Source organism: Aethina tumida, chromosome 4, assembly GCF_024364675.1.
Source record: "Aethina tumida isolate Nest 87 chromosome 4, icAetTumi1.1, whole genome shotgun sequence".
NCBI lineage: Eukaryota > Metazoa > Arthropoda > Insecta > Coleoptera > Nitidulidae > Aethina > Aethina tumida.
The window spans coordinates 21,111,604-21,183,692 of record NC_065438.1 but is presented as its reverse complement, the minus strand read 5'-3'; the positions used below and the strand labels follow the sequence as shown (position 1 = coordinate 21,183,692).

The 72,089-nt window shown below is 29.5% G+C and overlaps 1 protein-coding gene across 1 annotated transcript; it reads right to left on the bottom strand.

The window, feature by feature from the left end:
• Positions 1-18,369: 18,369 nt before the first annotated feature.
• LOC109597870 (T-box transcription factor TBX20) lies at positions 18,370-56,775 on the bottom strand. The gene is made up of 5 exons (XM_020013650.2): positions 56,530-56,775; positions 55,132-55,465; positions 30,098-30,371; positions 23,063-23,298; positions 18,370-19,525 (listed from the first exon to the last, which is right to left on the bottom strand). The coding sequence occupies exons 1-5, from the start codon at positions 56,693-56,695 to the stop codon at positions 18,964-18,966; spliced, it is 1,572 nt and encodes a 523-aa protein (XP_019869209.1). The 5' UTR covers positions 56,696-56,775; the 3' UTR covers positions 18,370-18,963.
• Between the last annotated feature and the right edge of the window lie 15,314 nt (positions 56,776-72,089).

Below are 72,089 nucleotides of genomic sequence, written 5' to 3'. Positions count from 1 at the left end.
TTTAACAACTCTTTAATTTATACTAGAACTCTTTAACAATATCTATCTCTTATATAAAAATTTGTCTATGGAGGTCCACAATTCTCTCAATTATACAGAATTGTTTAAGATGTTAAAAATTATCTAAACTTTATTCATAATTGTTTATGAAGTTTTTCAAGTTTCTAATTTGTACCCAGAACTCTTTGCTAATTTTTTACTGTATAAATTATCTAAAAACGTGTCTATGAAAGATCCCAAATCTCTTAATAATAATGTATAGTTATATATAGAGATATTTGGGACGTCTTAAATTGTCTACATTTAATAAAAAAAATTCTTAAGGAGGTCTACAATTTTCTTAAATGCGCAAAAAGTTGTTAAAAAGCTTAAAATTATCAGAACTTTATTCTAAATTGTCTGAACTGCTTCAGAAGTTTTAAATTAACCCAATTATATAAAAAGTCTCCTACTCTCTTAATTATACACAGAATTATTTATGGAATTTAAAACTGTCTAAACTTCAAAATTACAGTTTGGAAACTGTCTAAATTGTATATAGAAATGTTTAATAAGCCGTAAACTGACTAAATTACATAAAAAATTATCTATTTTTCAATTATCTTTTCTTTTTGGTGTACAAAATATCATGTCATCCTGAAATAACTGAAGTGAACGAAAGAAAGGGAATCACGTAAATTCGTTTGGCAATTACTAAGTGAAGCAAACAAGGTTTGGCCGACAAATCGTGGAAATTGTCAAGATTTCCCCAGCCCACCCCCAAGTTTTGTGTATATACAAGATTCGCGTTCCCATTCGTATCAGATGTCAGGGAGACAAAGCAATTTTGACGGGAAAATAAATTCAATTTGCAAATATGGCCGTCCCCCCAGTGGCAACATATCTTTTTCATATATCCATTTCGTTCGCAACACGTGGCTTTATATAGTCAGCATTTCGCAAGGTTGGCGGTTATTACAATAAAAACTGAAACTTCCCCCTCGCTCCCGAATGCCTGAACAGTGTCCCGAATACCGCCTCACCCCGTCGACTAATGTGGTACGGTGGCGGCCATAAATAATGGCGATGTGCGAAAGCGTATACTGAACTGGGAAATTATCCATGAAATGGAAAATATAGTAGATTACAACATTTTTATTTAACGGCCACGAATTTATTGTTCAACTTTTTATCTGAAAATGTATTTCATGAAAGTTTATATTTTCGAGTTCTCCCTACTTCCGCGGAACTTTATAATTTATCACCCCCTATTTATTACCGGGGCGCCGGTGTAAAACATTCGCGTTCACCTCGAGAATACATCAATGAAAAATTTTATTGTGTTTAGGTTTTTTCGGTCGCAGCATTTGAATATCAAAAATTTATTGCCCATATTGGACCAATATTTTTACCACCACCAACTAAAATAAACACCATTTACGGTATACGTTTTTGTGCAAGACTAAAAAGTCACATGTTCAATTAAAATAATGTTCACCTCGTCATCCAGTAATTAACCGCCATAAATATTTTCCTGCATCAGAAAACGTTTCTCAAGTAAAGTTCCCCTTGGGCAACGCCATTATAAAACAAGAACAAATTGTCACAATTACCTTGCCCATTTTACAATTCCAATTAAATAATAAAATACGATGCCGTAATTAATTCCCATGATTTTTTTCTGACACATTTACGCCACTCTCGGCTCTATGATGAAAGCTACGTAACAACCAATTATCATGTCCAACATCCTGCAACAAAAAGCCAAGCAGGATTTTTTTCCTACTATTTGTTATTTTTAATGATTTCACATAATTAATGGTTGTTGGGTTTATTTCCACAATTTAGCTCCTATTAATGTCAAATGAAATTTTATTGTGGCTTATTATTTTTAGTAAGCCAGTAATTGGACTGTTGCCATTAACAATCGTGAAACAATAAGCATTTTTGCGTGGCCAAACAGACAGGATAATTCTTATTAAATTAAATTAGAAAATTGTGTTGGTGATTATAAAAATTTCATCTATATAATATTGCATTAATTAATACTACGAGATGTACTTTTTATATCCAGCTTTAGTTCTAAATTGTACCTAATTAAACTTACTAGCTACCTTAATTAATATTTCCTTAATTATGATATGTTGTAGTATAATTATCTTTATATCAAGATTATTTTCAATTAAAATAAATGTAACCATTGCCCGGATTTGCATATCATGATGTTGATAGATTATACATGTAAATTTTTTAAGAAAGGGAAGTTAGTAATGGAGAAACGTTTTTACATATTTACTTTTGTGTTGATGTTCATAACTAAGTAATTTCGTTTTGTTCATCATTTCCGACCAGAAGACCGAACAGGGTTGTCCTTGAGTAATTCCAGGTCAGATAGAGGAAGATTTATTTAAGCACACAGATATTTAATATATTTTTTATGTATATTTACGTAAAATGTCTTTTGGTAGATTTCGAAAATTAAAAAATTAATGAAGAATATTAAAGGAATTAAATAAAAAAATGGTATTTGTTACATAAGCTACTTAAAAACATATTTTCTAAACAATTTTATTGTACAATTAAGTGAGTTGTGGTCCTTAATAAGCACTTTTTATACAATTGTCTAAATAGTTGTGAAACTGCAAAAACAATGTTGAGTAAAATTTAAACAAATTCAAATTTCTTAGAAAATTCTGTATTGAAATTAGGAGACTTACGGACCTTCATAGTCAAGTTTTTATATAAACAAGGTAGTTTAAAACTTCTAAACCAATAATAATGTGTCACAATTGTGGTGCAACATGAATTTTTTGTTAATTTAAGTAGTTTAAAACTTTTCAAACAATTCTGTGTATAGTTAAAACAGAGGAGAAATTTTAAGAAAGTAAATGTATACTAATACTTATACAATTAAGGGAGTTGTGGATAAACATGAACAATTTTTTAGAAAGCTTACAACTTCTGAATCCAGTATATGATTAAGATATTGATAAACTTCATAAGAAATTTAGAATAAAGTTGAAACAATTTCAAACTTTTTAAACAATTATGTATACAATTGAGAGATTTATGGATCACCATGGAATAATTTTCATTTAACATACATAGATTAAAATTGAGTTCTGAGTATAAATTGGACAATCGATAAACTTTATGAAAAATTCGAATAAAATTTAAGCAATTTCAAAGTTCTCAGACAATTCTGTATATATATAAAAGAGCTGTGAACCTTCATAGATAATTATTTATTTTTAGACAGTTTAAATCTTCTCAAACAGTTCTGAGTACAATTTAAAATTCAATTTAGAATAAAGCTTATATACAATTGAGAGTTATAGATCTAATTTGTACTCAAAACTCTTTTGGACATTTTTTATATAATTTAGGTAGTTTCATACCTCTCAAATAATTCTGTTTATAATTAAGACAATCGAGAAAATTCATGAGAGGTTTAGAAAAAAGTTGAGACAATTTCAAACTTCTTATACAATTATGTATGTAATTAAGAGAGTTATGAACTAATATGGAGAATTTTTTATATAATTTAAGCAGTTTAAAACCTCCCAAACTATCATAATTAATATAGTCGAGAGTCTTCTTAGAGATTTATAAGAAAGATTAGACAATTTGAGACTTCTTATACAATTATGTATACAATTTAGAGAGTTGTGGGCCACTATAAATAATTTTTATATAATTATAAATTCATAATATATAACTATATAATTATATAATTTAGGCAATTTTATACCTCTCAAATTTATTAATGTTTATAATATGTTTATAATTAAGACAGACGAGAAACTTTATGGGAGATTTAGAATAAAGTTAAGTTAATTTCGAATTTCTTTTACAATTATGTGCATAATTAAGAAAGTTGTGGGCCAATATGGACAATTTTTTATATAATTTAGGCTATTTAAAACCTCTCAAACAGTCTGTTTATAATTAAGACAGTCGAGAAACTTTGTGAGAAGTTTAGAATAAAGTTGAGACAATTTCAAACATCTTATGTATATAATTAAGAAAGTTGTGAACCCATATGGATATTTTTTTGAAAAATTTAAGCAGTTAAAACCTCTCAAACAGTTCCGTTTATAATTAAGTTGAGACAATTTTGAATTTCTTATACAATTATGTATATAAGTAAGTGAATTGTGGGCCAATATGAACAATTATTTATAAAATTTAAACAATTTAAAACCTCTCAAACAGTTTTCTATATAATTAAAACACTCGACAAATTTCATAAGAGGTTTGGAATAAAGTTGAGACAATTTCAAACTTCTAATACAAGTATACAACTAAGAAAGTTGTGAAACAATATTGACAATTTTTTATATAATTTAAACAGTTTAAAACCTCTCAAACAGTTCTGTTTATAATTAAGACGAAAAACTTCAAAAGAAATATAGAATAAATGAATATATATATATATATATATATATATATATATATATATATATATATATATATATATATAATTAAGAAAGTTGTGGACCAATATGGACAATTTTTTATATAATTTAGTCAATTTAAAACCTCTCAAACAGTTTTTTATATTATTAAAACAGTCAAGAAATTTCATAAGAGGTTTAGAATCAAGTTGAGACAATTTCAAATTTGATATACAATTATGTATATAATTAAAAAAGTTGTGAACCAAACTTCTTATAAATTTATGTATATAATTAAGAGAGTTCTGGACCAACATGGATATTTTTATATATTTAAGACAGTCGAAAAGAGTGATTTTAAATAAAGTTTAGACAATTTAAAATATCTCATAGAATTCTGTATATAATTAAAAGATTTATGACAATTTTTAATGCAATTAAAAAAATTCTAAGTAAAATATATAATATGTAAAGATGTTTCAACTGTATAAAAATTCAATTTGTAATTTTACAAACATTTTAATGTATACAGAAAATTACCATAATTATATATTACCCATGTCTATTAGAAAAACTTCCTTAAGTGTTGAATAAAATTTAGATAATTTTAAATTTCTTAAATAATTCTGTACTCAATAAAAAACGTTAAACTTTTTTTTCAAAAATATATATATTTTCAGATATTTGATATTCCTTATATTTCTGAGCAGTCAGAGATAGCAGAAATTTCAGGAGCAGTCAGAGATATCAGCTGTGGACTTTTGAGTCAGTTATCCACCATTCTTAATCAATCAATTTGGGACAACCTGTACATAAATTTCTCGACCAACATAAAATCGATCTAGAAATTTATCGACTATTAAAATTGGATAATTAGCGTTGTTATTATTGCGAATTTTATGTGCCCACCCGTACCCCATTTTAAATGTAATTACGCACACATGCACGACGTGCAGACGTATGTATATATTTCTCGACTTCTCGTACACTTAACATGTATGTAAGATGATAATTTACACCCATGACACTTTTCAGCCTGGTCTACCATCGCCTTTTTTTCACATTTTGAAGCGGGCAGGTGAAGTCGGACAGATGTTTTTCAATACTTGATACGTCCATGAAGGGATATTTCATTTTTCCGACATGCAAATGCTTTTTTATATAAAGCGCGGTGCCGAGTCGCTGCGTAATTAAGCAGTTAACAGTTACGATCAAAAAAAAAAACCCGATCGTTGATCATGGCCGAGTGGAGGAATTATGACTTCGGTCTTACCCACTTTGGCCGTGCCGAAGTCAAACACCCCAAGACAACAACAATCGGGATCGATTGTGCCGTGGCATGTCGATTTAATCGGCGAGGAAATTGCAATTGTCGAAAACGGATGCAACTGACAAGCGATTGAGGCAGGTCGCGCAATCAAACTGACGGACAATACCTCCAGGTAATTATGCAGCGTACCACGGCTCTTTTGTTCTGTCTCCGGCGACATTGATGCGTTCGCAAGTCAATGGGCCGATTGTCCGGAACCGTTTTGTCCGGCCGAATCGATCCCCGGCACCCGTGTTTCGGTTTCCGTTCCGATTGTGGGTCACCGAATGGATTGGTACCGTCGCGGCACGGTTAATGAGACCGTTTCCTCGGCGCCCGAAGACAACAGTTCATTCGGAATCACACATAAGAGTGAAACAATTAATCATAACGTTGGTGGGGCGGGCATAACAAATCTTAATTACACTTCGTGGTAATGGGATTCGTAAAAATCCCACTTTTTAGCGCCGCACACCGCACGACGTTGAGTCAAATCCGCATAAGTCGGTGAGAAAAATATAATTCTTTCTCTCACCGGCGTTCATTCATCATTGTAATGGGAAAATATCAGACGATACGGCTTGATGTAAATTAAAATTAATGTTGACCAAACACACAGACACACACACATGTGTGTGTGTGCGTAGATTGATTTCTGCAGTTTAAATAATTGTACAATTACAATTAAATATAAATAACGTTACAACAATAATGCAGTACTAAACACAATTTGAATAATTTACGATTATAACCGTCACTGCATTTCAAAGGCAGTAAATTAAAAATAATACACTATAAAGCTGACAGAGGGCAGGTGACTTCAATAAAATCGTACCTTTATACGTTTATATTTGAAAACAACTCAATTTTATAGCGACACGAATAATTAATTTGTGTGGCCCCCACTGCTTCGGAGCTTCGGAACTAGTAATTGTCCAACAATAAGCAAGATGTCACTGTCACGAAGTTAAATACTCCAAAATAAAAAAAATTCAACATTTTCTGAAGTATTTCTGGAAGCTGAGCTTCATGATTTGAAGTTTGTCTACATTTGATTTTTAACTCAATTTTGAGGTTGAATTTTTTGTGGACATTCATTGTGAGATGAGAATTTTTGGGACTGATTTTAGATTGATTTTGAGTTGGACATTACAGTTAATATTGAAATTAATCTTAAGGTTAATATTAGAATTGAGGCATTGATTTTGAGGTTTGTCAGGAGACTGATCTTAAAATTGGTTTTACTTACATTTATATACATATATTTTTCTCACAATATAATACCAGTGTTGACGTATTATATGCTTATTTATTGTCTTAAAAACTGCATCAAATAATATGGACATTTTGAGTTTGATTTTGAGGTTCTTCCATAGGTTGACCTTGAAATTAAAATTATCCATGATTATAATATTAAAATTTGTCTGGAGAGTTGACGCATTTTAACCTTATTTATTTGTTATAAAAACTGCAGCAAAAAATATGAATGTTTTGACCTTGATTTTGAAGTTTTTCCAAAGATTGACCTTGAAATTAAAATTATCCATCAGTACAATTTTTATTTGATTAGTTACACTGATAGATATTAAACTTGATCTTGAGGTTCAGTTTTTCTAGACATTGGTTTTGAAATCTATCAAGAGGTTGATCTAAAAGTTGACCTTAAATTTGACTTTGAGATTGGTGTGATTTGGCTTACATTAACGTTAATCTTATTATATTGTGAAATTGAGATAGTTCTTGACGTTGAGGTTCCTGAGATTGTTTTTGATATTGAGGTTGATCTTAATAATGTTCTTTAGAAGACATTCGTAATAATAATTCTGAGGTATATATAAGCGGTGACATACCTCGTCCTGATTTACTTGTCTTGGGAACCTCTGTACATAAAATGTTTGTTTTGACTTTGATTTTAAGGTTTTTATAGAGGTTGATTGGAAGTTATTATTACCCATAATCATAATTTTGAAATTTGTTTGGAGATTATCCTGGTAAATTGACTTTAAATTTGATTTTAAGATAGATTTAACTATATAGTGACATTAAAGTTGTTCTTAGAGTTGACCTTGACATTGGGGTTCTTGAGAATATTTTTGAGGTTGATTTTGAGTTTAATCTCAAGGTTGACATTGACGTTGATCTTAATAATGTTCTTAAGAAGATATTCGTTCTGATTTATTTGTGTTAGGGTCTCTAACAAATAAAATGGTTTTGTCCTCAATTTTCAGGATTTTAAAGAGGTTGATTAAGAGATTAATATTATATGTGATCATAATTTTAAAAATTTATTTAGGGGCTAAACTTGTAGTTGAATTTGTGATTTTTTAGACACTTATTTTGAGATTTATCTGGAAACTGATCTGAAAACTGACAGGTTGTTGTGATTTAAGTTAATTTTACTCCATTGCAAAATTAAAGTTGTTCTTAGAGATTCTTAAGATTGTTTTTGGGATATGCTTTGAGGTTGATTTTGAGTTAGATGTCAAAGTTTACATTGAGCTTGACCTTGATAATGTTCTTCATTAAGATGATGACGAATTTCGTTCTGATTTATTTGTCTTATGGTCTTTAGCAAATAAAATGGTTGTTTTGTCCTCGATTTTGATGTTTTCCTAAAATTGATATTGACGTTGAGGTTCTTGAGAATATTCTTGGTAATTGCTATGGTGTTTTTAAACTGAATTTCAAGATTGACATTGATATTAATAATGTTCTTAAGAAGATATTCTTAATAATGATTCTGAAGTTTTAAGTCTAGTGACTAATTTTAAGGTTAATCTTAAATTTTATTTATAATTAAATATTTTTTTTATACCAAAAGTGGTGTACCTCGTACTGATTTATTTGTCTTAGGTCTCTAGTAAATAAAATGGTTATTTTGTCCTTGATTTTGAGGTTTTTCTGGAGGACAATCTTGAAATTAGAATTATCCATGAATATAATTATAAAAAAAATCTAAATTTACTGTTAATTTTGAGATTTTTTAGTCACTGAAAAGGCTCAGTCCGTTTTATGATTTAACTAATTTTGTGTAGTTGATTGAGATTGTCATCGAAGTTGATTTTAAGTTGAACGTTAAGGCTGATTTTGAGGTTGAAGATATTCTTAATATTATTTTTGAGATATATCTAGATGTTGACATGAAGCTTAATCTTGAAGTTGCCATGTTAAATAAATGAAAAATTGCAATTAAATGCAACAACAAACATAATTTATATAATTTACGATTGTAACCGTCACTGCATTTCAAAGGTTGTAAATTAAAAATAATACACTATAAAACTGACAGAGGGCAGGTGACTAATAAAATTGTACCTTTATAGTTTTGTATTTGACCACAACTCCATCAACAGTAGTTAATTTGTATCCTCTTCAGGCCCCACAATTAAGATTTCAGGAACTAATTATTATCCAAGGATAAACAAGATGTCTCTGCTGCGAACTTAAGAAATAACTCAATATAAAAAATTCCAACATTATTTTTTTTTAAATAAAATGAAACCGGAGTTGACGTATCTCATTCTGATTTATCTGTCTCAGGAACGCGAGCAAATAAAATGACATTCCGAAATCTGTAAAATCCTATATAATACACCAAAAATAGTATTTTAAGTCAGCCGAGTGTTCATATTTCTTCCGAGGATTTATAACACAATTCCAGACGTAGGAACGAGAGAAAATTCCTGGGGCGGAAGGAATCCATCCAACATATCATATTAAGCGCATTCGACGTCAGCTAACGATGTGTCACAAAACCATGCCAGGAGCTTACGAGAAAATGATTTAGTGAAATGGGATTCACAGTTCATCTGTCAGGAAATACATCAACATCCACAGTTCGTCTTTGTTTGATCTGCCTGCGTATTGTGTAGGTCTGTCATTGTCTTCGACGATTGGATAGAAAGTGTGCGTGTGTGTGGGCCAACGTAACAATTCTTTTCTAGGCGCCGCACATTTCATTATTGTTAATCTAAGCAAGTAGCAAACTAGAAAACGCTTCACGTCCGATCGCTGGGTCCGTGTTCGTCTGACGGTGCCCCGCAATTAGTGGTCATTACGCCACGCTCATCTTTCAGCGGTTGTAAAAATCGGAAAAGATTTCACTCCCGACCATCTGCCCGGGTCACAGGACGCCGAGAATATGCCGAGATCATTCGTCAGCAAGCGTCACACGAATAGAACGGGTCAAAATGGACCGGTTGTTTTGGAAAAAGTTCGTCCGCCATGGGAAACGGAAAAAACTGGGCGAACATATGGCACCGTCATACGAAGTGCGATCGTAAAAGTACGATTCCGGTGATCATGTATTGCATTTTATGCACGATAAAATTATTGTGTCCTCACCCGTATTGCGATAGCATTTTTTTTTTTTCTTTCTTGGAACACTTGTAACGACGTGTAAATTTCATAATAATGACATCAGACAAAAATTAATTAGTACGCAGCTTGTACGTTATACCTCATGCGGGCACATCCTCATGTGCAACAGCTATAAATGAAAAATTAAACGCGATACATAAATGTATAAATGTTAATGCGATTGTGGTCCGATTATGTGTCTCACGATAAAAAAGAGCTATATCATTTTGAAGTATCTAATCATAGGGAGGGGCAAAAAGATTCTCATTAAGGAATTGCATGAATATAAAATATTTTGTGTGATTGAAATTGAGATTGATACTTATAATCATTTTGTGGATGTTGTTGACGTTGATTTTAAGATTCTTCTACGACTTGAAATTATTCATGATTATGATTTTTAAGTTCGCCTGGAGGCTGAATTAAAATCGATTGTAAAAATAATGTTGAGGTTGATATGGATGTGATGATTTAATTGATTCTGAGATTGTTCTTAAACTTAATAGGGAGCTTTAGGTGGCGTTTAAAGTCTTTGACCTTAAATTGAGGTTGAATTTGAGTTGGGTCTTAAAATTAATATCAAGATTGATTATGAAATCTTATGAATACTATTGAACATGATCTTAAGGTTAAAGTAATTATTAATATTGATTTTGTGGTTTATCTTAAAGTTAATTTTAAACTTGATTTTGAGGTTGATATGGATTTTCTTATCATCATTTGATAAATTTATTGTACTTAAAGTTGATCATCACTTTGAGGTTCTTGAGGTGGATTTTGGGATCAGTCTAGAGATTGATTTTCAAGTTAATTCAAGGAGTGATCTTAAGGTTGATCTTAAGATTGATGTTATTCTTAGTATTGTTATTGATGTTTGCCTAGAAGTTGACATACTTTTGATTTTAAACATGATCTTAGGGTTGATATAGATGTTTTTATTATCTGATTTATTTTAATATTTTTTCTTAAATATGATTGTGAAGTTGATGTTGTTATAATATTAATCTTGAACTTGAAGTTCTTAAATTAAATCTGGAATTTGTCTTATGTTGATTTTGAATTGAATCTATCTAATCTATCTAATTGGCTATTCTAAAGATCATTTTGGATGTTCTTGTGATGTGATTTTAAGATTGTCCTAAAATTTGATTATGCATTTGAAGTTATTCCTAAAATTAACCTTGACCATAAAGTTTTTGAAATTAATTAATATTAATTCTGTATTTCATTTTAACATTGATTTTGAGATGGATCTTTAATTTCATCGTAAGATTTTAGACTTATTTTGAGGATAACAATATTCTTGATATTGTTATTGATGTTTGTCTAGAAGGTGAATTTAATGTCCATTTTAAATTGATATTAATATATTTCTTCTTATAACCTGATTGATTTTATTATTGTTGTTAAATTTAACCATGATGTTGAAGTTGACATAAAACTGACCGTGAAGTTCTAATTATGGGATTTGTCTATATGTTGATTTTTAGTTGAATCTTAAAATAATATAAATTATCATCTTGAACTAGATCTTAAGAATGTTCTTAGGTTGATATGGATGTTTTTATGATGTGATGATGTTAAGATTGTCCTTAAATTGGATCATAAAGTTGAAGTTCACCTTGACCTTGAAGTTCTTGAAATTGATTGACGTTGATTTTAAATTAGATTTTAAGAGTTAAGGTTGACCCTGAAGTTGACCTTAAGTATGATTTTAAGCATCATTTTGAGATTCATATTATTCTTAATACTATTAATGATGTTTATCTAGAGACTGAACTTAATGTTAATTTTAAATTGAAGTTGATATTAAATTGATCTTGACCTTGAAGTTCTTAACTTGTTTCATGTTGAGGTTAACCTTAAATGTGGTTTTAAGCCTCATTTTGAGGTTCATATTATTCTTAATACTATTAATGATTTGTCTAGAGGCTGAACTTAAGGTTAAATTTAAATTAAAAATTGACATTAAATTAATTTTGACCTTGAAGTTCTTAACTTTAATTATGGAATTTATCTTAATGTTGATTTTGATATAAATTATCATCTTGAAGTAGATCTTAAGAATGTTCTTAACTATATATGAATGTTCTTGTGCTGTGATTGTTTTAAGATAATCTTAAGTGATCATAAAATTGAAGTTATTCTTAAAATTAACATTGACCTTGAAGTTTTTAAGATTGATGCTGATACAGATTATCGATTATTATTGAAGTAGATCTTAAGTATCTATAATTTTTTAAGATTGATATTAATGTTGATCTTGAAGTTCCTTAATGTTTGGACTTGTCTTGATGGTTTTTAGTTGTATCTGAATATTGATTATCGTCTTCAAGTAGATTTTTCAAAAGTTCTTAGGGTGATATGAATGTTCGTGTGATATCATATTAAGAATGTTTTTAATTTGGTAACAGAATTTAAGTTATTATCAAAATTAATCTTGCCCTTGAAGTTCATGAGATTAATTTTGAGACTTCCCTTAAGATTTATTTTAAGTCGGATTTTAAGGTTGATATTGAAGTTGAGCTTGAACTTGATATTAAAATGTTCTTAAAACTGACCTTGAGGATGAAGTTTTCCTGAATATTGAATTTGATATTAGTTCATAGGATCAATTCAATGATCTTAGATTTGATCATGAAGTCGAGATTGTTAGTGAGGTTGAAGTAAATTAATTTGATTCGAACTTATGGTTGATGTTGAAGTTTATAAGAATTTTTCGCGATATTACTGATTCATGATTCAAGATACTCTCAAGATTAATGGAGGTTGACCTTAAGGATGATGCAATCTGAGGTCAATGTCACCGTAATTAAAGACATTATTAACACTATAATCCATTATTTATAATATCCACAACTATGATGAGACTATTTATTACCATCTACAGGTGCACGGTGTGGATTAACCTAATTGATACTCCCATTATTTTAATTCCCGCTAAATTAATAGCGGACGATTTTTCCCAAAATCACAAAATTCGTAACGGATCGTCGAAATTAACGAAGAGCGATCATCGTCTGTGGAACGGACAGCGGCTCGCATTATATTATTTATGAGTCGGTTGAACGGTGTTGAGCCGTGCCCGGCTAATTTGTATTGAAGACCGGCGGCTTCGCTGCAGCTCCGAATCAATTAGTGCGGCAGTTTAACAGATAATTCACCTGGGCACCGAACAGGACGCCTCTGGCCCGGAGTTTAACATTCGCCCAATCTCACGGTGGAAAATGACGCGCGCACAATCGAATTAACCGCGAAAATATTTCGATAATTTTACTTTGCTGGCTAAAATACTATAAAAAAAAATATATGTTAAGTTATGTCAAGACGGTGGCGATGATGTTGATGATGATGAAATTCAGGTATCGACGGTGGAGAGAGCAAAAGCCATTGTATAAAATTTATGTGGAGGACATCCAAAAATAAATAAAGTTATTCTTTTATTGCCCCGAACGAAATCGCATCACTGTAGTGATTTACGGCCGCTAATAAATATGAATTAGGCATAACCACATTTTAAGGTGCATTGTTGCTTAACAATCGAGAAACGATTTACAACTGTAAACCCCAAAATAAGAAAATATTTACACCCTTTTGCCATTGAGAACCCTTCACGCATTCTTTAAAAGTCACTTTAGGACCTGACTCTCGTACCCCGTAACCGAGAAGCGTTTAACTGGAATTGGACGGTCGTAAATTTCGAAGTGACACGGCTGAGAAAAACTGTAACTAATTTTGAAATACGCTGTCGATATTTTTGGAAAAAAAGGAGGCGGTTTAGCATTGTGCTTTCGTCGTTTTGGTCAATGGAATGTTTTTCCTGTTTCCTTTTGTCTAGCACACGAATTCTGTTGACACGAACGTCACTTTGTTACCTTTTGTTTGGATAAACATGCTATTTCATTATTCAAAGGTTCCTTTTTACTGGTTATTTTTAGAAAACATGAACACTTGATAAAATGGAACGGTAAAAATTACGAGCATTTTAAATAAACAGAAAGATACATTAAAACTAAAGTCGTTAAGCGATCCTTAACAAAACAGTTTTATGAAATTTGAACTTTGAACAGGTACATGAATAAATAATATAGGAATCAAAATATGTAAAAACGTAAGATTACAACATTTTATTATTATTAATTTTATTATTATTTTTATTATTATTAGTTTGATTTCTCAAGTTCTTATTTATTTTATTGATTTATTTATTTCAATAAATATAATAATAATCATCTAATAAAATAAATACATATTTTTAACATGTAAATTCTTACCCAAACATAAAGATATGTAAAAATATTAATTGTTATTTTATTATTATTATAAATTTATTTTGCTCTTTGTTGCACCTTTAATTTATTTGTTTCCTTTTTAATTTATTTTATTGATTTAATATCTTCTTTAAATATCAATTCTTGACAAAACATTTGATAAATATTAATTTTTGAAATGAAAATATTAAAATATTATTTAATATTATTATTATTATTTTTAATTTATTTTATCTTCTCAATCCATTTTATTGATTTATTTATCTCAATTTCTTGGGCCAATATTTTTTAAATGACAATTCTTAACAAAACATTTTTATGAATTATTCTTTTATTATTCTTAATTTATTTCCTTTTTTTGTCTCTTTAATGCATTTTATTATATTATATTTTTAAATATCAATTCTTTACATAACATTTTTTATGAATTTTGAACATTGATCCTTATCATGAATAATATATTTTATTTATTTATCTATTAAGACATTAATCTTGAGATATATTTTTTAAATGTCATTTTTTAACAAAATATTTTTATGAATTTTGAACTTGATCAAGAATAAATAATAATTTTGGGGATAAAAATAAGAATATTGTTTATTATTATTATTTTATTATTATTCTTAATTTCTTAATATTTTGGGAAAATATGAATTTTGAACTTTGATCTTTGTCATTAATAGATAATAATTTATATAAAAAATAATTTTATTTAATATTATTATTTTATTATTCTTATTTTTTTCTTTTTTGACTCTTTAATCTATTTTATTGACTTATTTATTCTAGTCAGGAGACAATATTTTTTAAATGTGACATTTTGAACTTTTATCCTCTTTATCATGAATAAATAATAATTTTTGGAATGGAAATATGAAATATCAGAATTTTAATGGGATGGATAATATGGGAATATTATTTATTATTATTATATTATTCTTAATTTATTTGTCTTTTTTTACCTCTTTAATCCATTTTATTAATTTATAAATGTTACCATTTTGAGCCAATATTTTTTAAATGTCAATTCTAAATAAAATATTTTTATGAAACTTTTATCCTCATCATCAATGAATATTTTTTTGGGAATGAAAATGTAAAAAATAAAAATATTATTTAACATTATTACTTTATCATTCTTAACTTTTTTTCCTTTTTTACCCCTTTAATCTATTTTTTTGGTTAATTTATTTTAATATCAGTAGACGAAATTTTTAAATGTCAATTCTTAAAACATTTTTATGAATTTTGTACTTTTATGCACATCTTATATAAATAAGTTTTTTATCGCTTTAATCTATTTTATTTATTTATTAATAGAAAATAATTTTAGGAATCAAAATATTAAAATAAGAATATTATTTATTATTATTATTATTTTATTATTCTTAATTAATTTCCTATTTTTACCTCATTAATCTATTTTATTGATTTATTTATCTTAATATATGGACACAATATTTTTTAAATGTCAATTTTAAGCAAAACATTTTTATGAATTTTGAACCTTTATCCTCATCATGAATAAATAATAATTTTGGGAATGGAAGTATGAAAAATAGGAATATTATTTATTATGATTTTATTATTCTTATTACCTTTTTTGTTATGTTATTGATTTATTTTAATATTTTGAACCAATATTTTTTACATGTCAATTTTTAACAAAACACTTTTATGGATTTTGATCGTTGATCATAATTATGATAATGTAAAAACGAACAAATAATTTTATTTTATTTTTATTATTATGATTATTATTAATTTATTTTGCTTTTTGTAACCTGTTAATTTATTTTATTTTATTGATATATTTATTTTTATTTGAGGCAATATTTAATAAATGTAAATTTTTTGAACAAAATATTTTTATGAATGTTGATCACAATCATGAATTAATATAATTTTTATAATAAAATAAGATATTGAAATATTAATTATTATTAGAATTATTTATTCTTATTAATTTATTTATTTTTATATCTCAAACTAATATTTTTTTAATATCGTAAATCTTTTTGGGAATTTTGATCTTATAATGATAATAATATATAAAAATATAGTAAGATTATTTATTATTATTTTATATTATTAATTTATTCCACTTTTGTTACCTGTTTAATTTGTTTATTTTAATATATTGAGCAAATACACTGTCAATTTTTAACAAAACTTTTTTATGAATTTTATATTTGGATCAGTAACATAAATAATTATTAATTTCTGGAATAAAATCATGTAAAAATATAAGAAAATTAATTATTATAATTATTTATTATTAATAGTTATTTGTTCTTTGTTACCACATCTATTTTATTTATTTATTTTTACATCTTAAGACAATATTTTTTAAATGTCATTTCTTAAAAAAATATTGTTTGAATTTTGAACTTTGATCAGAATTATGAATAAATATTTATTTTATTAATAAAATTAGAAATCAATAATTAATTATTATTTTAATTATTTATATAACAATATATAAAATATAATATACAATAATAATAATAATAATTATTATTATTATTATCAAATCTATTATTATCAATTTATTTTATTCTATGTGCCTCCTATGTGTACAAAATTGCCTCTATTATTTGCGACCGAAAGCAAAACAAGCACGACGAACAAAGAACAATGAGCATGTGAATTGGGAAGTTGAACGGATAAATTTGTAGTGCCGTGCATCCGCTAATCAATTTCAGCAAATACGCCAGACCGTCAAACATGCTGCTTATATCCTCAAATTCAATTTTACGGTTATTGGTGCCCCTGCTAACGGGAAACGCTTTAACATATCGACTGGTTGCTAATTTAAATCTCAATTTAAAGTGAGGCGTAACAACTATTACAATAAATCAGTGCAACACCCTCGCTCTTCGACCCCTTGAATCGGGCACCACGTAATTAGCCCCCCTCGTTCTCTCTCACACTCTCCAAAAACCGACACGAATTGACGATACGCCCTTCTTTCTCGCCGTTTTTATGCAAACGCATTGTGACTTTTGTTCGTCGGTTTTCTGACGTTTTTCCGCCAGATTGTGGTCGAATTCGATTCGTGATTTACGACGACGCGTTCCGGTCCATTGTGGACGTTTTATTTGATTTTAAATTGGGAATTATGGTCCCCGAGTAATTTTTACAATTTATTTACGTCCATCGAATTCCCTTTTTTTTACCCCGTTATTATTATTATTTTGAGTCATCGCACGATACGCGATCGTTCCGGTCCCTTTTCTGGAAGATAAGAAACGGTCCGTTTAAGGGTGAGAACCCCGTCACGATCGCCTCGGGATGTTTTCATAGAAATAATCTGTCGAGCGGCCCTAATAGCGGGGCAATTTAAGTCGTATCAATCACGGGTTCGGTCCCCCGGGCCCAAGATACCGAGACTTTAAATTTGTGAACGTCCCAATTCGTTCTTCGCTCATTAATACCAAACACTTGGTAGTTTTTTCGCAATATTTAACCCAGCATGGCTCATTACCCGGCGGCTATTCCACCATTTTACCTTTTTGAAACGTTATTTATCATAAGGCGAATGCCTTCGGTAATTAATTATCCACGTGCATGAGGCAAATTGATTTTGGAGCCAGATACGTAACATTCGGTTGATTGAAGTTATTATAAATAATTCAAGAGTCATAACGCCGTTTGTACGATAAAAAATTATCCGTGTAATTTTAATAATGCATTAATGCCGCATTCCTGTCATAATTCACTTCTTTCACTACTCGCAGCTACTAGATTTGCTGGTTATTTATTAATGTAAACAAAATCCGATAAATGACGATGATATAAATGCGAGGCAAATGATTGTCCGTTCGGCATTCATATAAATTGCCGGTGACAAAGTGAATTCATCATTAGGGAGAGTAGAAAGCCAGTTTAATTAAATAACTTGTTATAAATATTGTATCAATAAGTTAATCTGACTTCTAATAAATTAGTTTTGTATAAATCATGATGCCGTTTGTTTGATGGGACTTACCTTTCTTGCTGAAAAAGCTTTAATCCTGAAATTGATTGGAATTAGACTTGTGCTTAGGTTCAATAATGTTTTATTTTTTTTATTATTATTTTACAGTCCACTTATATGTACACAACAACAATTCCTTTTTAACATAGTGATTTATAAAGAAACTAATTAAATAATTGACAGTGAGGATATAGATTTATAAAATATACATATACATTAAACTATTAGTTTTAAAAATAAAATTTTGGTTCTGCCACACTTGCTACTATAACAAATAAAAATCAACATAAATAAGTACATAATATCTCGTCATATTTGATCGAACGTCGGAATGCATTTAAGTAATATTTGGCCTCGAATCAAAAACAACGTCAACAAGTACCACAGAACCAAAATTGAAAGGAACATGTTTCAGCTCTCTACAGGGGAGAACATAAATTACACCAAATTGGAACTATGTACAATAATACTGCTAATTCTCTCGTAAAAAATGTTTTTTTTTTTTAAGTACTCAGACACTTTCAAATAAGTTTCACTACCAAACGTCCCAATTTATACAGGTAAATAAGTTACTCTAGAAATCTATATACAAAGGATATACTTGAAAAATTAACGTCTTTAGCCACTAAAGACTCTTTGGTAATGGTTTCGGCTGGTGCCGCATCATCATCAGTGACTCTGTCGCGACGGCGGACTCACCGACGAGGTCGCCTGCCTCGACAGGCTGCTGGCGTAGGGACTGAACCGGTGCATCGCCGACGGGAACATCGCCTTCGGCAGCCTGAGGTCCGACGACGCGCTGACCGACGTCGGACTCGGCGAGCCCGACGAGCTAGGCGTCGACGACGGGGGCGGTGTGATCTGCGGCCGGTGCGACGTCGGCGGCCCCAGCAGACCGGGCGGCAGGCCGCCGTGCATCGGCGACTGCCACGAGGACCCGCTCTGCGACCACAGCTGGCTGGGCAGACCCAGCGGCACCGACGGCCTCTGCCCCAAGTAGACCTGCTGGTTAGGCGAGCTGTTCAGCAGGAAGGCGTGCAGCTCGCTCGGATGGTAGGCGCCCGCCCCGGCCCTGCCCCACATCTGGAGCTGGGCGCGCGCCTTCTCCACCATGGCGGCCGAAAAGAACGAGCCGGCGTTGTTGTTCTCGGCGTCCAGGGAGTCGCCGGAGTAGAGGCGCAGCGAGTTGCGCAGGAAGTGCTGGTCCATGAAGAGGCTGTCCATCGGCTCTCTGTAACAACAAGAAGAAAAAACTTGGTGAGATGCGAATCGTTTCGGCGTGGGTCGATTGTGTTATTGCACCGTCGGGCCGGACTTAATGAAAGGTCCCGGATGCACACAAATAGTGAAAGTGATAAGTAATAATTCCCCACATCCAACCTCGGGGCAAGCCGACATACCAACTCGTCGTCCGTGTTTCTGTTGTGATAGAATTTAATTTACGTTTTGGATCGCGGCAGTGCCGCTAAGGGGCGTGTACGGCATCGCCGCCCTGTAATTTGAGACAATCGTTGTCTTCGCGAGAACGTTCTGATGATATAATGAAGCCGACGTATTTTCTCACACCTCAGGTACCTAAGCTGCCGCGGCCCCGTTTTCATACTATGCACTCCGGCCTTAATTAGGGCCCTCGGTGGTTGGAACAAACGACCCCTGGTGGCCCCCGGGAGGCGGGGCATCGTTCTCTCATTATCACCTCACCGCGCGCACAGATACCTTCTCAATATTATTGATTGTTTTCACTACGCCCAATCACCACCACTCGATCCCTTCGGGGGACGAACGCACGGACAACCACAATGACTTTTATGTCTTTACTTTGCTTACTGGAATTTTTTAATCAAGTAAATCTGTTAATTTCTATCAATACAAATGAAATAAAGAGAATAGATGAAATATTCCTGACCATAAAACCTCACGACAAAATCAAAGTGAAGAAATTTGGAATCTTTAATAAGCAGTTGTAGAACAAATGAATTTTGTTGGTACTATAAATTACTATCAATAGAAATTGTAATAAATTAAAGAGAATTACAGTTCTTTGTCACTTACTTTCAATTTTTGAAGAAAGCTGCAATAATGGAAGGGAAGTTCTTGACCATAAACCTCACAATTAGAAGAATAGAAATATAATTAAAGCTAAATTGTTTCAATTAACAGTTAATATTTAGTACTTCCATAATAAGTAGTTGTGAAACAATTGAATTTTGTTGGTACTATAAATTACTATCAATTGAAATTGTAATACATTAAAGAGAATTAAAGTTCTTTGTCACTGACTTTCAATTTTTGAAGCAAGCTGCAATTATGGAAGAGAAGTTCTTGATCATAAACCTCACAATTGGAAGAATAGAAAGATAATTAAAGCTGAATTATTTCAATTAACAGTTAATATTTAGTACTTCAATAATAAGCAGTTCTGGAACGACTGAATTTTGTTGGTATTACAAACTACTACCAATAGAAATTGTAATAAATTAAAGAGAATTAAAGTTCTTTGTCACTCACTTTCAATTTTTGAACTAAGCTGCAATAGTGGAAGAGAAGTTCTTGATCATAAACCTCACAATTGGAAGAATAGAAAGATAATTAGAGCTGAACTGTTTCAATTAACAATTAATATTTAGTACTTCAATAATAAGCAGTTGTGAAATAATTGAATTTTGTTGGTACTATAAATTATTACCAATAGAAATTGTAATAAATTAAAGAGAATTAAAGTTCTTTGTCACTCACTTTCAATTTTTGAAGCAAGCTGCAATAATGGAAGAGAAGTTTTTGATCATAAATCTCATAATTGGAAGGAGAGAAAGATAATTAAAACTGAATTGTTTCAATCAACAGTTAATATTTAATACTTCAATAATAAGCAGTTGTGGAATGATTGAATTTTGTTGGTACTACAAATTACTACCAATAGAAATTGAAATAAATTGAAGAGAAATAAAGTTCTTTGTCACTGACTTTCAATTTTTGAAGCAAGTTGCAATAATGGAAGGGTATTCAACAGTTAATACCCAATAATAAGTAATTGTAGAATGATTGAACAATGGAAATTTTAAAGAGAAGAAGCTCTTGGTCACACACTTTCCATTTTAGGAACTAGCTGCCATAATGGAAGCGAAGTTTGCGGTCATAGACCTCACGAATGAAAAAACCGAAAGTGATACATAAAAAGTGGATCGTTTTAATCAAGAGTTAATCTTTAATACCCAATAATAAGCAGTTGTGACTGAACTTTGGTGGTCCTTTTTGTAGGTTTGTGGTGTACCAAACAATGCGGTGGTTATCTGTTGCTTTGTAGTACCGCTGGCGAACGAGACCAAATTATCGACGAATTTAATCACAAACAACGCACTATTTATAATTTCCTAATGCCTTGTAATTATCTTGCCGACGTGTAATATTAAACTCGACGTGTCGGGACACTTTAAAAAATTACCATAATGCAAGCCTGACGTTATAATCAACGTGATCAATAATTATATTGTACGCTTGATATGGAAGGTGTCATGTTTTTTCAATTAAAATCATGATTAAATTCTGTAAAAATCGCCAACTATTAACCTTCAGCCATATTAAATGTTACCGCGGATATGTAATTTGTTATAACAGTAATCTCATCGCATCAACTGATCCTTTCTCGGAAACACTTGTACCAGCATTTTTTAATTCAGATCAATTACTTTAACGGCCGCCATCGCGGCGGTACAGTTAGCCACATATTTTGGGCAAAACGGATCGAAATCCCAACGAGTGACCACACGTCAAAGTCCCCCGACTCCGAAACTCCACGGGCCGATTAATTTTAACTCTGAACAGCTGAACCAGCACGAATGGCCCAAGAGCCGTGGCCGAAATGATTCGTAACAGTTGTTTTGAAGTCGAACTGGGTCGCAAAATTATTCACACCTATTGCGCCTTAGCGGCACTCACCGCGAACTCCCAGCAACTGTGCAAACAAGAAAATCGATTGGTCTTTCCGACACTCGGACCTCACAGGCACACCGGAAAGCTCGACTTTCCAGCCGAATCAATTCGATACCCGATTATCGACGACGGCGAAGCTCCTTGGCGTGACGGCGGCGAATTACGGGGCACACGCGTGCCACCGCGTCAGGTTTCGGGTTGATAACGTGCCCGTCATCGGACCTTATCTCGGCGAAGCCATCCCCGATTTCCATAATCGATGCCCGTACCGAGGCGAGCTTTGATTGAAACGTGGCGCCCGACGTTTTTACCCCGAATGTGCTTAATTGCGGTGCGGATTGTTCTTTGGTGGTGGCCGCGGCCACATTTCGGTCCCGTCCATTCGGCTTAATTAGATTTGCCGGTGCGATCGTAAAGTCCGGCGGTTTTTCAAGAAGCAATTATCTTATTGTTATTAGTGCCGTTTTTATGGATCGTAAAGGTTCCACGGTAGCTGATGACTTTCTGGCATATGTCATTCGCGGTACGGGGTTGCGGAGGTGTCAGGTACGGCGTGCCCATTTTTTCGCCGTGCGAGGGAATAAACAAGTCATTTGGTGCATTCGTTTAACTGGACGAGGAGTTGGTACCGTCGCTTGTGTGTGGCGCGGGTCCGCCCCTGCGGTGGAGCAAATTCTAATCGTCCCGCAACCGTTTGCGGGCACTAAAACCGCATATTTACAGCCCGAAAAGATGATGAACGATTAAAATGGCTACTGTTGCCCGTAAACAATAAACGTTATAATTATAAGCGGGGAAAAAAAGGACGTGACGTCGAGAAATGTTAATTAGTGCTTACCTGTCGAAGTCGGTGAGTCTGGATGAGTCCCTGAAGCCTTTGGCGAATGGATTCGAGTCGATTTTCAGTTTGGTGATGAGCTGATTTTGGTACGCCGTGACGGCCGTGAAAACAGTTTCTGGGAAGATGAAGGTGCGGTACTGCTCCTGCTCCAAGTCAGTAATCGGACCCGAATTTTCCCTCCACTTGACGATATGTATTCTGGGTTGGTATCGGTGCATTGAATTAAGCACAATCTGCAACAAACAAGATGGAAGTCATAAATGATTGACGATTAAAGCCGGTATGGATATTAGTCACTAAGATAAGATCTATCAAGACGATTTGCAAGTCGGATTTGGCGCTGTTAATTTGCGGAATATCAATTAGACAGTAATGGAATAATCAGCGAGCGGTACGGAATGAGAAACGGCAATATAAACATGAGTAACACTCCTAGCCGGGCAGATTTATGCCCAATTGATCAAACGCAATCACACTAACAGTAACGTCGCGCCGTATGACAGGCAATCTCCATATGCAAACTACACCTACATAAACTTAATGAACCCATTAATGTTTATGCGTCCAATGAAGTAATTTTCTTGGTCGTGTGCACGGTGAGGTTCCCCCGGTTAAGTGCGCCCCCCCATTTGGCCGCCCCGTCCCGGCTTAGCGCGGGCGGTAAATTGTGTGTTTATCGGGTGCCGAGTGCAGACAGTGAGGCGGCCATTGTAAGGCGAGCAATGCCACCAATCATTATTACGGCAAGAGTTAGGAGTGCGTTGCCTAGCAACTCCGCTAGACAGGGGAAACGGAAAGGTTACGCTGGAACTTGACGCAGGCGCGAGCCGTCTATTTCGCGCCGCTTTTGTACGATTATCTATGTGCGGACTCGCGTCCCGAATGTGAACGCAGGATGTGCAAGGACGAAGGACCTATCTCGACTAGCACTTTCAACTCTTATTGGTGTGACTTCGAATAAGAAAGTTATTTAAGTAAAACTTGTTTTTTATTTTTTAAGACAATAAAGTTAAGTTTAAAAATAATTCTATTACTACACAATATAATACTTCTTAACTTATATTGGGCGCCAATATACCAATTTGTTAAAGAATTAAAATAAGTAATTTTTTCGTTCATTCATCAAATTAAACTGGAAAAAGATTCCTTTTCAAGCCATAAAAAATAGTAATTGAATAAAGGAAAGTTAATTCAAATGAAACAATACTGTATAATATTTATTAACATACGTTGGGCGCCAATGTAGATTCAGTTAAATAATTAAAAAAGTAATTTTGTATGTGTACATATATATATAATTTAAAATTATATGTATTATACAGGCAACTAGTGTCTCAATTGTTCATTTGATAACAATTTCATACGCCATACTGGTCAATAGTAACATAAATGTGAACATTTTCTAATAAACGTTGGGCGCCACTATCTTAAATGTAACTGTCAAATGAATTATATTAAATAAACAAAATATATTATCATATATATAAATAAGCTTCATCTTTAAACCAAAATAATTAGTATTTGAATAAAGAGAATTTAACTAATATGGAACAATACTGTATAGTACTTGTTAACATACGTTGGGCGCCAATGTAGATTCAGTTAAATAATTAAAAAAGTAATTTTGTAAGTGTACATATATGTAATTTAAAATTATATATAACAATTTCATAAGCCATACTGGTCAATAACAAAGTAAATGTAACATTTTCTAATAAACGTTGGGCGCCACTACCTTAAATGTAACACTCAAATAAATTATAGTAAATGTATAATCAAATAATTAAAATACTCAAAATATAGTTTATTTTTTTTTTTTAAATTAATGTCCTGTATAGGTATAGTATAAATAAGTATAGGTAATGTTAACTAAACTCAGTTGAAAATAGTTTTATTTATATTTTCTGTATATAAAGGGTTAAAGCGTCATCCATTCTACAAATCAATTTAGTAAAAGCTTCATCTTCAAACCATAATAACTAGTATTTGAATAAAGACAAATTGACTAATATAGAACAATACTATATAGTATTTGTTAACATACGCTGGGCGCCAATGTAAATTCAGTTAAAGAATTAAAATAAGTAATTTTGTAAGTATACATATGTCCAATTTAAAATTATATATTTTATAGAAGCAATTAGAGTTTCAACTGGTTATTCGGCAATAATTTGATAAGCCAAACTGGTCAATAACAAAGTAAATGTGAACATTTTCTAACAAACGTTGGGCGCCACTATCTTAAAAGTAACACCAGGATAAATAGATTATAATCAAATTGGAAAAAGCTTCATCTTTATGCCATAATAACTATTATTTGAATAAAGGAATGTTAACTGAAATAGAATTTATATATTATATAATTATATTTATATAACTTGAAAACATACGTGTTATATTTTGTTTAAGTATTAAACTAAATAATTTAGCATGTATACATATTTCTAAATTAAAATCATATAGTTTATACACACAATTACAATCTTAACCATTCTATAATTCAAATGTATGAAAACCATACAGGCCAATAATAAAGTTTTTTAACGAACGTTGGGCGCCACTACCCTAAAAATAAATAATAAAATTATACATAGAATAAATTATTGCATGTATTTAACTACATAATTGAAATACACGAAGGTTAATTTCTAATTTGAATAAAGAATCTATTTGAATAGTTAAGGAGCTTATTATTTTCCTGAAATTGATGTTAACTTATGATAAATTAAAGTAAAAATGAATATTTTTTAATAAACGTTGGGCGCCACTGACCAAAAAATTTAAAATAAACTCCAGTTTCTGAGACTCCCACTCATTATATTCGCTGTCAAAGCTGTTGCTAAACATTAAAAAAAAAATCAACACGTAAACACGTCACGACGGCCCATCAAAAATCCAGTCATAAACGGCACGAACGGCCCGAATGAGCCGTCGATTGATCCGCCAAAAATCAAAAAACGGCAAATTAATCCGGCGATTTGGTGAGTGGCGTAAAACGAAATTAAAAAAAATTAAATTATGATCGCAACGGCGCGGCGATTATCGTTGAGCCCCTGTAAATTGATACGTCAACGTACGGGGTTGGCGTGTGTGCGTTCGAAAGTTTCGGCTTCGGATTTCGGTGCGCCGCCTTATCGACGATCGATTTTCGACGCGAACTTTGCGCCTACGGAACGTGAACGTTACACACGACGAGATGTGTGTACAATTAATTTAAAAGCGTTCCTTCCTTATCGGATCCGGTGGGATGGTCGAAATTGTAATTCGACGATAATTGAGAGGATACATTAAAATAATGACGGTGTGTTTGTGTGTGTATGGGGTAGAAATTTGTGCTGTCGGGTTTCGTTGAAATTTATGCGGTCCGTGGTAGCCACTCCACGGGCGACAATCGCTCTTCTCGATCTTATGAACGGACAAATTGGGATTGAACATGTGGCCGGTTTGTTGTTGTCTCTAGCAAGGTGGTTGCTGCGGCTCAAGTTTCATTTTGTCGTGGCGATTTTTCAACAGTTTTCCGACCACATTTGTTGGTTGTTGGTGTTAAAAGACAATTTGTGCTTGGAGCAGGGAATTTCCAATCCCGTGGTGCGGTAATTGTTTTCCATTACAATAAACCTGGCTAGTTGTTATTATCGTTGTATCGTTTATTTTGACTGTAACTCTACACCGAATCCCATAATAAAAGTCAAGAGATTTATAAATGGGATTTATAAAATCCGGTGTGTATCTTTTCCAAGTTTATTCAGTAGTGGTTATTTATACAAGAGTTGTTCGGATGAATAAGTGGTTTTTGTTGGTGGCAAAGTGGCTTTTGTCAGGTGTATGGGGCAAGTGGACTAACAACCCACGGATTATGAGCGCTGAATAGAATCGAAACAGGTGAGATCCCCCGGCCATAAATTTCGTATTTTATATAACGTGCAGTCGTATAACGATAAAAATAATAATTATGGCCAATAAAATTAGCCTTTCATCATCGTTTTAAAAGTTGTTAAGTCCAACAGTTTCTGTGTAAACAATAAAACACGACCTTAATTCGATGCAGCCAAAGAAAATTGGTCGATTCCATTGAAACTCAACCGGCTAATGGTCGTAAAAAAATCTGTAATGTTTCACAGATACTTATCTGCCTTCGATTAGTATTTTTATATTTTTATTGGCTGTTGGATTAACAGCTCCTATTTATAACACCACTAATCAGCAACCAATTTCTCTTTTGATCCAAAAAAAAAACAATATCTGCAATCAGTCAATTTAAGTCATATTAGTCCATAAATCAGTGAACATGTGTTCGAGCGTCTTATTAATAGAAGCCCATTGATGTATGCTAAACAGACCATTTCTTCAATGTTAATGTGCCTCTTGCTGGATTTATTATATTAAATAATCATCAAACGAATGTAGTAAATGTAAATTATTGTGAATTATTTATTGCTGTCTGCAACAGATAATTATAATTTACAGTAGCCACGACGAAGAGTTATGTTACGTTTACATTTACACACAAACACCACACACTTTTTATAACAACCGAATCGTATGCCGTCCAGCAATAAAATCAGCCGGACAAATTTGAATATTCCGCATAATTAATTTAATCAGCCGATCGACGAGATTTTTAATCGATGTGTGTTAAAGGTTGGGCTCGCGTTGAACACGAAAATAATTTTCTTGTGAATTATTGGTATTAAGTTTTCATGTTGTCACGTCAACTGCTCAGCCCGTTTGATTGATTAACTTATAACTTGGGGGTTATGCTTTGAATTACAATTTTCGGACTGTATCGCGCCGTTACGATCGTAATGTTCATGTTTCGCCCCCCAATAACACTCGATGGTGAGGCGCGATAATTACAGGTAACTGTACTCGTGCACGTGGCTACTGCAAAATAGATGTCGCCCAACTGTAATAGGTTTTTTGTCTTAAAAATCAATGCTTAAACTGGGTTTGCACCTGTGTTATGGGAAAGCAATAAACAACCATCCGCATTTTCAATTAATTAATAAGAGTTTTGAATATGATAATTCGGTCTACGCGATTATGTGTAAAACTGCAATTAGTAAACCTCGCGAGCACAAAACCAGTCCGTGATGTCTAGTTATTATTGATTTTGACGTGCGGCCATAAATAATTCAGTTTATTGCCGAAACCCAACATTTTAATGATGTTCAATCATCGAAAAATTAAAAGTAAATTTAATATCGTAGTTTATGGCACGTATTTAAAGGAATCCCGCGGTGGGTTATGAATGGGGCCCCCCGACGCTCCTGACTCCATACAAACGCTCATATTTCAATCTACAAGCGAATGGGTTTTAAACGAGATGCCTTGTTAGGCTCTAGGTGAGAAATTTGTTGTCCCGTCGACTCCCTGAAGTGAGGTCCGTAGCCGAACGGGGCATGGACAATGTTAATTTTTTTTATGAATTCCTCCAAAATTTTTTATTAAACGGATTGTTTAACAGTTGGATCCGATTAAATTTATGTAATTAATATACTTGAAAATATCAGTATGTGTACATATTTTATATCATAGTTAACATTTTTGTATTAAACTTAAAAGTTTTTTATTTTATTTCTAATTGTCTTTTTATTTATTTTTTTTCCTACATTTATTATATTATACATACGTTGGGCGCCAATGTAGATTCAGAGAAATAAATATAATAAATAATTTTTAAAGTGTACATACATCCAATTAAAAATTATATATTTTGGACAAGCAATTAAAGTTTCAACTGTTCGTTCGAAAACAATTTTATAAGCCATATTGGTCAATAACAAAATAAATGTGAACATTTTCTAATAAACGTTGGGCGCCACTGTACTTGTTAACATACGTTGGGTGCCACCGTAGATTCGTTAAAAAAATAAAAATAAATAATTTTATAAATACACATATATCTAATTTAAAATTATATTTTTTTACACACAATTAGAGACACAATTTATCATTCGACAACAATTTCATAAGCCATACTAATTAATATCAAAGTAAATGTGAACGTTTTCTAACAAACGTTGGGCGCCACTATCTTAAAAGTTATTCCCGAATAAATAAATTATAGTAGATATATGATAAAATATTTCAAATAAAGAAAATCTAATTTTTAAATTAATGTTAAGTAAAAATAATGTTAACTCAACCCCGTTTAAAAAAAAGGTTCTCTAAGTACTTATTAATAAACGATGGGCGTTAAAGCAGATGTTCACTTAATAATTAAAATAAGTAATTAGGTAGTTAACTAAATAATTTAAATAAAAAACAAGGTACTAACTTAAAGATTCAAGTACCATTTAACTAGAACACAGTACGGCGATTTAAATTTGATTAGAATAATGGACATAGTTTATAAGTGGCGTTGAAAACTCTTCGGAGACTCCAACATGCGAACAGGCGACGAACTTTTATTAATTAGCACGAGCACAACATACAGGAGGAGTGAAAAGAAAAATGAATAATTAATAAAGTTACGGTATAAATGTGTTACTTCCTTCTCCTACATAAAAAACAATGACATGGTATACTTCATACGGTCCGTAAAGATGCAATCAATAAAATACGTTGCATTACAGATAATTAGGAAGATCCAGAATAAATATTATAAATAGTGTAATAAATTATGAAAAAAACTTATCATTACTCCAGATAAGTGGTGCGTTTTCTTTATAAAAAGGCACTGCGTTGCGTGATTTCCGTTGCAAATTACATTGTAAATTAGAGAAATAATCTGAACAACTAAACAAATTTATTGAAATTGCTCATTAAGGTGGCATTATTATAATGCGTTAGCATTGCGTTAAATGTAAATTATACTTTCATGTTTCCAGTCCAGAAAAGGTGGCTCAAACAGACCCACGTAGCACCAGAAAAAAGTGCTGAACAAAGACGATCACACGCTCATTGTGCGAGATGGTTTTTTGACTGGCACATGTCAACTCGCATCACACACGCACAATACGGCCAATTTTCCCCCAGGTAAAAGTCACACTAACCCCCTACGGTAATTTAGTTTGGTGCTATAGTTACCTGTCCGTTCTTGTCCATCTCGTTGTTCGTCAGCTTCACCTTCTCGAAGCTCACCACTTGTTTGCGCAGCTGTTCGCCGGAGAACGGCGAGTCGGGATGCGCGTATATGCGACACGGTGCCGGAGGATCGGCCTTGCCCGCCACCAGCCACGAGGACCTGTGATAAGCGTAGCGGTACCGTTTGTTGTCCACCGGCACTATGTCCAGCAGTACCGCGTAGCGCTGATCCGTCCTGATGCCGGTGAACGACACCCTCAACGTCGGGAACATCCGCCTGCAATCAAACATTCATCTTAGCACACAATTACACGGCTACGTCCAAGGTTAATGCGTGCAAATTATTTATATAAAATTTTTATTGTGATAACACAACCAATTTGTCCTGTTGTTCGCAAGTAATCACTAATTACGGTTGTTCGTCGATAGTGTTTTGAAGAAATGTTCGGTCGTAACGTGCGCTTTTATGTCGCGTCTAGGAACGAGGATAATTATTGTAATTGTGGACGGTGGAAATTCTTCGCCGGTATAAAATAAATTAGTCAGGGCCGCCGCGACAGAAATGTCCAGTTAGCAAGATTAATTGCTAATTAACACATTTTGCATGTGATTAACCCCTCAATCAAACGTCATCCTGTGCCGGTACTGCGTACGAAAAAAAAAAAAAAAACCGTTTTTTCCATTAAAAAAACGGCAATTACTTATAATCAGCCAGTAAAAATGCATAGGATGGTGATGATGAGGCATATTTTTTTCTTTAGTTTTTAAACACATCAACATGTTGAGATTGCTAATCAAATGAGGCTTTCCTATTAACGGCCGACGTCGTTTTCGGACCCGTTTCCGGTGTGGCCTAGGCCAGCAGAAACGAAATCGAACAAAACACACTGAACGAGGCGCGGTGGTAACGAAAAACAACTTATGCTAATTTTAATCAAACAACAAAGAAACCAACACGGGTCGGCGTTATCGGTTTATGCGGACTGTAATGCAAAACGAGGTGGAATGTATGTACACACAAGTGCCCGTGTGAATATGTTATGGTTGTTCGATGCTATCGCTGAAGTAATATTTTAATTATTCTTGATGGAAAATTATGTAGTTGGCGGGGGGATAATGGAAATGCGGCTGGTACGGACGATGTAAGACATGGTGAGGAATTTGTACCAGAAACATCACAGCCATCACTTTATTTATGCCTGTTTTATTACCAACTAAAGACTTAAGTAGGTTTGTTTAACCTTGGTCAGATGAGTTGTTTTGTAACTATTTACTAGCGGTTTTTAAATTTGTTGTTGTAAAACATTCAAGATTTAGTTTAATTAATTATAGAATTATGATTTATATTTAAAAAATTAGTGTATATTTATAAAAAGTTTTATGTGACATACTAATTTAAGTTTAAACCAAAATAATAATAATTTAATTGTAATTAATTGTTTTCATTGAAATTAAAAGACTAAATCTATATATTAAAATTTCCTTAATCTTAACTTAAGTATATTGAACCCAAAATTGGTCACATAAGTTTCAAGCCATAATATTTGAATAGAGAACAAGAGAAGAAAATCAATATAAAAAGCTTCATCTTCATGCCACATTTTCTAGTATTTGAATAAAGAAAAGTTAATTAATACAGAACAACACTGTATAGTACTTGTTAACATACGTTGGGCGCCAATGTAGAATTAGTTAAAGAATTAAAATAAGTAATTTTGTAAGTATACATATGTCCAATTTAAAATTATATATTTTATACAAGTAATTAGAGTTTCAATTGATTATTCGACAACAATTTCATAAGCCATACTTCCCAATAACAAAATAAATAAGAATATTTTCTAATAAACGTTGGGCGCCAATGAATTTGTTAATGTACGTTGGGCGCCAATGTCGATTCAGTTAAAGAATAAAAATAAGTAATTTTGTAAGTATACATATATCCATTTTAAAATTATATTTTTTCACAGAGACACAATTGTTCATTTTACAACAATTTCATAAGCCATACTGATTAATAACAAAGTAAATGCGAACATTTTCTAACAAACGTTGGGCGCCACTATCTTAAAAGTAATCTTGGAATAAATTATAGTAGATATATAATAATAAAATAATTGAAATAAACAAAATCTAGTTTATTCTTTTTTAAATTAAAGTTAAGTAAAGGTAATGTTAACTAAACTTATTTACAGTTTTATTTACATTACCTATATACAAAGGGTTAAACCGTCGTCCTTTCAACAAATCAAATTGTAAAAAGCTTCGTCTTCATGCCATAATATATAGTATTTGAATTAAGTAAAGATAATTAATATATAGAACAACACTGTACAGTGCTTGTTAACATACGTTGGGCGCCAATGTGGAATCAGTTAAACAATTAAAATAAGTGATTTTGTAAGTATACTATTTCCAATTTAAAATTATATATTTTACACTAGCAATTAGAGGCTGAATTGTTTATTTGACAACAATTTCAAAAGCCATACTGGTCAATAACAAAATAAATGTGAATATTTTTTAACAAACGTTGGGCGCCACTATCTTAAAAGTTATCCCCGAATAAATTATAGTAAATATATAATAAAATAATTCAAATAAACAAAATCTAATTTTTAATTTAATGTTTGGAACAGAAAATATTTTTTTTTATTTCCACACATTTTAAATGAATAATTATTTGAAGAAATTTAGACAGTAAAGAAAATTATATTAAATAAGAAAGAAAAATTTTGTAAATATTTATAAGCCTTAGTAGTAAGATTAAACTGAGTTTAATGCCATTAATTTTAATTTAGGTATTGTTATTATTGGACCCAAAATTGGTTACAAAAATTTCAATAGATTAAACAAAATTAATTTGACTTTAAAATTATTTTTATAATTAAATTAATGAACTAAACCAATAAATAAAAATTAAAAAATCGGTTTGGAACAGAAAAAATACATTTTGTTTAGTTACAGATATTTCTAATAAAAAATTATTTGATTTTCAAATAGTAAAGAAAATAATATTAAATAATAAATTAAGAAAAAATGTATACATATTTATAAGATGTAAAATTTAAACTGAGTTTAATACAGATAATCTTAATTTAAGTGTTATTATTAACTACAAAATTACTAACAAGAATTGCGATAAACCGAAAAATGTTTATGACAAAAATGATGCATTCAAAATACCATATAAATACAGACATTACTTTCAGCCTTGACACACAGTGATCCACCTGCCCAATAAAAACGTCCGGTGGTGGCCAGATTAGTGCCCGTCCAGGATCAGATACGTTCCCTTTATCCTTAAATATTTTCCAGTCGTCGGACGTATACGAAATAATTTTATGTAAATGGCCGTCTCGTACAAATTGTGGAGTGACAATTTTACGACGAATTATTAACGTTTTATGATTTCTGGCATCCGGTTTTTTCTTCATTATTGTTATTTACGTTACGACGTAAAAAAAGCGACGTCAAGGTGACGGGGGCACATGCCGTCTTAGAAAATTAAGAAACAAACGTCAGAAAGGGGGGCATAAATTTAAAATTTATCGCAGCAGCCACGTGTTTGCGTCGGTGAAGTTTGAACAGTCGACGCGGCGTTTAAAATGGGTACGGTACCACGTCACGAAAGTTTATCCGCCGCCGTGGTCTTTCGTGTCGGTACTAATGCACGTTGAAAAGCCTTAATTACATCGACAATTTACATTGGGTACTAAAAACGCACGACCAAATACACACACACGGGGAGGAAGAAAAAAATTAGCACAAACGTACCGCGTTTGTGGGACCGTTAAGTCGGGCTAATCTGCCGGCGCAATTAGCAAGTAAAATAATCGCAATTATTATAATATAAAATGGGAAAAAAAAATAAGACACGCAACGCGTTAAATGATTAAGTCCCGGTTAAAAATTCCCAGGTTGTTGTTGTGGGTGAATTTATGGACTTATTAATAATTTATGCGGTAGTGCCGGTACGTATCTGGGGAGTAAAGTGTGTGAAATGATTGAATCGATGGATCGCCCGAAGGCTGTTGTCACTACGCCTGATTAATGGACTTAGTGGCAACTTAACAATAACCCGAGGAGTTGTGGGCAAACTATTAATTAAACAACTCGATTAGCCGCATAAAAATAATTAAATGGGACTTAATCACCGACGACGTGCTCTGCCGTGATGATTATCTCCGAAGATTATTGTTGTTATTAAACCTAATTTTGTTAATTTTTCGCCTATGATCGTCCACATTCCTGCCCCTGATTATAACAAACACAAGTTTGGCGAGTTGGCCGAATATTTTTAAGTGCAAATATATGATAATTCGTTAAGAAATTATGTGGCTATTGGGAAATTAATAAAGTTGTGTTGAAAAATTTTACGACATTATTTTACATATTTATCGCCTACGTTGTCGTAACATGTGAAATGTGCTTTTAACGTTTGTTACGCGTCTATCTCTAATCTTAATTTATGTAAGTAATGAAAATGCCTGGCTTAGACCAAAAAGCTTTAATGGTGTAATTTTTGACTTCCTCTCATTACCCAGTAGTGGTACCCAAAATGGTTGAAAAACTTGTTGGCCTCTTACTTATGTTGGCTTTCGATAAATTTCACCGATATTAAACATTCAAATGTGTCTGATTTGCTCTGATAATTTATGCATTTACGCACAGTGATACGTTAAATAAATAATTTATTAAAATATTGTGCTTAATAAAATGGCAATTAATGCACGAAAAGAACCAGGCTTAATTTATGTGTAAAGCAATTAATTAACACCGTTTAATGATATCGATAAATCTGGCCAACACACACACACACACGTTTCAAAATGGTAATCGTTATCGAAAACAAAAAATTGCCCGAGCTTGTTATCCGTTTTATTAATTTCTAAATTATTCAGGTATTTACATGCGTAACAAAACTAGATACGCCACATTAACATTTACGCTACCAAAAATTCGTAATGATCGACGTTTTGGGTACCGGAAAAGGTAATTTACGATGTTTTTGGTTCATGAATAAATTTTTAAATTATGTTTTAATGTTCTTGTAACCAACGAAATACAATAGTTAAATTAAGTTAACTAAATCAGTTTTAAAAATTTAATAATATTTATTATCATTAATTTATTCTTTAAAACGCTAAAATTAATAATTATTTAAGTAATTATTATTAACTATTTAATAATTCACTAATATGTAATATTTACAATAAAAATATTATATAAAAAAATGGAAATTATCTGGTTATTTGTCAATCTATTGATAGTTGTTCAGATAATTATAGAAAAGTTAACAATATTATCCAGTTAATTATTAATATTAATATTTAATATTATGATTTAGGTTATTTTTTGTCATAATCTTGTTAAATATTATCAAAATATTTTTTATACTTTTTTTAGATATACAAGATGTGTTCAAAATAAGTAAAATAATAATTTTGGAATGTCAATTATTAAATTATCTGGTCATTTATCAATTTTTTTATAAATATTTAGGCAATTATCCATTTTTGATCATTATCTGGACAATTATCAATTTTTTGATGATTATCTGATATTTATTATAAATATCGGATTTTTCAGAGACTATTTATCAAATAATAATTCGGATATTTAAAAAATATATATCAGTGAAAATTTGATAGACATCAAAAAATAGATAATTGTCCTGATAATTATCAAAAATTTAATAATTATTATTTGAATAATTATCAATTAGTGTACTTTAAAAATATAAAAAATGATAATAAAAATCATATTTTTTCAAATATTTCAGATATTTATCAAAATATTGATAGTTATCCGGATATTTATCAAAAAACTGATATTGTCCAGATAGTTATTAATATTATCAAAATATCTTTTATACTTTTATAGCTATACAAGATGTGTTCAAAATAAGTAAAATAATAATTTTGGAATGTCATTTATTAAATTATCTGGTCATTTATCAATTTTTTTATAAATATTTGGGCAATTATATATTTTTTAATCATTATCAATTTTTTGGTGATTGGATTTTTCAGAGACTATTTATCAAAAAACTTATATTGTCCATATAATTATTAAAATTAATTTTTTTAATATTCTGATTTACGTTGTTTTCTGTCATAATCTTGTTAAATATTATCAAAATAACTTTCAACTACACAAGGCTTCTCTAGAATAAGTAATATAATAGTTCTGAATGTAAGATAAACTGATAATTACCAAGATATTCATTAAATTTTGACCTTATATTGAAAAATATCAGGACAATTATCAATTTTTCGGTAATTATCTGGACAATTATCAATTTTTTGGTAATGATCTGGACATTTATCAATTTTACGGTAATCATCTGATATTTATTATAAATGCCGAATATTTTGGGGGCCCGATTTGAATTGTTTCCGACTTGTGGCCGTGTCAAACATCATCAAGCATCGCGGCACTTAAGCCCCATTATTCACGTCCATTATCCGCCAGGTTTAAATTGCGGAAGGCATTAGTGCCGACATGTAAGGTCCAATATAATCGTCCGAATCGTATTTTCCATGTGACAACGTGTACCGACCGTGATTTTTTTTTATTATTATTCCCACTTTTTTAATCGCGTCAAAAGTAAATGAGCCCTAATCGCACGCACGTATTTCACGCCCGGAACAACAAATGGACAATGCACGTTTTGCGATGGTCGCTTAATTCCGAATAAGTCATTATGGTACGACACGAACGGGCGTAGAATAAACGCCGCAATTTTTCCATTATGGAGATGATACACCGACGAGGACAATTAGACCGTGGCACGGCGAAGAACAACAAAACGTGGCGGGCCGTTGACAAATTGGATGCGTGACGCAATCGTTAAGTACATATCGATTTGAAGATAAAAAAAGAAATAGTACGCATGCGAATTGTTGAATAACAAGTAGTTCAACACGTTGTCCGGCTACCGTCACCTGCCCCGCCGCCTGCACAGGTTGGATTTGGCCGTGAGTTTCGCGTCCAGGCTTGTCTCGGGGAGTTGTTCTTCCACACCTACCGGCACGCCAGGCTGTTAATTTTAAATGTGGAATCCGCCGGCAAGGCTGACACTCAGCATGCAAGTTTTGACTGTTATACGGTTATGGCCACATTGGGTCTCTTTTTCTGACGATCGGCCACATAAAACTGGTCACACTTCTGTTTATTTTCGAAATTAACATAAGAAATATGTGACTATTTAACGGCCCCGGGACATTAATAATTCTCGTATTAACATGAAATATCGGCCGTGTTAATTTAATCATTATTACGCACAAAAATTTTAATCTTCCGCCGTTAAATACCCTGACGGGCATAAAATTATATAATGAAATCGTCACTTTTAATTGTCGTTTTTTAATTAAATTTTAATTGTCAAAATGTTACGGTTAAAACGAGTCTGAGTTTTGTCTTCGTTCCTCCCAAACATTCAATTCATATAATTACCCCAGAACGGTCTGGTAGAAAATCGAATCTTAATTTTTTTTTTTTTCGAGTGTGTGTGTGTGTGTAATTTTTACACCTTGCTCACGCAAAGGCTGCGAACACGTTTCACGTCGGTCCGCGGCCTGGGGAACCGAAATTACAGGCTGTCGATATTGGAATGAAGGTAATTTGGGCAGTTTAACACTGGGCATTTTTACCAAACTCACATTAACAGCGAAATATTCACTGCCTCTAATCGTGGTACCCCTTTGTAACAATTTTTTTTTTTTTATTAAACGTTCCTACTACAAACTGGTACAGGTGTAACGTGTTTTAATCAGAAAGCAAACCGGCGAACAGGTGGCACGTTCATTAAACCTATATCTTAATTCGGGCCCGGGCAAATAGCTCTTCATTTCAACAAAACCGTACGATAAATACGTGGATAAATGATAAATAAAAAGTGCAGTTGATAATTAAAAATTGCATGTTGCAAACAATCATTAGCCTGTTGTATGATGATTAGTTTTTTGATTGATGAGTGGGCATTTTTTATGAGACCCACATGTTTAGATAGAGGAAATGGTGTAATTATGCTAGTGCCGTGTTAAACACACTAGTTTTACAAAACGCAATTGCAGAATGTTGCGATAAATAATACATGAAGGCACTTTCAATGTTTCGTTGTGTTAAATATTGGGTGCCGGATAAATAATTCATAGTTTTGACGTTCAACTTTAAAGCTACTTCTGCCAATTAATTAACAATTTATTTAACAACGTTCCACAGACAAATTTAAGTCATCAGTGAAAAATTATGAGTTCCTGAAAGTGAAGAAAATATCAACCACAGACGTGACCTACTCTCAGGAAAAAGTATATATGGAAAATGAGAAAAAATTAATAATCCAATTAATTATTATTGCCAATTTTTCATATAATGAAAAAAGCATTCTTATTATTAAGAATTTGATAATAATCCAGATATTTATCAAAATGTTGATAGAGAAGAAAAAGTTAATAATTACCCAAAAAAACTTATATTACTGATAATATTGAAAAAAAAATTTCTATTATCAGTGAAAATTTAATAATAATCCAGATATTAATCAAACTATTGATAATTGTCCAGATAATTAAGAAAAAGTTAATAATTAAAAAAAATTATATTGATAGTACTGAAAAAATATTTTTATAAATAGTGAAAATTTGATAGTAATCCAAGTATTTATCAAAATATTGATAATTGTCCAGATAATTAAGAAAAAATTAATAATAATTATCCAAAAAAATATATATTATTGATAGAATTGAAACAAATATTTATATAATTAGTGAAAATTTAATAATAATCCAGATATTTATCAATTTATTGATAATTGTCCAGATAATTAAGAAAAAGTTAATAATTATCCAAAATAACTTACATTACTGATAATATTAAAAAAAAATATTTTTATTATAAGTGAATATTTAATAATAATCTAGATATTAATCAAACTATTGATAATTGTCCAGATAATTAAGTAAAAGTTAATAATTAAAATATATATTGATAGTACTGAAAAAGTATGTTTATAATTAGTAAAAATTTGATAGTAATATCAAATAATATTTATCAAAATATTGACAATTGTCCAGAAAATTAAGAAAAAATTAATAATAATTATCCAAAAATATATATTATTGATAGAATTGAAACAAATATTTATATAATTAGTGAAAATTTAATAATAATCCAGATATTTATCAATTTATTGATAATTGTCCAGATAATTAAGAAAAAGTTAATAATTATCCAAAATAACTTACATTACTGATAATATTAAAAAAAAATATTTTTATTATAAGTGAATATTTAATAATAATCTAGATATTAATCAAACTATTGATAATTGTCCAGATAATTAAGTAAAAGTTAATAATTAAAATATATATTGATAGTACTGAAAAAGTATGTTTATAATTAGTAAAAATTTGATAGTAATATCAAATAATATTTATCAAAATATTGACAATTGTCCAGAAAATTAAGAAAAAATTAATAATAATTATCCAAAAATATATATTATTGATAGAATTGAAACAAATATTTATATAATTAGTGAAAAATTAATAAAAATCCTGATATTTATCAATTTATTGATAATTGTCCAGATAAATAAGAAAAAGTTAATAATTATCCAAAAGAAATTGTATTTTTGATAATATTGAAATAAATATTTTTATTATTAGTAAAATTTTGATAATAATTCGGATATTTATCCAAATATAGATATTTGGCCAGATAATTATAAAAAAGTTAATAATATTATAATGAAAATAAATATTATATCATACTTATCAAATTTTGATGATTATCCATATAATTACTAATTTTTCATACAAAAAAAAGTACAAATTTAATAGTTATACAGATATCAAAAAAATTGATAATTGTCCAGATAATTATAAAAAATTTAATAATTATTAATTATTATATTTTAAAAATAGAAAAAATGATAATAAATATTACATTCCCAGATAATTATTTACAATTCAGATATTTATTATAAAATTGATAATTGTCCAGATAATTTGTGACATAAATAATAAAATTTGATATTTGTAATAATAAAAATTTCATAAATTAGAGGTATAAATATGATTTATTGGTGATATTTAACAAGACTGCAATTAGAAAACAATTATAATGTTTTATCCAGATAATTACCAGAAAATTGGTAATTATCAAGATAATTATCAAATAGTTAATTAAATAAATTTAATTTCGAAATATGAGTAATAAGATATTTTTAAAATATTGTGTATAAACTGGAACCACATTTTTATATTTAATTTATGTATTTCCAATTTGATTTCAGGTTTTTTGGACAAATTACCATTTATGCATCCCGACATAATCATCAAGTATAAATACAACATTTTAAAAAGCTGTTAAAAATGCAAAATATTTAAGTAATGCACAACGACAGATTTAAACGATTTCACTTGGGGCACACGCTGTCTCGAGCACACACCTTGTGGCACACACGTATAATTTGACGAAAAAAACAGGTGTTACATCTGCCCGACTAAGCACTACACTTTATCATATAAATTGCTACATTTTCATTCTTTCCGAGTTGTTATATTAATGTTTAAATGCACTATTATTATTGATGAACAGATAGAGACAGGACGTTATTTGTCAAAAAATATGAAAAACAGCCAGCTAGTATGATACGTACATTATCTATAATTTAGTGTTGATCATCCGAATGATACGGCCTTATCTTTCGTGTGCATCTGTAGAGGGAAACGTTGTTTGAAATAGTGCACCGGAAAAAGGCTTACTACGTGTTGGATTGTTTCGAATACGCTTTGTTAACTCCGCGGACTGTGGGCTTGGTGAGTTTGGGAATTAACAGAATTTGCCTTCGGTCTGGGGCCGGTGAGACGTCGAACCAAATTGTTGTGTGAGTAAGTTCGGCGGCAATTACATCAACAACGTACGGCATAAGGTGTAAAAACGGAGTTGACTAGTTCCACAAATGTCACACAAGTTGATGATCGGATCGCGTGTCTGGGGCAACTGTCGGGCAATTGTTCAAAAGTGTATCGTCGCATCCGTTCGGTTGTCTTTCATCATTAAACCTCAAACTTATTTATTACATACACGTCGGCCGTACCGTATCCACATTTTTTTGTCGCCAGCACCCAACCACTCATTATCGGCCGTAACACAGAAACATAACGGCCCCCGTGAAAAAAATTAATTATATAATGACATCGGAATCGTTCAAAATGGATTTTGATTATAGTCATTTTCACCACACCTCGCCGGACGGAACTGTTTTTAACGCGTCTTGTTTACCTAATTGAAACGAACGTGACGCTCGTCAAATTGCCACCGTATAAACAAAAAACAAAAACCAAAAAAAAAAAAAAATGGCTACGACGACAGGACGTTACCGGTGGATGCAGTTAATTCGCCCGACGTTCGACGTTCAGTCGAGTTCAACGAGTCGCCGGAGCCCGGAGTTCACACCCCCCGCCCCGCCGCCGGTCCGGGCCGACTGGAGTCGCCGTCCCTGCCTGGCTACGTGAGTGTGCTCCCAAGCCGGCACGCCGATTTGCATGTTGAAAGTGCAATTCGGCCTTCGGAACGGCCCACGCCGAATTAGCTCCGAAGTGAGTCGGATAATGTAACGGACCAGTTTCCGGGGTGGCGAATTTCCAGTTGATGCGGCGGCGGGAAAAGACCAGACGCGACGCGCCATTGCCGGGATCGATACCGACGGCAGATGCTGCCACTAAACAATGTAACACACCACGCCCCCGCCGCCGCCGCGGGGGCGGGAGGAGTGGGTGCGCTCCCCGGGCGCCTGTCACCAATTTCGCCCCCAATAATTAATGAACCCGCGGTCGGAACTGAAACGATAATTCCATGATAATGGCAGCGCGCGACCTAACGTCAATTATTAATGTCGCCCGGCCGAGGAAAACGGGCCCGATTATGGCGCAAAAACAATCCGATTCGATTTATCGGCTACGCGGTGGATTGTTGGAGTGAAGAGGTTCTGGTGCAATTGGTTAGTTTATACTGTGAGGTCTTCCGTCTAATGGAATATAGAATATCTAATTTTTTCGACCTTATATTGGAATCAATCACGAAATTCCAGATAATTATTATTAGAGAAAATTTAATAGTTATCCTGATATATATCCAGATATTTATCAAAAAATAGTCCAGGTCCAAAAATTAATAATAATTATCCATATAATTATAAATTTTCCATTTTAAAAATATAATAATAATTCTTTAAAATTTTGATAATTATCCAGATAATCATTAAAAAAATTAATATTTCAGATAATTATTATTACCAATTTTATGAAGAAGTTAATAATTATTCAAGCAATTATTTTGTAATTCTAATATATATATATATATATATATATATATATATATATATATATATATATATATGAAAATAAATATAATATTTATCAAATTTTGATGATAATCTAGAAAATTATCAAAAAATTAATATTCCTGACAATTATTATTAACAATATTTTACATAATTTTTAGACTGTGAATATTATATGTTGATGAAAACATGATAATTAATCAGATATTTTCAAAATTTTGATTGTTATCAGACATTTATAAAAAAATTGAGCATTGTCCAGATAATTATGAAGTTAATAATAATTACTCAAGTAACTATAAACTTTTTTGTTTTAAAATATATAACAATTAAAATAAATATAATACTTGATTGATGATTATCCACATAATTATCAAAAAATTAATATTTCAGATAATTATTATTTTAATTTTTTTACATAACGGGAAATTTTTTTTATTATAAATATTATATATTATTAAAAACTTGATAATTACTCAGGATTTTTCAAAAATTAGACAGTTGTATGAATGTATGTATCAAAAAAACAATAATTGTCCAGATAATTATGAATAAGTTAATAAGTAAGTAATTTGTGTTTTAAATAATATAATAATAAAATTATATTTCTTATCAAATTTTGATGATTATCCGTATAATTATAAAATAATAAATATTACAGATAATTATTATTATCAATTTTTTACATAATGAAAAAATGTTTTTGTGAAAACTTGATAATTAGTCCAATATTTTCAAAAATTTGCAAGTTTGTCCGGATAATTATCAAGAACATAATATAAATCATTTAATTAATTATTAATTTTTAAAGTTTAAGAAATATAATAATCATAATATTATATTCAAATTTATTATCCAGATAATTATCAAAAAATTGATGTTCCAGATAATTATTATTAATGATTATATTATATACATATATATTGAAAAATGTTTTTATTATAAATATTATATATTCAAGGATCTTCAAAAATTTGATATAGATTAATAATTGTCCAGATAATTATAAAGAAATTAATAATAATTCATCTTATTACTAATTTTTGTATTCTAAAAAATATAATAATGAAAATTCTAGACAATTATTATTACCAATTTTTTACATATATAATATTAAATATTTTCAAAAATTTGATAGTTATCAATCATTTATAAAAAAATTGATAATTGTCCAAATAACTACTATTAATATTAATTAATAATTATTAACTTCTGTGTTTTAAAATATATAATAATGAAAATAAATGTAATATTTATCGAATTTTGATGAGTTTCCAGATAATTATCAATTTTTCATATATTTAAAAAATTTGATAGTTATCAATCATTTATAAAAAAATTGATAATTGTCCAAATAACTATTATTAATATTAATTAATAGTTATTAACTTCTGTGTTTTAAAATATATAATAATGAAAATAAATGTAATATTTATCGAATTTTGATGAGTTTCCAGATAATTATCAATTTTTCATATATTTAAAAAAGTATATTATTCTAAATTTTATGTATATTAGTTGATAGTTGATAATATTTATCAAAAAATTGATAATTGTCCAGATAATTATCAAAAAGTGAATCCTGTTAATTATTACTAATTTTCATATATTGAAAAAAAAAAATGTTTAGTATTAATATTATATATTAGAGAAAATTTGATAATTATTCAGATATGTATCATAAAATTGATAATAGTCCAGATAATTTGTGATTATTAATGTGGCTGGCTGAGGAAAACGGGCGTATTATGGTGCAAAAACAGTCCGATTTGATTTATCGACAACACGTCGAATTGTCAGCGTGAAGAAGGTACAATTAGCAAGTTTATCTTGTGAGGTCTGGACAGTTCAGTTCCTGGACTTTGCGTCTAATGGAATATCGACTTTCTAGTTTTACGACCTTATTCAGGAATCAACCGCGACATTGACAATATTTATGTTTGGTGCAATAAAACTGCATTAAGCCAGTCTGTCCGAGGCCCATAAACGTGCTGGACACACTTGTTAAATCTGTAGTGCCATTGCCACCCACCTAGTCATACAGCACCGTTGCCACGTCTGATTTTAGTACCGTCGTCACTTCCTCTTTCCCAATCATCAAACAAGACAAAAACCTTAAGTGGTTGCAGCCTGAGACGAGCTGGGGGTGGCACCAGAAGGGGGCAGGTTCTCCAACTGATGGACACAAGTGGAGGGTCTATTGGGGTAGGAGTTGGCAACGTGTGCAAGTTTCCGTGTCCAAGTTGTGCCGTTTGCGTTGAAGTCCTTGATTTATGGCGGAGCCACCCGCTGATCACGCCAGTTTTGTTTATTTTCCATTCTTATCCGGCCCCGGTTTTCCATTCGACATTGTCACGGTGGTTTTTCTCGAAACGGATGGTTCGTGTGCCCTCCCGGCCGACAATGCGAAATCGATGGTTGTTGTGACACACACGAACTTTACGACGTTCCAACAACCGGAAGAGGAGTCCAGAAAAATGTGTTTACACCTCGGGTCCATTAGGCGGTTTAGCTGGAAACCGGGCCGTAAATATGACCGGCCAATATAAATTTAACACGTGTAATGATAGCTTTATCTACATTTAATAAGTCACTGCTAAAGACAACCAACCATATTCGCACTTTAAAAGAAAGCCATAAACCCGGCCTTTTATCCGTCGCGTTGAATTTCGATGGTAAAAAAAAAATATCCGTTTTATGACCGAATCGGAAAGTTATAAACCCGCTAATTTATATACTGCAGTAAAGAAGTTAGCATTTACTGCTGTGATTTTCCTATACAAAACACATTGTAATTGGGAATTATTGAGATATTGATACAAGCTTTGTTGCAATATAGGCTCAGCAACGTTTTATTGACCAATAATTTCATTACTAGGAAGTCATAAAGTGTCCAAGAAATGATGTTATAGTGACATACGCCACTCGTAAACCACAACCCGAGTAGTTTCAGCAATCTAAATTAAATTTCTACGTCGGACCACACAACAATTGAATTCGTTTGTGATTGTAATTTGTACCACTTTGGGAATTGATTGAAGTTTCTCTATCCTAACCAAATTGGATGGCCATCTTGGGCTGTTACCAGACAAGGCAAACAAAAACTGACTTGAAGTATGTCAAATTCATTTGATTTTAAACGATGATGCTTATATCCACGAAATCTGGACATTTGGTAAAAGAATATTTTTGAGAAGTAGTATATTTTTAGAAGTTACTACGGTATCTGTATTTACCGACCGACCGACATATGAAAGTCAAACTTAATCATTCGCCAAAAATATCGTCATATCTTAGTTAGAGATAATTTAATATATAATAAATTATATATTATTCAAAAGCATGATTTTGTTTCTCATCTTTTACAAGCGAATTTAAATATGGTTTCCATTTGAAATAAAAAAATTATACATATTATCTCGAAATTCGTCAAAATTATGGTCATATCCTAATTGGAAACAATTTAATATATCATAAATTATATAATTTTGAAAAGCATGACTTGATTTCGACATCTTAAAGACAATTTTAATTATTGTTTTTATTTAAAATTAAATAAAATACGCAGATTATTTGTAAATTCACAAGAACTACCGTCATATCTCACAAACAATTTAAAATATCACACATTACATATTTTTGAAAAACTTTATATTTATTTTCGACATTTTAAAGACAAATTCAATTTTAAATAAAAAAAAAATTAGACATGTTTTCATAAAATTCACCATAAATATCGTCATATCTTGTTAGAGATAATTTTGATTATATCTTTTGAAAATTTTGATTTATTTAAAACATTTTAGTTATAAGTTTTATTTAAAATAACAGGAATTACACATATCATATCTCTTTATTACAGACAATTTAATATATTAAAAATTATATACTTTTGAAAAGTTTTGTTTTTGACGTTTTAAAGACGAATTCAATTATGGGTTACATTGAAATAAAACAAATTACACATACTATCTTGAAATTCAGTAAAAATATCGTCATATCTTATTAAAGATAATTAATATACCTCTTTTGAAAATTTCAATTTATTTAAAACATTTCAAATATTACTTTGGTTATAATTTTTATTTAAAATAAAAGAAATTACACATATTATCTCAAAATTTCCTTCGTCATATCTTTATTACAGATAATTTAATATATTAAAAATTACATATTTTTGAAAAGTTTGATTTGTTTTTAATATTTTAAAGACGAATTCAATTATGATGTCCATTTGAAATAAAACATATTACTCATATTATCTCGAAATTCACCAGAAATATCGTCATATCTTGTTTCAGATAATTTAATATATCTCTTTTTGAAATCTTGATTTATTTTAAATTTAAACACTTTAAAGACTACTTTTTTATTTAAAATTAGAAATTATACATATTATTTGGAAATTTACCTGAATAATCGTCATATCTTTGTTAGAGATAATTTAAAATGTCAGAAATTATATATTTTTGAAAAGCTTGATTTATTTTCGACATTTTAGAGTCAAATTTTTAAATTATAAAAATAGACATATTTTCTTGAAATTCACCTAAAATATCGTCATATTTTAGTTAGATACAATTTAATATGTAACAAATTATATATTTTTGAAATCTTGATTTTTTTATACATTTTGAAGACAAATTCAATGACGATTTCCATTTAGAATTGGGACACCCCGTACGTTAAACGTTTATATTTATGGTGACCCGTACGTAAAGTCCGAGTTATGATTTACACCCCTGCGTTTCAGCTGTTGGATAACGACGCGGGCTGCTCACTCGAACACACTTAATATAAAACGAACATCCACATGCAAAGTAATACCAGAATGTAAATATAAATAATATTATAAGTAGATATTTATCATAATTTCCTTTCTTTGTTTTTTTTTATTCATTTCAGAAGGGCGATCAGAAACGCTGGCGCAGCTGTTTGTCAGCTGTGTTTTTAATATATTAATGATCAGCTCGTAATTAAGCACTACGACCGAGTATAACACTGAACATAACACCGCCACTTACAGAGTAACGTGCATGTGCACGGACGTTGAAAATCTCAAGGGTCCACGTCTCGAAACGCCGACTGCCGCGGATGGCTGAAACCAATCTGGACCACACAAAACGGGTTTTTGCTTCCACTCAATGACTCATCCATAAATAAGGCCATTATTACGCATAAACGTCCGCTTTATATCACACGACGTGTCACTGTCTTTTAAACTGAGCAACGGAAATAGAAGGGTTGAAAATTAATTAATAAATTTGACGTTCAAGCCGGTAAAGTAGGTATTTAACTCGCTGGTGCAAATAAACTCATTTTTGGTTGAGTCTATAAATTTAACAAAATTATAAACAATTTTATTTATGACTGGAAAAAAAGTAGCAAAAGACCTGTTTTATCCAATTATTTAAATTAATGATAATCTATTGTGTCAATAATTTACATTAAAATGAAATTTTATCTCAGTATTTATGTATACATATAAATTATGATTTTGTTCGAACAGTTGTTTGGTATAAACTTAAATATCATCACATTATCTTTTCCACCAATTAATAAAAAACTAAAAAATTAGACATTAATGTAAAGTAAATATTCAATTTTAACAGCTCAAATATCATGATAATTTTCAATCATACAAACTATATGATTTATGAAAAAAAGGAGAAAACGTCGTGAGAATCAAATAAAGATCTTGCTTAAATATTTAAATTAATGGCAATTTATTATATCGATAAATTATATTGAAATAAAATCTTCTTGATAGTCTCTTTTGCATAAAATTATATATTTTTTGTTTTTGTTTTGTGTCACTATAAGAAGAAATATCAAAAATTATTTTTGGTTAACAAAAAACTAAAGAACTATATTTGTGACTTAATAAATTTAATACTTTGAAAAATATCGTCATACCTTAGTTAGAAACAATTTAATCATAATATAATTTTCAAATGTATGACTTGATTTTGACATTTTAAAGACAAATTTAATTATGGTTTTTATTTAAATTTAAATAAAATACACAGATTATTTGTAAAAACAATATCACACATTATATATTTTTGAAAAACTTTGTTTTCGAAATTTTGAAGACAAGTTCAATTATGATTTACATTTGAAATAAAAGAAATATACATATTATATCGAAATTTACCAGAAATATCGTCATATCTTAGAAATAATTTAATATATCACAAACTACATATTTTTGAAAAGCTTCGACATTTTAAAACCAAATTTAATTTTAAATAAAACTATATATTATACATAAAACTATACATTTTTTTTGTTTTTATTTATTTATATATAAGAAGAAACATCAAAAATTATTTTTGGTTAACAAAAAACTAAAGAACTATATTTGTGACTGTTTATAAATTTAATACTTTGTAAAATACTTTGACATAAATGTGGGTAAAGTAGGTATTTAATTTTATGAGACGCTGTACATGGAATAAACTTACTACCATAAATAGATTAACCAGTTTTAATAAAAATGATAAATACAGGAAATATTTGAATAATAATTAATTCAATCAAATAAATAAATTAAGTATATAATTTATTAAGGTATTTATTTTACATAAAAATAATAAATTTTTTAATAATTACTTATTATCCGGACAAATATCATCAAATTCTTTTTATTTAACAAAAGAGTAAAAAGAATATTTGTCTCTTAAAAAATTTAATATTTTTTAAAATAACATTAATGTGGGTAAAGTAGAGAATTAATTTTATAAGACTGTACAGAATAATAAAATAATAATAATAATAATAATTAAATGCCATTTAAATTGTCTAAATATATTATTGATAAATTAATTCATTACAAGACCTAATCCCACCGAAGGGGCTATTTTTCTTCTCACATTGGTTATTAACTAACTGTGTGATAAAAAGTGGGGTGTGACACTTTTGTTCACGTGGTAAAGTGCAGTTATATTTTCAACGAAAAGAAAAAACCATTTGGCATTTTGGTGGCGACAATACCGGATAATTTAGCACCCGCCTCTGCCTCCAGTTTGAGCACATAAAACCGTGCAAAGAACTGTTGACAAACCCACAATTTCCACTTAGACACGATTGTATTGTGCATGAATAATGATGTAACAGAAAATACTTTATGCGTCGTTATAAGCAAAAATAGAAGTAAAATTGAATGGTGACCGGAGCGGCGTAGTGGCGAGATACCTCGTTACCGCTATTGTCCTCAGACATTGGCATCTGTCCTCCCAACTATGCGGTTGTTACATTTCACAAATAATCAGCGACCTACACAACAGCCACCCGTACCGGTGCGGCGCTACCGGCGAATGAAATATCGCTCCGAACTCTCGGAAAAAGTGAAACCGGGCCGAACGTTAATTACCGGGTTTTTCATCAGTCCGAGCGCCCCCGTTTAATTATCATCGGGCGGGGGCGTGCTGCGTCCCATGTATCGATGAATTTCGCGGCGACAGGTGCACGCTGTATGGTTTTCGTCGATAATTGTTACATTAATGCCGGAGCGTCGGGCACCGAAAAACCGTGGCCCAGGGACGGCGGCGCGAACGGCGATAATAACAGGGCACGACGGTGCCGTTTTCCCAATTTACTATGGTAATTGCCCCGGTGTTTAGACCCCGAAATTGCGAAACACGAATTAAGCACCGGACGATTCACTAATTGGAATGCTCCGCGTCCATTATAGGCCGCACATTTTTCACCACGGACCGGACCGGAAAACGCGATTTTAATTTTCAACCCTTCTTTTCGATGGTGCCTCCCTCGTGCGCAATTTGCATAATGTGAATTCGAAACGAAAGATTTTTTGTTGCCTTATTATTAGTTTTGACGTTAGAGTCGATAAAGTAGGAATTTAAGCTCATTATTATTTGCTTTGAGAAAACAAAAAACCTATAATAAAATAATAATAGCAATGGTGCCAATAAATTAAACCAAATTATAAACAATATAATTTATGTTAGGAAAAAAGGTAATAAAAGATAAAATAGACTCGTTTGTATCCAATTATGTATTTAAATTAATGATAATCTATAATATCAATCAATTTACAACAATTTACAATTTTGTTTGAATAATTATTTGGCATAAAATTAAATGTCGTCACATTTTCTTCTTTGTCTAAAGTTAACATAAAATTAATTACATTAATTTAGATAAAGTAGTAATTAATATTATAAAAATATTATTTAATAAACTTATTACTAAATTGATTAAGCAGTAATAGAAGTGCAGAAAATATTCTAATAATACTTAAATAATGAAAATTTTCAATAAAATATATTCATTATTATTATAAAAAAATCAAACAATTGAAAATTATAAATAAAAAGCATTTGACATTAGAGTCGGTAAAGTAGAAATTTAATTTTGAAAACATATTGTTATACAACAAATTCGTTAATAAAGAGATTAACAGTTGTCACTTGCAAAAAAAAAAAAATAGTTTGATACTTGAAATATTTAATTTTGAAGACATGTTACAGAATACTTTTATTAATAAATATATTAAATCGCAAAATTTGAGAAAAAAATAATTATAATTTTAATTATACAAATTATTATTTGTAGAATTAAAAAAATTGTAATCATTATTTAAATAATAAAACATCTAGTTAAAACGATAATAATAATTTTAACAAAAAAAAAAAGATAACATTATAAAACAAAAGATAAATAAACGAGGAAGGCTCAATCCTATCAACCTTTATATTTTAATAACAATTAAATAATAATTTTCAACAAAATCAACTAAATATTTGATTTACCTTAAAAAAATTTTTGAATTTTTCAAATATTTAAGTTAATGAATTTATTATATCAATAATTTATGTTAAAAGCAGAAAAATTATAATTTTGTATTAATTTACTACAAAAAATTAAAATTGTATATTATTTAACCCCTAATAATTTTGAAATTTTGAAAAATAGTTTTTCTGAAATTTTAAAGAATTTAAAAAGCACCAATGAATTCAAAACTATGAATAAAAATAGTTTGACATTAGAGTCGGTAATGTAGATATTTAATTTACAAGACATTTGTCACTGAATAATTTAATTAATAATTCCATTATTAATCGTAAATTTTAAGATAAAAAATGTAATCAATGTTTAACTAATAGACATAAAAATATAATAAACAAAAAAAAAATAAACAAGATAAATTAATGATGACCCATTCTATCAACAATTTACATTTAAATAAATATATGAAATAAATATATTTTTAGTGGTTATTTTGGTCATGTAGACAAGCGAAACCGTTCTCTCGATATTGGGGTTGCTGCTCCAGTTCCAAATTTATGTGCAAAAGGGCCACATCCCCTCGCGTCAGAACAGACAAAAATTCGTTGGCCCAATTGTTTCCGAACGACATCCGTGTTTGTGCGACCGTGTCGGAAAGGTGATAAAATTATCTTCGAGAGGTATCGATTATTGTTGGGTGTGACAGGGGAGGTCGGCTTCCCAAGTCGGAACGTATCGTTCCGTAATTGAATGGGAAGGGCAGTCTTCCACCTTGACCATAAATTGCCATCGAAATCCCGCAATTTACAAGGAATGCCGTAGGAAAGAAGGAAAAAGCAATTTGACAAGACTTAGCCCCCCCAGCAGCGGGGAGACCGAAAGTGGGAATCAATGAACGGGACCCGTGAGCGGGCGAAGGGGCGGAGGGGGCGCAGATCCGATTGGAATTAGATAGTCTTCCGGCCCGGGTTTGGAAGTATCTCAGGAAATGTGTCGGGGAAATTAGTCCCTAATTCGGCGTTTTGAGCCTCGCGTACTTAATTAAGGGCCGTCCCACCCTCCGAATCGGATGCGACCCCGGAAAAATTACGCAGTGCACATCCCCGACGTCGGTTTCAATTAAGTTGGTGCCGGAAAATGATTTAATTTGTAATCTTTGTGCGGTGGACGAGTTATGGTTGGTTTTTTGTTCAGGGGGGGAGTTCAATTTAAGTTTGATGGAAGCACCGACAACCCGTGGCCGGTTGCACCCGTGTTTAACTCTCGCTTAAGGTTTTTTAAGCATGTGCCCGTTCATTACTCAACGTTCAGGCAAAACAATAAGTCATTTAGCGACTGTAAAGCAAAAGCAATTAAAATTTTATAGGGAATTTCAAGTGTTAATACTGTCCAGTAGTTGAAGTGTAATTAAAAGCTCTAATGGAAACATTTTTTTATGATTAGTATGTCCAGAATTGTAGGCACGTACACAATGAGACTTAAAAGATTTCTTTTACTACTTGCTATCTGTTGTTATTAACTTTACGACCTTTTATATACATGAGCACGTGTGACTAAAAAAAAATTCTTATCGCACTTAATCTAAAAGTCTAATGTAGTGATAAGCCACGACAAATAAATAGTTATTAATTGCCAGCAAGTTCAAAACGAGGCATGTCAAACGCTAATCCGTTTGTTAACACACCTTTTTCGACCTTTTTGCCGATTTTGTACTGGTCCAGTTCGCCTTGGGTTAGTATTAGTAGAACAAAGTAGTTAGCACAACATTACTGTTAAGCGGTAAAAAGCTCATCAGACTTGACCGTTTTTCTTTAGCTGTGGCACTTCCTCTAGTTGCGCCGGCAAAAAAATGGGCAACAGTCATGAAAAAGCACCATTAAAAGCGTTTGGCGGAATAATAAAGTGAGCATAACGCCTTCCTTTCCTTGTTGGAGGCCGTTGATGCGAAAAATTGATGAGTACTTAAGCCGTTTGCAAATTACTTTCTATTTGCATTACACAAGAAACTCCACGATGGTAATCTGAATTAAAAAGTCGGCTTTATTTCTTTTTTAACATCGGCTTATAAAAGGTATGACGTATGTGACAAGTCCCCAAGATTAGGATCGTAAAAATGCAGGTGTGGCTCTTATGAAAGAGCCCAGCACCAATTTGATTTCTTTGATTAATGCCCCGATAAAATCTGGGCTGATTTTGTGGAAAATGTCCGATTAAAGGGAAGCCACTACGTGTGCAACGTTACGCTCCGACTGGTCGAGGTTGATGTATAACATAAAAAAAGAATAAGTTGCGCACGACATTTTCTTGGGTTTGGGGGAGCGACGTTTGAATCGATACGTTCCATGATTACATGCATTTATCCACCGGTATGTCTACAGCAATAATTCCATGTCATTAAGGCAGCAAACGTTAAAAAGGAAATTGAGGAGCTGAGTTACAAAGTGCACGGTTTCGTTCCCATCACCTTGAGATGCAAACAAGGGGTTTTACCACGTCTTCAAGTGGTCACTATGGATCAATACCTTCATCCAGTTGTACGCTAATAAAATCAAAATTATCCTTAACACTTGACATCTCTGGTTCATTTAATGGGCCACCCCGCATCCAAATCAAAACCCAATTATGACACCCTACTGTTGCCAGTCGGGGGTGGCTTCGTCCCTTTGGTAGTAACAGATCTTGTTTTACACAAAATTGACTTGTAACACAAAATGATCGAACTTTTAGAGGGTCACACACATATAATAATTAAGACTTTGAAGTACCTACATTTGAAAATAATGTTGAAGGTAAAGGATTAACTTTGGTGGCCTTAAATAAGAGTCAATAACCACGATTTAATACATTTGTTATTTTATAACCACGAAAACTTCAATTGAAGAACTAAAACAAAGCCATGATGAAGACCTAAATCCAATATGCCTAACTGTAGACGCCCGAAGACTTCATCCAAGACTAGCAGCTAGATATTGGTTAGTTTCGAAGACCTTGATGGGTTTTTGCCGTTTTCGATGAATTTACGAAGGATTTCTTGTATTACAAAGTGCACGGTTTCGTTTCCATCATCAACGAAGTTAATTAAGTCCCCTGTTGTTTTCTAAAGATGGAAACTTCAACTAAGTAACTAATATAAGGCAATGATGAAGAGCTAAATTCATAACTGCATAACTGTAGAAGCCCGAAGACTTCATCCAGGATTAATAGCTAGTTATTGGCCAGTCTAAAAGACCTTTATGAGTTTTTACCGTTTTCGATGATTTTCTAAGGATTTTTTGTGTTATAAAGTGTTTCGTTTCCATCATCAACGAATTCAGTTAAATCACGTGGTGTTTTCTAAAGTCGGAAACTTCAACTAAGCAAGTCAAACAAAGCCCTGATGAAGAGTTAAATACAAACTACGTAACTGTAGAAGCCCGAAGGTTTAATTCAGTATTAACAGGTAGTTATTGGCCAGTTTAGAAGACCTTTATACGTTTGAGTAATTTTTGACGTCCACAACTAAATCAATGTCTTCATTTATTTATGTGCCAATAAAAACTCAATTTGTGACCGTTATCAAAATTATCCGTAACACTTGACATCTCCGGTAGATTTAACGCACCACCCCGCATCAAAATCAAAACCCAATTATGGCACCCCACTGTTGCGACTCGGGGGTGGCTGGGTCCCTCTAGTAGTGGGTCTTGTATTACACGAAATTGACTTGTAACACCAAAACATCCGAGTTTTAGGGGGCCGCACTGGTCGTTATTGATTCCGAATTGATATTCCCCAGTCGGTGTTACCCCATTGATGTTGATTTATTATAATTTTAGGCGGATTAAAGTGGACCAGTTCTCGTGAACCTCGACGCCAAGTAGACAAGTATGTGACGTTTGAAATAAAGGGCGCAGCAGGTTCGGAATTTTAGAATATAATAAGCACTCACCGTCCCGTTTTCGTGATGATCATCTCGGTGCCCAGATCGTGGAACTTGTCCCACAGATCCTTCGTCTCCAGGTGACAGTCGACGTTCAGCAGTTCGTCGCAGTTGCACAGGATTTTTTTCGTTTTCGGTAACGGTTTATCGGCGATTAGGTCGGGCGAGTCGCGGTCCAGGTCGGCCGCCTCCGAGCCGCAGTCGGACATCGGCGGCGACTGGCTCAGCTTCGGGACCTTCGGACGCGCCGATTCGCTGTCCGAACACTCTTCCACGTCCACCTCCACGTCGTCGTCTTCCAGGGGCACGTCCATCTCCGGACTGCTCAGACGCGACAACGGGCCTGGAAACAGTTTCGACCATTTTGAATTGCTGAAGCTTGCACGTTCCGATGTGTGGCGTCGGACAATTGCCATGAATTAGATTTGAAGATTTAAACAGTTAAACAGAATGAAGAAATTAGAAGTAAAATATCTTTAGTTTGGAAGAAGCTTTAAAATCAACAATTACTTCAACACATCCAATCAAATCACAAGTCCATGACATTTTGGAGGCTACTTAATATAAATAAATGAAAAACAAACTAAAATAAAAGCTAAAACACTAAAAAACTACTTTGCTACTTGAACAATTTACACCATCAAGACTTCTTCCCTTCATTTCGTTCTTGGATTAATTTCAAACACAAGGTTATTCAAATCTAATAGGTAATTTAAATAGTTTCACAATTAACTAATCATTTTTTATAATTTAGTTTGCCATTTCTCACATCTAATGACTTAATAAATTAGATTAAGAAGTTTTAGTAAGACATTTGATGTTTCATCACTGCTCTAAATTAAGCCATCAATTATAAATAATATTTACACTAATATTTTAATAAGATCAAGGCTTTCCAATTGTTTAAAGTTTAAATTAAATCCTCTAAACATTATACTAACAAAGTGGAAACAGACAATTCATAGTCATGGTGCCGTCGCTAAACGTTTACAACTTGTATACGAATGGACATTGGTTTTATGATAATAAATAATGGTTTATTGTACATTTGTTTAGGAAAACATGTTTGTTACTTTAGATAAGGTGTTTACTTAGAAAAAACGATAATAATAGGAACCTAAAACACCCAATTAAGACTGTTAACTTGAGGTTGAAAATAAATATCGAAGATGAAGGATGAATTTAGGCGGCAGTGACCAGGAATTAGGTCTTTTGAGCTGCTTCCTACAGAAAAAACCTTCAAACGGCGAACAAAAAAATGGAGATGAAGAGCTAATCCAAAAAGCGTAACCGCAGAAGCCCGAAGGCTTCATCCCGGATTAACGGCTAGTTATTGGCGAGTTGGGAAGACCTTGATGGGTTTTTTGAGATTTCGATGGTTTTCGAAGGGTTTTTTTGAGCACTGACCGTCAGCGTTGATGTCCCTCGGCGAGATCAGCGACTCGGTGTCCGGCGGCGTCGCACCCCTCGCCATGATCGCGGCAATCGAAAAGTCAGTGGCCCTCGTGGCCTTAACGGTGGGCACTAGGAGGCCGGCTGGTGCACTGTCCTCTGGCATGCCGCCCAACAACATCACACAATACACTGGTTCACCAAATTATAAAATAATACGCACAACTGTCAATCGATAACCGTGGTGGTTGTTGTTGTTATTGAAGAGAGTTTTTTTTTTTTGTTTTTTGCCCGGTCTCAGTCCGACATTAACACTTCATGTCCGGTGCTTACGGCTGCCCACTATGTGACTGACTAACCGGACCGGAATATGCGGCGGCCGAGTCGGGGAAAAATGGGCGGCGCCGTCGACGAAGGGAGGGGCGTAGCGGCGGGCGGTGCCAAGGTTTTTGTGTGTGTGGTCTGTGCATTAGGTTCGCGTGACTTGAGCCATCAATCAGAGTGGTGCGGTTACGGTGGCGACATGCTTTGTAGACAGCCACTTGATATCAGTTCCCCCCGGACTTTCGGGGGCCACCCACCGGTCAACGGGACGATTCGGCCGGGCCGGACGCCATCGCCGACTGTTGTGTCCCCGATGGTCATTCAATATTATCGTTTTGCCCGTCCACGTCTTTATTGGGCAAGGATTACGCGCTCCGGAAATTGATGATCGGCGGGGCACAAAAAAATTGGGAGGCTAATCCTTTAAGGTTAGGTCTTGACGGTGCGCATAAAAAATATTGAATGGTTTTAATATGAAACTGATTTCGGCAAGGTCGGTTTTATTGGCGTGTATTATTTATCGGTTGCCGGATTATCCGGGTGGGGTCGCGTCAATGGAACGACCCCGTCGTAATGTACTTTTAAATTTTATATTCGGGTTTATTTTATTTTTGTCCGTCTTTCGGCTGCTTTTAACAATTTTGTTGGATTTTTATTTGCTGAAAAGATAAATTACAGTTTATAAAAAACGTAAAAAATGTATTATAGTAACGCAATAAAAGAATTTTAGTAAAAATAAATAATTTTGATTAATAAATAAAATAAAATCATTGTAAAATAAAATATAACATATTTACCTATATTTTTATATTGTTATTTTAAATTTACTAATAAAATAGTCAACATAACAGATTTTTATTATTATCTTCTAATAATTTTTTGAGAATAAGAAACTTGAAAAATGAGGTTAACATAAATATTTTTTCTTAAATTGAATATCTGATTATAAAAAAGTTAAAATAAGTATAAATTATATTCTAAAAGAAAAAATATATAAAAAAGTATATAAATGTTTTAAATAATTTTCAGACCAAGAAAAAATAAAAATTAATAGTAAATAAAAAATGAAATAAATAATTAAATCGAATTATAAAATTATTTTATTTCCGACAAGATTATTCAATTTGAAAATAAGTTTTATGTTAAAAAACAAATAATTTTATATAATATGTTATGTCAAATAAAAGAGTGAGCATTTTTAATAATTTTAAAATTTTTTATTAAACATCTTCAAAAAACTTCAGATTTTGATGTTTCACATAAAATGCATAAAAAACGATAAATAAATATCTGTAAAATTCAAATGATTTATAATAATTAAATGTGTAAAATACGGAAATTCTAATAAATTAGGTTGTGTTTTTCAGTAATATTAAAATTTTGATAAATGACATTTATAGAAAAATAAACACACTTTTAAGAGAAATATTTATAATTCTAAATTAAAAATGATATATAAAAAAACCTTTAAAAAATTCAATTCAAAATATATTAATTTAAGAAAATTGAAATGTATAAATATATTTAACAATTTAACAAATTTAAACAAACTAAATAATGATATTCGACATTAATTAGTTAAAAAAATAATTAACATGCCTTTTTTATATTCAGAAATTGGAAAATTATATAATCCTGACATCTATCGAGAGAGACTCAAAACAAGTATGTTCCCATTTTTTATAGGTTTAACTAAGAGAATAAAAGCATAAAGATATTTTAATAAATTACGTTGTATTTTAATTTTAATAAATTGTTAAATAATATGATTATTTTAGAATATTTCTATAAATAGATTAAACAAAAATTAAAAATAAATTAGATTAAAATAATTAATAGAATAGAAAAAATAAAGAAAATCTAATAAATTAGGTTGTGACTTTCAATAATTTTAATAAATCATTAAATAATATTATTTTAGTATATTTTTTTAAATAGATTTATTCATTTAAAAAACAATTTACCAAATTTAAACTAAAAAATGTATATTAATTAAAAAAAAACTTAATAAACACTGAAATTACAACTAGAATTTATATTCAATTAAAAACTAAATAAAAAAACAGATATATTTTATGTCCACAAATTAAAAAAATTGCATAATCTTGAAGTCTATAACAATAATATATAAATATTCATATTTTTGTAATTTAAATAAATAAAAGATTTATTTATTTAAAAGAAAATATTATTAATATTATTTATTTAAAAAAAAAACAGATATTTTTATATCCAGAAATTTAAAAATTATATAATCCTGACATGTACCGGAAAAAACTGAAAACAAGTTACGCCAAATTTTTATATGAATTACTTTTAAAATTTTTATCAAAATTTCAATTTTACAATTCATGTTATTGAAAGAATAAAAATTCTAATAAATTTGGTAGTGAATTTTGTTTTGGAACATGTATTGTTAAAAATGATAATATTAGAAAAAGTGTATTAAGCTTTGATTTTCAATAATTTTAACAAATTATATATGTATATATATATATATATATATATATATATATTGTTTTAATATATTTTTAAATAAATTTAGTTAATTAAAAGAAAATGGTTTAATTATAACTCAAAACCAAATAAAAATAATAATAAATTAAGTTAGAAATATAGAAATCTATAACTATTTTACAATATTTACCAAGTTTAAACAAAAAATATAACAAAATAAAAAAAACATAATAAATAGTAAAATCCACGTAGAATATTACTTAATAAAAAAACTTGAATGAAATTATGAAAAATTGAATAAACCTGACATCTATCGGAAAAAACTGAAAATAAGTATATGCCTATTTTTTTCAATCCTAAAATGAATAAACACATAAAAAGAATAGAATATTCAAAATATTCAAACATATATGACGAAAATTTTAAAATTTTTATCAAAATTTTAATTTCACAATTCACATAAATGAAAGAATAAAAAGTTCTTTTATATTAAGTCGTGATTTCAGTACTAAAATTTTTAATATATTATTACGTTAAAAATAATAATAATAATAATATTAGAAAAAAGTATTATTTGAGTGAATTATTTATTCTTTCAAATTTAATCTTTAAATAATAAAAAATATTGAAGCCATAAAATGTGTATAAATGAAAAAAAAACTTATTTTTTTACAATTTATTAAACCAGAAAAATAAAAATATATAATTATAATATTTTTCATAGAAATTAAAAGATATCCAATATTTGAAAAATAAAATATGTATTTGTATACATTATACATTAAAAAATAATGAAAATTTTATAATTATCATAAATTTATCAAATACTTTTAAAGCCGAACAAAATTTTAAAGCAGTGATTAATTACTAAATTACTACAATTTAAAAAATTTCAGTTTAAGGTCAAAATATCATAATTAATGGTGGTCTTAAATGTAATTGAATAAGTAATACTACATATATGAAGTAATTGGATAGAAATAAACAAAACATTTTCACATTAAAATTATTCAAAACATTTATGAAATTATGTCTAACTTTTTATAATTTCGTTCCAGATTTAGTATTTAAATTTTGACATTTAATCAAACCACAACAAAATAATTGATTCGTTCTTCCATTTCAACATCCAATAGTTGTGCCAGACTAATAAACCAATAAAAATCAAGTAAATTATGCAATTTGTGGTTTTAAATATTTAAATGCTCCTCATAATTCAAAATTACACGGTAAATTATTTATGTATGGTTAATTAAAAAAATTTAATAAATTCAGAATCTTGCTCTATTTCCTGCACACGTTGTCGCTTTCGCCGGACATTAAAATAGTTGCTTCGAAACGGGCGTCAATAAAATGTTAATTCACATTTTCGTTTATAAAGACGCATCCACGTAATAATTACGCGATGCATATTTACGATCGTAAAAAAAACAACATAATTTTCCTTTTAAGCTGTTTATTGCACATTTTTCTGTGTGCCGGGCATATAAATTTCGTGGCGTAATTATTAAAATAAGTCACGAACGGACCGTCACAACGGATATTATAAATAATATTTATCTGGGCACAAGATGCCATTAATCAAAATCCGCATGGAAATTAATCTTTACCGGCACCATAAAACATCGGTTTCCTGTAAAAATTATTTATTTATAGTCGGTTTTATTATTGTAATTTGTCTTTATCTTCGTGAATTATAACTTCATCTCGTACTTGAGGAAATATTTTATATAGAACGTGCAAGTTTTTGTTGTCACTGAATTTTGCACACAGCCATTGTTGCTGCGATGTTATCGCGGTGTAATAAAGATGGTGTTGCGTTTCGCCTGAACCCCATCATTTTGTAGTCAGTGACATAGGAAATGGAACACGGAGATCCGGTGATCAGATTTCATTGATTGATATTTATTGTACAATATTGTTGTAAACTATGTAATATATTGAACATTTTTTAATATATATTGAAATAATTCAAAAAAATAAATGGTAATTCATTTAAATTAAAAAAATTAAAATGTTTAATTTAAAAAATAAAAAATAAAAAATTTAAAAATCTGTTTAAGAAATTAAAATATTTAATTAAGATTAAAAAAATATATATTTGTTCTAAAATTCAAAAATAATAAAATATTTATTTTCAATTCAAAAATAATAATATAATAAAATAATCAATAAAAAAATTAAAATGTTTAATTTAAAAATTTAAAAAAATAATAGAATATTTAAATAAAATAAAATAAAAATAAAATAAAATAAAATAAAATAAAATAAAATAAAATAAAATAAAATAAAATAAAATAAAATAAAATAAAATAAAATAAAATAAAATAAAATAAAATAAAATAAAATAAAATAAAATAAAATAAAATAAAATAAAATAAAATAAAATAAAATAAAATAAAATAAAATAAAATAAAATAAAATAAAATAAAATAAAATAAAATTCAATATAAATATAAAAAGAACATTTATTTTAAAACTCGAAAGTAATAAAATATTTAGTTTAAAAAAATTAATATAAAAAAACCATTTAAAATTTAAAAAACCCTAATTAAAATTAAAAAAAAAAATAAAATGTTAATAAAATGTATATTATTCAAATAAAATGAAATATTTTATTATTTATTTATATAAAAAGAAAATGAAAAATGAAAAATGAAAAATGAAAAATGAAAAATGGAAAATGAAAAATGAAAAATGAAAAATGAAAAATGAAAAATGAAAAATGAAAAATGAAAAATGAAAAATGAAAAATGAAAAATGAAAAATGAAAAATGGAAAATGAAAAATGAAAAATGAAAAATGAAAAATGAAAAATGAAAAATGAAAAATGAAAAATGAAAAATGAAAAATGAAAAATGAAAAATGAAAAATGAAAAATGAAAAATGAAAAATGAAAAATGAAAAATGAAAAATGAAAAATGAAAAATGAAAAATGAAAAATGAAAAATGAAAAATGAAAAATGAAAAATGAAAAATGAAAAATGAAAAATGAAAAATGAAAAATGAAAAATGAAAAATGAAAAATGAAAAATGAAAAATGAAAAATGAAAAATGAAAAATGAAAAATGAAAAATGAAAAATGAAAAATGAAAAATGAAAAATGAAAAATGAAAAATGAAAAATGAAAAATGAAAAATGAAAAATGAAAAATGAAAAATGAAAAATGAAAAATGAAAAATGAAAAATGAAAAATGAAAAATGAAAAATGAAAAATGAAAAATGAAAAATGAAAAATGAAAAATGAAAAATGAAAAATGAAAAATGAAAAATGAAAAATGAAAAATGAAAAATGAAAAATGAAAAATGAAAAATGAAAAATGAAAAATGAAAAATGAAAAATGAAAAATGAAAAATGAAAAATGAAAAATGAAAAATGAAAAATGAAAAATGAAAAATGAAAAATGAAAAATGAAAAATGAAAAATGAAAAATGAAAAATGAAAAATGAAAAATGAAAAATGAAAAATGAAAAATGAAAAATGAAAAATGAAATATGAAATATGAAAAATGAAAAATGAAAAATGAAAAATGAAAAATGAAAAATGAAAAATGAAATATTATTTAAATTTACAAAATTTAAAAGATTAGGTGTTAAAGGATATATATATATATATATATATATATATATATATATATATATCCTTTAACATCTCGTTCACAATTTTCTTCTGTCTTCGGACGTCGACAGTTCCAGAGAGTGCTCCGACTTCGGTTCATCCAGTTGACCATTTCCATAAACATCATTGACTCTCATACTCACTTAAATTAAATGAATGAAAGAATCCTTCAATCACAACAATAATAAGAGGAATACTGAACTGTGCCTGAATTTTACGGATTTAACACCTCTAAAAATTGTGGAATACAGAAGTAAAGTACAAAAATTCTTCGACAAATGACCTCCAAAAATCTCATCACTTCATTCTTCTCCTGACACGGTCGAGTTAGCGCAATTAAAATCCAGATCTATTTTCTATGTCACTGAGTATACTACTTACGCAGACAATCGTCGGCGTGTATTGAGACGTTCTGCCCCGTATTATTATTATGTTAATGCCGTTGTCGATAGTTTATTTTTCTCTCGGCGATTGAAACGTTTTTCGCCGCAGAAAAAAACGCGCCGCCACACTAATTACGCGCGTAATTTTTTTACACCGGCAATTTAAAATAATTTCACGTTGCGCCTACTCACCTTGAAACTACATCATAATTTTCAGATTACTATATTTCTAAATCGGCGACCTGTATAATTTATTTCATTGCAGAAATGTAGTTTTCAGTGGCGCGGTGCAATTACGAATACTCCAAATTGCCAATAAATCAATACGTTTACGGCAATCAACGTTCATTCATGTACACGACACACAAAACCCCACTTTCTTATACTATTTTATTTTATTTTTTTTTCGTAAGCGTATAATGTTGGCATGTGTATTTAAAAAACTGAACGAAAAAAGAAAAAAAAAACAAAATAAAAAATGGCGTACACTTTTATAAATATGAATTGGTAAATTACCATAATAACATCGATAGATGCGGACATTTAATAAGCGACTGCAGGTACAATTACTATGATATTATCATAATGAATAATGTTATAATAGGGCTAAATAACTTTAATGATACACAATTAATTGGATATAATTAATGTCGTCCGTTTGTTGAACCAGTGTTATGGAAAAATGTTTCTGTTGAGCTATTTTTCAGTGGCTAAAATTTTTCTGAGAAAAATTAATTTGAGAATTATAAGAGAAAATGTGAAAACTAATTCACTTTTAATGTGTTTTACTCAGAAAATGATAATTTTAATGAAAGTTAAATATCATTTGTTTTATTATTACAAAATTTATTTTTAAGTGACCTTTCGAGAAATTTAAGATAATTCTCAGGATAACAAAAAATAATCAATTAATGTATTTATTATTAACATTTTCATTAATTAATTATACTATTTTACAATTCTAAAATGACAAATTAACAATTTAAAACTGTAAAAGCAATATTATATTTTAAGTTTTAATTTAATTAACATAAAAAATTAAATAAAAAAATTAAATATTTTAAAAATAATAACTCTTTTTTATATATTTATTTATAAAATAATAATTAAATTAATGAAGTTATTTTCTCATAATGAGAGAATTAAAAAATTATTAAAAAAATTATCAATTAATTAATATATTATTAATTTTTTACATAGTTATTTAAATAAATAAAAGACAATATTTTTTTTATTATGAGTACTTTTATTCAACATTTTTAATTTAATTAATATAATAAAATTAAATAAAGAAATTTAAAAATTTTAGAATTAAATAATAAAAATTAAATAATTTACATGGATTTTAAATATAATTATCTACAATATAATGATAAATTATTTCTTTACATATTTTTTAATAAAATGATAATAAAATTAATAACATAAAATAATAATTAAATAAAACCTTTTGTTCTTTTTTTAAGAAATTTGATGAATTTTATAATTTAATTAATTTGAAAAAATTAAATAAAAATATTATTAAAAATTCTTAAAATTAAAAAAAAAATTAAATGTTCTAAAAGGATTTTTTAATAAAATAATAATAAAATTAATAATACCAAATAATAATAATTAAATAAAACACTTTTTATTATTTTTGTAAGAAATTTAATGAATTCTAAAAACGAAAAAAATGAAATTTTGTGTAGATTAATTTCAATTTTTTAATTTAATTAATATAATAAAATTAATAATATAAAATAATAATAATTAATAACTTTATGTTTTTTTTAAGAAATTTAATGAGTTCTAAGTACAAAATAATATTTTGAGTGGATTAATTTAATTTTTTTATTTAATTAATATAATAAAATTGAATGAAAAACTTAATTTAAATATGATAAATTATTTCTTTATATATTCCTTAATAAAATGAATAATAATAGAACAACAATATAATATTTTGGGTGGATTAATTTAATTTTCTTAATATAATTAATATAATAAAAATAAATATATTTTTTTAAATTTCAAAAATTAAATGTTTTAAAAGGATTTTAAGTATAGTTATCTATTATATTATGATAAATTATTTTAATAAAATTAATAATATAAAATAAATAAATACTGCACATGTTTGGGATAGATTAGTTTAATTTCTTTAATTTAATTAATATAATAAAATTAAATAGAATTATCTATTATGATAAATTATTTTAATAAAATAATAATAAAATTAATATTATAAAATAATAACAATAATAATAATTAAATAAAACACCGTTTGTTCTTTTTTTAATAAATTCAATAAATTCTAAGAACAAAAAAAGTAATAAAATTCATTAATAAAAAAATAAAAGTTAAAAAAAAAATGTTAAAAGGATTTTAAGAAAAAATATTTATTATATTAAGTACTTTTTTTTATTTTATAGAAAAGAATCGGAAAATTATTTTTTATTCTTTTTTTTTAATCAGAAAATTATGTGATTAATAAAAAAATTGTCAATTACTTCATATATTATTAAAATTTTTACAAATTTATTTAATTATTCTATATTATAAGTCAATATTACATTTTCCGTACTATTTTTAATTTTATTAATATAATAAAATTAAATAGAAAATAATAAAAAAATCTTGAAAGCATTTCAATAATAATTATTTATTATATTAAATTATGCCCTTATTGTTTTATTTTGAATTTAAAAATGAAAACATATTTTTTCTATTTTCTAACAAAACTCAAAAGTTGTAATTAACTTATAAAATTGATATTAATGTTTTTACAAATTTGTTATTGTTATTATTTATTATAAAATAATAATAATAATTAAATAAAACGTCGTTTGTTTTTTTTTTTTAAGAAATTCAATAAATTCTAAGAACAAAAAAATAATAAAATTAAATTAAAATTTAAAAAGTAAAATATTAAATAAAAATATTGAAAAAATCTTGAAAGAATTTTAATAATAATTATTTATTATATTAAATTATGCCCTCTTTTTTTTTATTTTGAGAATTTAAAAATGAAAACATATTTTTTCTATTTCCTAACAAAATTCAAAAGTTGTATTAATTTATTTAATTATCTTACAAATTAATATTTTAAAAATATAGACACAATATTATATTTTGTGTACATTTATTAAAATTTTTAAATTTAATTAATATAATAAAATTAATAGTATAATTAATAAAATAATAATTTATTAAATTATTTTTATTTAATTTTTTAATTAAGAAGTTAAGGGAATTGTAAGCATAATATAAAATATATGTTAGTTTATACATTATTAATATTTTAATAAATTTGTTTAATTATTCTATATAATAATACATTAATAATTTAAAAATATAAAAACAATATTAGTATAGTAATAGTTTTACTTAAAACCCACATTTAACAAAGAAAATTTTCAGACCACCTTGTATATGTGTGTAGAACATAGCCACACAAAAAAAGTATTATAAACCAGGTTAAAAAAAATGAAAAAGGTGCGGCAGCAGCTAGTCTACTAAAAGGTTCGTCACGTTTCACCAATAAAACTGCGATAAATCTTTAAAAATGACTCTCACAGTCTTTATATTTGCATGAACTAAAACCATATGACGGATCCGCGTAAACAAACATAAATTCTAAAAGGTGTTACATCGAGTTAACGAGAAATCTAATCTGACGTTCTCTTCTTTTTTTTTAATTAGACAATTATAAAAAAAAACGGTTTTTCAGCGTTTCATATTATGACACCACGAACGAACAGCTGAAAGATCGAATACCCCCAGCGCCTCACCATAAAAGGAGTTTGCATACATTAATAATTTAGTTTGATTTGAGAAAACGTACGAAAGTGTCATATCACAAAATGTAAGAGCATGATAAATATTCTACGTCAAATTAATCCATCAAAGTCAACCGCTGATTTCCATAGGATGGATTTAAGAAACGAAATTGTACTCCACTGGAGACTGACAGATTTTATTAGTGTATTTTTCAAAATCTTATTAAGATGGATCGTGTCCTTTACGAATGTGAATAAAAAAAAGTACTAGTCCATGCTAGGCCAATAATAATAATAATAATTGTGCCGCAACACAATAGATTATATTTTTACGTCGTCGTGCGGAGGTGCACTTTTTATTAAAAAGTAATAATATTTTGGTTCGGGAGTAGCCGTTTTTACGACGTAGGACAAAAAAAAAACACATAAAGTACGATATTAAAATTCAAAACCAGCATCCCGTCGGAGTCCGGCGTACCATAATTTATTATCAATTTATTTCGGACAATGGATGATTGTTTTTATCGGTGGACACTTTCGAAAACTTTATTACAGACATTCTCACACCTTTCCTTTCGAGAACTGATCCATAAATCACGGCGTTATGCGTTGTCAAAAGATTAAAATTAAACAACGTCGAGTTGATAAAACACAACAGGTGGGACCGTAGTGACAAAAATCGTTCGGGTGTACCGTCCCCGAGGAACGACTCCGTGGGTACTGCAGGTACGTCCGATTTATGGGGAAGCCGCGGGACGTCTGGAGAAGAGCGTGGCACCTGCGAGATATATACATTTTTTTTCATTAATGTTTGTTTGGGTTTCGTGAAAGAGTTTCTGCGGGTGGGACGTGTCTATTAAAATTCATAAATTCGGGGTTCCACCACGTCTGTGGCGACGTTCATTCAATGAAAGTGGGAAAGCCACCGTTGTCCTGGACGTTAAAAAATGTATTTGTTGTTGAAATTTAAATTAGCAGGCAGAAGGTATACATTTTTCACAAAAGTCTCTTTTGAAAGACAAAAACCTGACCTTTCAAATTGTACATTCCATCCACATTTGCTTTGGGCATTAAAAAAGTGTATATATTGATGTTGAAATTAAAAAATTATTATGTAATAAATTAGTAATTTATTCAGATAAAAAAATTCAAATTCATCCCAATAATTTTCAAATACAGACCATTTAAAATGGTGGCTTTCATGTGTAAAACTGAAATAAGAAAATTGTACCATTGTATAAATTTAAAAAATGACATTATAAATTGGTAATTTACACAAAACTATAAGCTTCAAATTTATCCTTTCGTATTCCACGTTTGCTCTAGACATTAAAAGATATATTATATTAATGTTGAAATTTAAAAATTATCATGTAATAAATTGGTAATGTATACAAACATAAAAGCTTCAAATTTATCTCAAAAATACAATTTCTAAGTTAAAATATAGATCACTTTTCTAGACATTAAAAAATGTATAAATTGATGTTGAAATTTAAAAATTATCATGTAAAAAATTGGTAAGTTATATAAATATAAAATCTTCAAATTAAGCTCAAAAATTCAAATTTTTAGTCAAAATTCAGATAATTTAAAATTGTAAGAATTCTTCTCTTGTATTCCATATTTTTTTGCACGTTAAATGAAGTATATATTAACGTTGAAATGTAAAAATTATTATGTAATAAATTGGTAATTTATATAAATATAAAATCTTCAAATTTATCACAAAAATCCAAATTTTTAGTCAAAATACAGATAATTTAAAATTGTAGGAATTCTTCTCTTGTATTCCATGTTTTTTTGCACGTTAAATGAAGTATATATTGACGTTGAAATTTAAAAATTATTATGTAATAAATTGATAATTTATAGAAACATAAAAGCTTCAAATTTATCACAAAAATACAATTTTTAAGTTAAAATATTGATCACTTTTCTAGACATTATAAAATGTATATATTGATGTTGAAATTTAAAAATTATCATATAATAAATTGGTAATTTATATAAATATAAAATCTTCAAATTTATCTCAAAAATCCAAATTTTTAGTCAAAATACAGATAATTTAAAATTGTAGAAATTCTTCTCTTGTATTCCATATTTTTTTGCACGTTAAATGAAGTATATATTGACGTTGAAATTTAAAAATTATTATGTAACAAATTGGTAATTTATACAAATACATAAGCTTCAAATTTATTCCAAAAATCTATTTTTTCCTCAAAATACACATAATTTAAAACTGTGGAAATTGTTCTTCTGTATTACAACTTTTCTCTAGTTATTAAAATATTTATATATTGATGTTGAAATTTAAAAATTGTCATGTAATAAATTGGTAATTTATACAAATATAAAAGCTTCAAATTTATCACAAAAATACAATTTTTAAGTTAAAATATAGATCATTTTTCTAGGCATTAAAAAATGTATATACATTTTTTAATGTCTAGAAAAATGATCTATATACTGATGTTGAAATTTAAAAATTATCATGTAATAAATTGGTAATTTATACAAATATAAAATCTTCAAATTTATCTCAAAAATACAATTTTTAAGTCAAAATACAGATAATTTAAAATTGTAGGAATTCTCTTGTATTCCATGTTTTTTCTGCACGTTAAATGAAGTATATATTGACGTTGAAAGTTAAAAATTATTATGTAATAAATTGGTAATTTATACAAACATAAAAGCTTCAAATTTATTTCAAAAATCAATTTTTTTTTCAAAATACACATAATTTAAAATTGTGGAAATTGTTCTCTTGCGTTTCACCTTTTCTATTGTCATTAAAAATATATATATATATATATATATATATATATATATATATATATATATATATATATATATATATATATATTGATGTTGTAATTTAAAAAATATCTTGTAATAAACTGGTAATTTATACAAAGATAAAAGCTTCAAATTTATCTCAAAAATACAATTTTTAAGTCAAAATACAGATAATTTAAAATTGTAGGAATTCTCTTGTATTCCATGTTTTTTCTGCACGTTAAATGAAGTATATATTGACGTTGAAAGTTAAAAATTATTATGTAATAAATTGGTAATTTATACAAACATAAAAGCTTCAAATTTATTTCAAAAATCAATTTTTTTTCAAAATACACATAATTTAAAATTGTGGAAATTGTTCTCTTGCGTTTCACCTTTTCTATTGTCATTAAATATATATATATATATATATATATATATATATATATATATATATATATATATATATATATTGATGTTGTAATTTAAAAAATATCTTGTAATAAACTGGTAATTTATACAAAGATAAAAGCTTCAAATTTATCTCAAAAATACAATTTTTAAGTCAAAATACAGATAATTTAAAATTGTAGGAATTCTCTTGTATTCCATGTTTTTTCTGCACGTTAAATGAAGTATATATTGACGTTGAAAGTTAAAAATTATTATGTAATAAATTGGTAATTTATACAAACATAAAAGCTTCAAATTTATTTCAAAAATCAATTTTTTTGTCAAAATACACATAATTTAAAATTGTGGAAATTGTTCTCTTGCGTTTCACCTTTTCTATTGTCATTAAAAAAATATATATATATTGATGTTGTAATTTTAAAAATATCATGTAATAAACTGGTAATTTATACAAAGATAAAAGCTTCAAATTTATCTCAAAAATACATTTTTTAAGACAAAATACAGATCAATTAAAATTGTGAGATTGATGTTGTAAAAGTGAACAAAGAAAATTGTTCCATTGTTTTGTATTATATTTAGTAAACATTCAGTACTGAAATTAAAATTTTTTACATAAAATGTTGATAATTTATACAGATACAGTTCACTGAGTAAAAGTGAACAAAGAAAATTGCTCCCTTACGTTCCCCAAAAAATTAACAAACCAATAATAAGCGTTTAATGTGTGAACTGCGACAGATCCTCAAAAGCGCCTTCCAGACAGTCATATTCATTAAAATCCATTCAATCATTTTAAATAGCAAATATGTTGCGGTCGTAGAATGGGCACGAGGTCCGTGTGAAATGCCTTTTCAAACTTACTCCAGGTGGATCATGACATTTGCCAGTCGACCAACGATTCAGTGCACCCATCCAACAATGGCAGCAACTCCAGTGTTGGCAACGACCGTCTGTAGCTCCTGACTGACAAAATTTACATTACGTGTTAGACTTTTTAACAATTGCAAGAAGCACCACATAAATTTCAGGTCTACGCCGGTGACGTCTATTACGGAGGGGCCCACCTAAGAAGCTTCCTTTTCTGAAAAGTCGAACGCCTCTTCCAGGTCCATGTTTTTGTGCAACGGTAGGCATTGTCGCAAAATTGGCCGGGATTGAATGCGTGTTTAATTGGCCGAGGGCCACGCAGTGAAAAGGGGCCCCCCCGTTGGTCGTGTCTGTTTTCCTAAGATAATGGGCGAGACGAGGCACTTGAAAGGCAGTAAATGTGCGAAAAATTCGACACAAAATGTACAAACACGGCGTAACGATATTTACTAGTTTCGGTGACAATTGTAGAATACAAACAGTCATTATTAGATTTTCAAAAAGTTGAAAAATATGTCACAGATAATCGATTATTTTCAAAATACTGTGTAATGAAATTATTACGCTAATTAGTAAGAAATTTTATTTTATTAAAAATATTTTTTTAATTGATTTTTAAAATTTTTTAAATTTAACATTTAATTAATTTATTTTAACACTGATAAGATAGAAAATATATTTATTATTATTTAATGGGAAATAAATATTTTAAAAATCTGTTTTAAATAAAAATAATTATTTGATTTAAATAATTGTGTACAAAATTTATTAATTTTTTTTATTTTTTCTTTGACATTAAAATTTTATTTAATAACAATTTTTTGTCACTTTAATATTTAATAAATTTAATTTAAAAATTTTTATCTAAATAGGAGTTTTTAAAATTTATATATATTTAAACAGGCATTTTAAGATTTATAAAATAATGTTTAATTTTAATTTAAAATTTTCAAAATT

Excerpts from the sequence above, each read along its gene's own strand:
- LOC109597870 (XM_020013650.2), bottom strand. The coding sequence starts at position 56,695 with ATGTTGTTGGGCGGCATGCCAGAGGACAGTGCACCAGCCGGCCTCCTA. Across the intron at positions 55,466-56,529 it reads GAGGGACATCAACGCTGACG|GCCCGTTGTCGCGTCTGAGC; the intron begins GTCAGTGCTCAA and ends AACTGTTTCCAG. Across the intron at positions 23,299-30,097 it reads AGATGGACAAGAACGGACAG|ATTGTGCTTAATTCAATGCA; the intron begins GTAACTATAGCA and ends TGTTTGTTGCAG.